The following is a 72,089-nucleotide window of genomic DNA, read 5'->3' as shown; positions in this document are numbered from 1 at the left end:
AATAAATGACTTCTATTATACTAAAAATAAAAATCCAGTAAGGCGGCAAGGTGGCACAGCAAGAAGGTCACTGGTTCGAGTCCTGGCTAGGCCAGTTGGCACTTCTGTGTGGCGTTCGCATGTTCTCCCCATGTTCGCATGGGTTTCCTCTGGGTGCTCCGGTTTCGCTGGAAGGGCATATAATGGCCACTGAGTGGTACAATACGGTACAGTATGGGTTGGTACGCGTCACCTTTTTCAGGCTTGTGCTTTCAATGCAAAAATGGTACTCTTTTGGTGGGCGTGGTGTACGATAAAAAGCTTCAGTCTACGTCATTCTTGCTCAATGAGATGTCAAAGTAAAGCTGCGGTCACATTACAGTTTGAGCTTGCGCTTGCTTGTAGTACAGCGCTGCGAAAAGGGGCGAGATCAAACAAGATGATTAGACATTTAAAAAAGCGAGCGATTGGTCCATATTTTAAATTTCTGTCCAGAGAGGTCATGTTTTGATCATTGATTGGTCTCACGCAGTGATGTGATTTTGCAGGTCAGAGTTCACCAAGCTTGAGCTTTGCCAAGCAGCAAACTGCAAAACTTGTCGCACAAGCTTGCATTTCCGGTCTAATGCATTCGCATGCGTATGAATGGAAGTCTTTGGCAAGAAAAGTGTTGTGTGACCACAGCTTAAAGCTGTAAGGGTTGTTAACATATCATATGAGAATCACTTCTCACAACACAGATGCTCTATACACCTAAATACTTGTGTATAAATGTTCATTATAACCTTTCTATGAACATAATTTGATTATAAATGCAGATCAATTAAATAGCCTACTGCAGGGGTCAACAATCTTAGTCCTGGAGGTCCGGTGCCCAGCAGGGCTTAGCTCCAACTTGCCTCAACACACCTGCCTGGGTGTTTCAAGTATACCTAGGCTGCGTCCGAAACCACCTACTACTCAGTAGGTACCGGATTTGATCTTAAACGTACTACTCAGCCATTAGAAAAAGTACGTTCTGTACAGTATGAATGTGAGCAGTATGAACGGAATTCGGACATACTACAGACACCATTTTGTCATGGTCACATGACCTACCTGCGTCAGTTGTGTCACTTCACTCCCATTCATAAACTCGCTCGTGGGGCATCATGCGATAGCGCAGCATGCAATTCTATGAATTCGGACATACTACTCAGTTCGCATACTGATTTTAGCGTACTGTAAAGTATGGAAGTTTGCGGTTTCGGACTAAACACTAGTAAGACCTTGATTAGCTTGTTCAGGTGTGTTTGATTAGGGTTGAAGCTAAAATATGCAGGACACCAGACCTCCAGGAACAAAGTTGCAGACGTTACTGCAGGCCAGTGATCACCAATTATATAAAATAAATAAAAAAATAAAATAAATAAATAAATGCCACATATATGAACACATACAGACCCTTACAGTCTCCGATTTGTTACCAATTACAGAAAAACTACACACAGCATACATTTAGTCCTTATTTGGGTTCAAAAACAACATGCAACATATAGCCCACAGTCAGTGCAAGCCTCTCATCTGTATCCTCAATCTTCACCAGCACATGTAACCTCTTGTTAGAAAGTAAATCCGTCATTCAGAGTTCATAATAGTCCAAAAGGTGATGACAATAGTTAAACAGGGCAGTTTGTTCATGTTTTAGGTTGCTGAAAGAATCATTTGCTCCTTTTTTTTTTCTCCGGCTTCACTCTCGTGCTTGTTTCTGAAAAGATCGGATATCAGAAGTGCTTCAATAATCATGCGCAGGTTATCATCATGAGCTCAAGAAGTTTGTTACTTCAAATATAGACGTGCTGCAAGCGATCACCAGCTACAAAGCACAGGTTAGATTCTGCTCCCCTTCTTGGCTTTGTGGCAAGACAACGACAAGGTTTGTTTAAGCTCGGGTCGACCATGGCTCATTGTTATATGTATATATTATTACAGTGTAATGTCTCGGCTGTGTATTTAAAAATGCCAGTTCCTTGGTTTTCATTCTCCTGGCTTGTTGCAAGAGCGAGTGACGTGTGTCACCAAACCAACAGCACGTCAACTGCACGTCTAGCTCTGCCTTTGGTACCCTTTTGTTGTGCAAGGGTCCCTTTGCAAAGGGTATCAAAACAGTGGTACGGTTCGCTTTTAGGTATACCTTTTAGGATAAAACCAAACCGTGCCACTCAGTGGAAACGGGTCATAAGGAGCTCTGAGCCTTTTCAACATTTTGCTTTGCAGTTGCTGGTTGCCAGATCTGTTATTATTTGGCCGTTATTATTTAGTTACCAGGGTGTTATAGTGGTTGCCAGATTAAGTGTTGTGTTGGTGGTATGGTGTTCCCATTATTTTTTAGCATATTGCTAGGGTGTTTATGATGGATTGCCAGGGTGTGTGTTTTGCTAACGTGTTCTTGGGGTTTTAGCATGCTGAATAATATGAGCAATCATTAAAAATAGTGTGAGATCTGAGGGTTGCTAGGGTGCATAACCCCCTAGCACCCCTCAAGTGTCATGCTCAAGTCTCTGCAGACTTATTTTTATGATTCACCAAGAAAAAATTAAAGGCTGAAGGCTCAGTTTCATAGAAAAACAAATCTCTTCTCAACTAGCCACACAATTTGTGATATCATTCATGCAGCATAATGGTCTGTGACAAACTGCACCTCAAAGTTTAAAGTCAACATAACATCAAAACTAACCCTATTTACTTTTACAATGCATGCTCTTATTGTGCATGACTCATCAGTGCACACTACTGCAAAAAAAAAATACACTGAGTTTAATGTTTGGGTGTGTTCAAATCCCAACTTGCATCAAAGAGTATCACTAATGCATTTGATGCATCTTTATTGCAGTATAATAGGCAATGTAACTCCTTTATGCAGCTTGTGATTGCACGAACTCAGATGGTCAGTGTCTCACTCTGACCGTGCTTCTGTGTGTGTGAAAAAGAGAGCAGACTGAGAGACTGAGATCTCAGCACAGGAAACAGAGGGTTCCTGTTTGTGAGCCAGGCTCTATTGTCTCCCCCCCTCTCTATAACTCTCATGCTCATAAACACACTTATCTGCGATTGTTCCCTTTAAATCATATTTTGTCTGCCCCATCTTAAAGACTCACACTGGAGCCGTGGATTCTCCACAGAGCCTTTTCCTTTTAAAAGTTCAGTGTGCTTTACTCTTTGAAACTCCAAATGAAGACCTCCTCCTACACATATTAGTTACATGCTTTACACATCAGGCCTCCAGGGAGTTTACATGGTTGATTAATTACTGTATTTGTTAAATCACATGCTTCTTTGTATATTAAAACTTTCAATACTAATGATTTTTGAGTGTAAAAAATGTTGAATGCCTACCATAAAACTATTCAACACAACATTTTTAGATTGGATAGATTTGCTTTTTTCCAAATGATGATGCCCTTGGATATCCCCGAAATGAGTCGTAGTCCAATGTAGCTCACACCTGGTGACATTTTTGGACCCAATGCTAAATAAACCTACACAGACTCACTCAGATCTCATCTCGCTGGGTGGTGGCAGGGGACCAGAGTTTAAGCATGTAAGCTATTTAAGCATCTGGATTTAATGCACCATTAAGGTCAACGGCTGACCAGTCTGCACCTGTAGCCTCTCCACTAAACCCAGCAGCCCCTCCTCTCAATCTGCTGCAAGTCTTCTCTGCTTTCTCTCAATCATTCTACAAAAAAGCTTAATGTTCTAACTACAAAAATCTAATTACTTAAAGGTGCACTTCAGACAGTTTACCTTTAACGAACACTCCACTTTAAAACACAAAACATGCTCATATTTTCTCCCCTATAGCTAAAAAGTAGATTTTTACCCTTTTTAATTCATTTACAATCGTCTGGTCTTGTGGGAACACTTTTAGCTTAGCTCAGCATAGATCATTTATTCAGATTAGACCATTAGCATCTCACTCAAAAATGACCAGAGTTTTGATAATTTTCATATTTAAAGCTTAACTATAATATCGTTTATTGACAAACAATGAAAAGTTGCTATTTTCTAGGCCGATATGTCCAGAAACAATTCTCATTCCAGCATAACAATCAAAGTGCAGCAGGTGCAATGATACTATGCAGTGCCTGAAATCAGCAACTTTCCATCAATATAACCAGTTTGATCGCCTGCTTGCACAGGGAGTGTGTCTTGCAGCCATATAGATATTTCGTCACCTTAGAATTATAAGGTTCTATCTGACATTTTTGTCAAAATAAAGTTATTGACATTTTCTTATATAAAAGACTTGTTTACATTATGGGAATTTTAAAAAAAAAGTTATCATTTTAAGACTATAAAAAAAAAAAGTTACACACATACTGTTTGCTATGAAATGCGAAAACTTTGAAGCTCAGAACAGAGTTAGAACCTTATAATTCCATGGTGACGATTTATTAAAGTAAATTCAAAACAATTTTTTATTTTGGTGCAGATCCATTTTGAGTGAGGCACTGTGTAACATCATTGTGCATTCTGCAGCCATGGTATGGCAGCAAATTCTTTGATTATTAAATCCAAATGAGAGTATAGTTCCTGGCCATGTTGGCCTAGACAGTGTTGGGAAGAGTTACTTTTGAAAGTAATGCATTACAATATTGAGTTACTTCTCAAAAAAGTAACTTAGTTATTTTCTATGGTTACTTTTTATTACTAAAAGTAATGCCTTACAATACTTTTGAGTTACTCTTGTACGTAACTTTCATTGAGTGTTACGATACTTTTGAGTTCCTTTTGCACAACTCTCATTGAGTGTTTGATACTTGAGCTACTTTTGTGTAACTCTCATTGAGCATTACGATACTTTTGAGTTATTTTGCATAACTCTCTTTGAGTGTTGCAAAACTCGAGTTCCTTTTGCTTAACGCACTGAGTGTTACGATACTTTTCAGTTACTTTTGCGTAAGTCTCTTTGAGTTTTACGATACATTTTAGTTTCTTTTGCGCAAGTCTCATTGAATGTTACGATACTTGAGTTACTTTTGCATAACTCTCACTGAGTGTTACAATACTTTTGAGCTACTTTTGTGTAACTCTTATTGAGTGTTACGATACTTTTGAGTTATTTTGCATAACTCTCATTTAGTGTTGCGATACTTTTGAGTTCCTTTTGCGTAACTAATTGTGTGTTACGATACTTTTCAGTTACTTTTTCGTAACTCTTACTGAGTGTTATTATACTTTTGCATAACTCTCACGAAGTGTTATGATACTTTTGAGTTACTTTTTTGAAACTCCCAGTGTTACGCTAATACTGAGTTACCTTTGCATAACTCATTGAGTGTGACGATACTTTCGATTTACTTTTGCGTAACTTATTCACTGAGTGCTACCATACTTTTAAGTTATTTTTGCATAATTGTGTGATTCAATGTCACTGTTAATTTCAATTCAGCAATATATGTTTTAAGGTAATTAATGAAACAAAAAAAAATCAAATATCATTACTTAATTTTTTAAAAGTAATACGCTACTTACTCGTTACTTAGAAAAGTATATTTATTACGTAACTTGTATTGTAATGTGTTACCCCCAATCACTGGGCCTACATAATAGCAACTTTTCATTTTCTGTCAATCTTAATGCATAATGTAACTAGAGAAGTGTCAAGCTTTAAATAAGAATAAGAACTCACTTGTCTTTGAACAAGATGCTAATGGTCTAATCCGACTCAATGATCGATGCTGAACTAAGATAAAGGTGCTTTTGTAAGACATGGAGATCAGCTGAATAAATGCAAAAATGGTAAAACTCAATTGTTTTAACTGTTTAGGGAAATAGTAAAATGAGCCGATTTTCAAAAAAGTCAACATGTGCCAGCTCCAAATCATTCTATTTCCCTTTTGACCTTCATGTTCTGGTCTCGTTCTTTAAGTTGTGGGTGTTGTTCTGCTCCATCACCCCCTCTATCTCAGTGCAGCCTGTTCTGTTGTGTCTGCCAACTGCTCTCTGCTGGATCACAGGTTTCCTGAGCTGGAGAGCAGGGACTGGCAGTCTCAAACACTGTGAACGGCCAACTTGCTTTTTTCCCACTGCGCTTCGTGTATGTTCTGTTCACTGAACGCACACTCCTACGCAAACACCCCGGCAGAAGAAAATCACACTGATTATGAAGAGAATTACAGCAATCACAGATAGATAGATAGATAGATAGATAGATAGATAGATAGATAGATAGATAGATAGATAGATAGATAGATAGTCCCACACACATGCCACACTTGCTACACTTCTCTTTTACAGCCGTTCTCTGTACTGAAAGAGGCAGTCGCTGACAAGTGTAAACACCACTAAGAATAACCTCACAGTGATCTCAGCGCTGTCTGAGTGATGTTTATACCCTCTCGGCGGGTGAGGAGGTGTGATGGGTCACGGACGTGCTCAATGGGCGGATGTTCGCCCGCGGCATCCAAAACACAGCACTGTCCACCACTGCCAGCAGGACAGAGACAGAGAAAACAGCTTCAGACTGATGGAGCGCGGGCGTTTCATTTCCTGCCAGCATCACAGATAAAAAAACCTAAATCTCTCAATTGAGGAAAAGGTTCAGTGGATCTTATATATTTTAACTCAATTTAAAAAGCGGAATCAGATCAATTAATTAAATGTACTGTAGGTTAATTTCAGATTCGAATATACAAAATTATTACTGCATTTGTATGTAGGCCTACATTTACAAAAAAAAATCATTGCTGTTCAATCCTACTTTATTTTTTCTCATACACTCTAAAAACGTTGAGTTATTTATTTTAACCCACTGGTCGAGTTAAACATTTATGGTTCATTGCTGGGTTACTTTTAACCTTTATTAAGTTATTTATTTAATAGCTCAACCAGTTATGTTAAATATTTGGTGCTCTGGCTTTGTTGGGTTATTGATTTAATAACTCAACAGTTGGGTGAAAAAAATTGAATTTCAACAGTCAACTGATTTAACTGACACAGTTATGCCTATGTAATGCTGTTTTTGCGCTATAAACTTAAGCTTTAACACAATAATATTGCAGATACAGTATATACTAATATTAGACTAAAGCCTACATTTAAGATAATGGAGTAAAAAGAAACGAAATGCCCATTTCCCCTTCTCTTTCAGCAGGGTTTAGGAGATCAGTATTTCATAAAGGTTTGTTTAAGTTTTAAACAAACAGACAAACTTCCAGTTATACTAAAAAAATGCTGTTTTGGTCCTTAGATATTTAATTATCTCTCGTTTCTATAAACATTTGAAAGCACAGACCGTTTTAAAAACAACCGTGAAGACGTGCACTACATTTCCCATAATACTATTCGCCATTTACGTCATCAACCTGCGTCAATAATCCGAAAACAGTGAGCTGGCATTGAATAGTAGGTAAGAGAGAGAGTTTATTAGTAACGTTACATTATAAGTCCAGTTTCATTTATTAACATAAATTTTTAGTCGCTAATTATTGACGCCAAGTTAACAGATTTCCTCCGTTTAGCGCTGACTGTCAGATTTCATTGTAACCACCTGTAATCATTAGCAATCGTGCTAGCTTTAATACGAGTGAGGATTAAAGCGAATTTAAAAGCAGTATATGCATTTATTCTAATTTTTAGTCACATATGATGTTTCTTGATCTTCTGATTTCGTCTGTATCAAACACTGGTCAAAAAAACGAAGCTTTGAGGCTTTTAATCTAATGTTCTGCATTGTTTATTAGAAATATTCTTATTTTTTAAGTGCACTATACTCATGTTTTAACTAAATATTTATATGGAACGCACAAAAGCCATACAGTGTCATTTAAATACAATTAAGTGAAATATAACAGCCTAACCTTATTGAGGTAAAGTTTTTATATATTCGCTCAATCAGACTTCATGCTTAATAATATTACTTCAAAATAGTATTCTTTGCCAATTCAAATGGTGTAATCATATTAGCAGCCAATAACCATCAAAGCAAAACAATTTTCACAGTCAATTAAATAGAGCTGATGTTGTTTTGAAGTCATACTTGCATAAGATTTCTGACCAAACAGGTTGCGAATTACATGGGGAGTTTGGGAAGTATTAACCCTCTAATTAAGGCTGGATCCCTCTTGAAGGACGTCCAAACAAGATGTATTGATGGGTCAGCGTTTTAAAACTGAAAGTTCACTCTGATCTGTATTTTAAGTAATAATGTTAATAATTAAAATAGTAGACATCCATATGACCACCCCTATAAAGGTTCATACCATTGTGAATGCATAATTGTGCCCGTCAGTCTACGCGAGAAAAAAAGTCATTCAACAGTATGAAACTGGCAGATTCAGAGCACCGATAGACACCGTAAGAATTAGCAAGGCTGTTTTCTTATAAAATAGGGGTTTGTTTCTACATGTAGCCTAAAAGCAAACTCAAATTAGATGCATAGTTTGTAAAGTTTGACCTAAGATAAGTTGAAATGGCTAGCCTGTCAGAATACACTAAACAGCCTTTCCAATAAAACACTGAAAACTGAAATACACTTATTTATAATTCAATATAATATATACATTTTTGAATAAATTAGGTGTAATTTAAATAAATACGTGAATTTGATTCACTGAAGCATGTATTACACAAACATTACTGATAAAGTCAATGTATAATTCGCACACTAAGACTAAATATTTAAAGTAGCGTGGTAAACAATATAATTACCATTTCACTGTTAAAAAAATAAATAAATAAATTAACAAGTGTGCGAATACTAAACCAACTTCACCTCATTTCTAACATTATATTCTCCTATTTATCCTCAAAGGTGGATTATCTGTGTCTTCAATCATCTCGCAATCCCCCAAACCATGACCAAGCTTCTGCAGTGGCTTCTTGCGGTGTCTCTGATTGGCATTGCATGGGGACTCGTTACCTTCGACCTCCTGGATTTGCATTTGCTGCCCCAGTATAAAGAGCTTGCATGGCCGATGCCCGTGTACCTGCTGGTGGTGTTTGGGTGTTATTCTCTGGCCACTGTCGGCTACCGTGTGGCTACATTTAATGACTGTGAGGATGCGGCCAAAGAGCTGCAAGCGCAAATAAAAGAAGCCAAAGAGGACTTGAGGAAGAAAGGACTGAAGATGTGAAACTAGTTTGTGATTATCAATATTCTTTATTTCTCTGTGCACAACATTTCCTCCACGGTGACTGCAGTCTGGTTCTATGGATGTTTGCACTGTCATATGGACTAAAATGAAAACAGGTCAGCTTAGTTCATGTTTATTTCAACATGGTGTAAACTCCTGCACACCTGTGAATCTATTTTCAGCTCCAGGACAGCTTTATTTAAAACATTACTGAAACATTGTGGACATATTGTCAGTGCAGAGAAGTGCTATTTTTGTACAGTCCCAAGTCCAGAGTGTGTGTATTTGCATTGGCCGAGGAATGAATATGGCTCTTTCTGTTTTTAGTGAAGTCAGAATTCGGTTTCAGATTTACACATGAACTGTGCTTGTGAAAGAAATGTGTCGGTCAATTAAAAAAAAAAAAAAAAAAAAAAAGATTTACAAATGTAAAACATTTGTGTTGAATTCCATTACGGTACTTATTAAATAACATTTTAAGGGTCAGAATGTTTAATTTGAACATTATGTGGTATTTGATTGCCTGAATAGATAAAAACTACTTTATAAGGTAATTTTCCATTGCGTTTTCTCCAGGACATTCCACATAATAAAACTGATGCTTGATGCAAAATGTGTAAATCACATGTCAATCAAAACACAGACCGATTCATTTTCAACTGCAATGTAAATGTAACTTTTTGAAGCTGTTAATAAAACAAAGATGTATGCTTTAAAAAAAAAAAGCTTCAGTCTTACTGGTTCAACGCTTCACACCAGGAATAACTACAAAGAGATAAAAAAAAAAAAGTATCCTCAGCTAAAATAATTGCATTATTACCAGACCCACTTTGGGAATTTTTTTTTTTTAAGTTTATGAACAAAATCACTGATAGCCAGTGGTGGATAAGAGTACAGAAAAGTCATACCTAAGTACCATTACTTGCCTAAAAATGTAGTGCAGGTAGAATAAAAGAATCTGATGTAAATATTACTCAAAGTATGAGTAAAAAGTAGAGCTTTCAAAAGTACTCAGAAGTATTACACTAAAAAGCTGATGCATTTATATGTAATTAGTGAGTGTGTGTAAACGTAACATTCTGTAGTGCATTAAGTTATAGCCAAGGCCAGACAGAAACTGCGGACATTTTTTGCTATTTCTGTGCAGAATATTGTAAAAAATCTGCGGATTTATGTGGAATGATTTTGGGTGGATCGTAACTAAAATTTAAGTAATAAAATTTAAATAAGTAAAAAAAATTAAAATAAATATATATTTTAAACTTTATTGTAAGTAATATTACTGAACTAATTTAAAAATTGAATAAATATAAATTCACACACATTTAAAAAACAATACAAATAGAATCGATGGCCTGGAAATCTGTGGATTTCTGCACGCGCAGATTCCGTGTAGGCCTAGTTATTGCCCAGCAGGTACACAACATCATAAGACGTTAATATTAGGTGTGATTTAGGTAGTGATGTCAGGTGAACAAAATTCACTGACTAGCCAGCATCTAAGGACAATGTTATTTTGATGTCCAATAACGATTTGATATTTGGTTGATTTTAGGTTGTGTTAGAAAGTGACCAAAACCCAACGTCATATTGACCTCAAATGCTGACATTTATTCGTCAGGTATGGCAACCATAATTCAACGTCTTAATAGACATCATATTTGTAACGTCCACACAACATCAAGCTGTAACATCATTAGACGTTGATTTTTGGTTGATGTTATGTTGATTTTAGGTTGGACGTTAGACACTGACGTCAGCCTGAAGTTGAGTTCTGATGTCAACCAGATTTTCATTTCAAAACAAAATGCATCTTCTCTATGACAGTATGCAACTTCAATCTGATGTCATGTTGACGTCTTGTGCCTGCTGGGTGTTTAAGACCATTTCGCTCATCATACATCATACATCAGTTGTCTTCTCATCAGTGACATGCATCTAAACCAGGGGTGCTCAATCCTGTTCCTGGAGATCTACCTTCCTGCAGATTTCAGTTGCTACCCATATCAAGGACACCTGAACCAATTAATTAGGACCTGAACACCACTTGATAATTACAGGCAGGTGTGTTTGATATGGGTAGCAAATGAAATCTGCAGGAAGGTGGCTCTCCAGGAACAGGATTGAGCACCCCTGATCTAAACAGTCTCGGGTCAATGCTTGTAAAGATTTTGGACATCATCTTGGACACTTTTAAAGCTTCCAAAGAGTTTGCTGCAATTATAAATCGCCCATGTCTTGAAGCAGTTTATTATAATGCGATTTACCCCTTTTTTTGCATATGTGTTTTAATTAGACAGGAATCACAGGACTGAAATTTACAGATACTGCACTAAAAATGTACTCAAGGGAAAGTAAAAGTATCTTTAAAACTACTCATTAAATTACAATTTCTGAGAAACGCTACTCAATTACAGTAGTTTGAGTATATATATATATATATATATATATATATATATATATATATATATATATATATATATATATATATATATATATATATATATATATTTGAACTCTCATAATGATTAAATCACACTGAAATGAACTAAACTGAACTGAACTTAAACACTAAAACCTGAACCACACTGTTCCAGTTACTATGACCATTTATGTGAAGCTGCTTTGACACAATCTACATTGTAAAAGCGCTATACAAATAAAGCTGAATTAAATTGAATATATATATATATATATATATATATATATATATATATATATATATATATATATATATATATATATATATATATATATATATATATATATATATATATATGTAAACCCTAAAAATGTATTTATTTATTTATTATAAATTTCTTTTTTACATTAGTACTTAATTCAAGCTTGTAGAAATTTTAAACTTAAACTTCTAAGTTTATTTTGCCTAGTGAGGTTTTTAATTTACAAAATTTCTTTTGGTGGAAACCAAAGAAATAAAATGAAGTAAAACCTACTGAATTTTTAAATATAGGTGTTCCCATAATATGCATTTTCTCTTTTTCCCCTCTTGTATTTACAAAATTTGAATACAGTTTTTTATTTATTTATAGGTGTGAACAAGCCTTCACTTGTCCTTTTTTGTCATTGCGTAAATTCACAAGCAATTTCTGAGTGAAAAGTTCTACTTATTTTTCTTTCCCCATCACAATTCATTAACACTCTGCTATTCTCAGGGTTGCCAAGTCCACAGTGGTCCCACAGAATTGGGTTACTTTTAACCGCAGATTGTTGTTTTTTTATTTCATGGGTTTAAGGTTTAACATATTGAATCAATTATATTTTAATGGTTTCAGTGAAATATTTCACTCTACCAAATTTATATTCTACCAATCATAAAAACCGTGCTATGACGATGAAATGGAGTAAGCACAATTTTGGAAGGTGCAGGGAGATTAATAGAGGAGAGACGTGTGTGTGTGGCTCTTTCTATGGTAACAGATTGGGAGGACTTTTGCTAAATAACAATCAAAGTATGAAAATCAACAAAGTAAAAGTCAATTGATGTACAATTGTATTAATATCTTGCATGTATAACACCATGCAAGCTGTGCTATGAATTCAAAACCAATTTAAAGCAACTTTAAGATATAATAATCTTTAATTACTAATATGCAGTAATTTCAAAGAAGAAACCATTAATAATTCATACACTGATGTGAAATATACAAACAGATTAATGTTAAACTACATATGATTTTGTTTGAAGCTGTAAATAAAGCAAAGATATAGGTTTATGTCAGCATGTTTAATTAACACCCAGAATAAAAACAATGCAAGTATCCACAATTAAAATAATTGGCAGTGATGACCTATTTTGAGAAATTACTGGGTTTCTTTAGACTAGTTTTGTTATGAAAACCTAGCAACACTTCATTTTAGTTGACCCTATAAATGAATATGAAGGTCTCTGCACATAAATTCTAAAATGTGACCCACGTTCATGTGATAACTCTTTAAACACTAATCCCAAAGCCACTAAGTGCACACAGGCGCTGTATATAGTGTTAAATTAATCTGGTGTTTTTGGCAAGCAAAAGCTCATTCGTTCTCTTCAGGCTTAAATGTAGGCTGCTTCATTTTTCAGGCCCCTTATAGACCCCGTGAACAGGCCTGTACCTGTCTGTGGAACTAGGGCTTTTGTTTTTGTTAGCAGTTTTCTCATTGGCTCCGCCTGACTGCTGATTGGCTCTTGTTCAAAGCTGTCACCCCCTGCAGACTCTTACAAGCTGTTGTTAGTTAAAGTCTGTTTTTCACAAGCCATAGTAGCATATCAGAGAACGGCATCAGCGTTTTTCTCCGCTGAAACCACAGTATGATTAACACCATGTTTATGCTTTGAGATGCAGTTTAAACAGCTGAGAAACCAAGCAAAATAAAAGTGAAAAGCAGTTTTGAAGAGGGACATAGGTTTCAAGCTCAATCCCAAATAAATTCGGTCATTACTTGCCCTCATGTCATTCCAAACCCAAATTTTTAATAAAATCTAAATGATTTCTGTTAGATTTAAAGCTTATTGACTTAAAATTGTGACTCTGCAAAACATTCGCAGACAGACCGAAATATAAATCCAGATGAATAAAGCATTTTAATTTTCTGTCTTCTGATAAAACACAGTAAATTTGAATCAGAAAAAGGTTTAATTTAACCTTTTATTCAAATCTAAAAAAAAACAAAAACCTAATCTATCAGTGTATAATGTTTTCAAGAGTACACACTTAGCTGATGATTGTTTATAAAGCTTGTTTGGCATGCTGTCCCGGGAGAGAGCCCTGAGCTCATAAGATCCTCGAGCCCGGGGCTCCCTCCCAGTTGCAAGGCGTGAGGGGAGTTTGAGCTCAGGTAGATCTTGAGAACTCCCCTGCTGCAGTAGCTAATGAACGGATAGAGATTGCTCTTAAGAGATAACTACTTTCTAGGAGCATGTCTATGGTGCCGATTTGGATGAGTCAATTACCTTAAGTTGCTTGTTTTTGGACGGTGAGAGGAAACCATGGATCTCGGGGGAAACCCACGTAAGCACGGGGAGAAGATGTAAACTCCACACAGAAATGTAAGCTGGCTTGGTAAGTACTAGAACCTGTGACGTTCTTGCTGTAATGCAGAGTTCAGACTGCATGATTTTCAAAGTCGTCGTGTCACAGATGTTTTCACACTGCATGACAATCTGGGCTAGCTGCTTTGGTTACACTGCAAGATAGATTGGCGACAGGGACTTTCACATTGCATGACTTTACAATAGGAAGAATCGCCGACAACTTCGTCAACAGCTAAAAACACGTAGTATATCTTTTGTTATTAACTACATAGCAAGAAAGAAGCCTTTAATGGGGTAGAAAATGTACATATTTGCTCTTCTGGGTTTGAAGGGAATTAGCAATTTTTCCTCAACTTTCTTTTTTAACTTTCTGTATGAAACATCAAACAGACACAAGTGCTCTGGTCAAACCTCCACTAGTTTTTCCTCCATTTCTTGGGTCCAAATAAACCTACAAAGAGTGCTTTTAACTTGCAGGTACACACACACAAGTGGATGCTGCTCTCTCATTGGCTGTAGGCGATCGCCAATGTTATATTCAGTCAAAACTCATTCCACACGGCATGATTTAAAATCGCAGACAGCTCCAGATCTTTAGCAAGCCAAATATCTTACAGGCATCTGCGACTCATCGGCGATTCTCTCAGATTGCGTCTTTGATAGTTCAACATTGTGTGATTTTTACTCGTGTGAATGAGTACCGTTTTGCCTGTGATTTCAGGCATTTGTCTGCAATTTCTCAAAACCTGTCGCCGAGTCAAAATCGAGGCTAAAACCATGCAGTCTGAACTTAGCATAAGGCAACGGTGCTAACCACTGGGCCGCCGTGCTACTCAAAGAGGAGGAGTAGGGGTGGAAGGAGGGGGATTCTTCAAAACGAAGATGGCTGTTATATGGAATTTAGGGTATTTATAGTGGCTTTGGAATCATTTGATTGGTGAATCATGAATTGAATAATGCGGGGCCAGCTGATAGCAATCATAAGCACATGATCCTCTCGAAATAAGTGTATAAATAAACTTCACTTAAACATTCACATTTGGTCATGGAAGTTCAAGCAGGCTTGATTGATCCAGAAGAACCAATTAGTGTTCTCGTGCCTCAAGCAGGCATGGTTGCGCTTCTGTTCATATTCACCAAAAAATATTATATTTTTAATATAATTTATATAATATCTGAACTAAAGATTTTTGTTGGCACATATTGCCAATGTATAATGTCTTGTGACTAAACAGAAGGTGTCAATGTGAGTGAGAGCCGTAAATAAAAGAATTTTAAAAATAAAAATGTTATCGTTTTGGTTTGATGCACCAATGAGACTGCTAAAGTTACATTCTTTCACCTTCTTTTCGCCTTAGTCCCTTATTTATCTGGGTTACCACAGCAGAATGAACCACCAACTAGTCCGGCTTATGTTTAATTTGTTGTATTTGAAAATCAGGGCTAGTTCTCCGATTTTTACCTTCGCCTTTCTGAAGTATTGTGAATGTCTACCTATACTCTAACAGCTCAATGCTATTTGAATTCACATGATGTTATAAATGCAGCTTTTAAACTTGTAAATACAAGCTTTCCAGACTTAAACTCGCCAAAGAAAAGAAAGAAAGAAAGAAAGAAAAAGAAATCAATGATCTGATTAAAACGGTCCATTACTGAGAAACAAGAAAGAAAATTGCAGGCCTCGTTTTTGACTCCATTGCAATTTTCGGGTCCTGATCAATAAATCTTTCTGAAATTCAGACATCTTCAGCCTGGGCTTGTTTAAAAGCAAACAAGAGAAAAACAAACATAACCTAAAGATCGCTTTTGTGTTTTCCAATGAACAATGAAGATGACAAAAAGGTCAATCTTCTCATTTAATTAAATAAAATGCATAAATCCAACCCCCCTTAATATTTGATATACTAGCAATCAGAAGTAGTGCTAGTTGTTTTGATTCTTGATTTTCTGAGACTGATTGAAAGCAACATTTTGTTCAACATGCCTAAAAACAAGCACATTTGTCTCAGCTGACCTGTTTCAGTTGCCTTTAGGGGTTAGAGATGCCACATTTTGTGAAACGCAAGACAGGTCAAGTTCTGTTGTACGTCAAGAGACCTTTATGCCCCATACTTCACATTTGTCTGTTATGCAACATGATACTTCTTCATCTGTTCTGTTATTGTTGGAAGAATGAACTATATGTAGTTCGTTTAGACTGAATACATGGTTACAATTCAAAGCAACAGTGACCCAGATAAGGATCTGTGCATTTAGCCGCACTGAAAAATCTGTGAATGCTATTATGTTTGATCATAAATTGGTGATAAATTTATGCAAGAATTGTAATTGAAAGGGGGTAAATTATGCTAAAACAACCTAAAGTATTATGTACTTAATAATTTATGCATATGTATTATACTAATATAATGTATTTAACAATATTATACATATTTATTCATATATATACACTCACCGACTTCACCCTTACTAGGTACAGCTGTCCAACTGCTTGTAACCACAAAATTTCTAATCAGCCAATCACATGGCAGCAACTTCATGCATTTAGGCATGTAGACATGGTCAAGACGATCTGCTGCTGTTCAAACTGAACATAAGAATGGGGAAGAAAGGTGATAAGTGACTTTGAATGTGGCATGGTTGTTGGAGCCAGACAAGCTGGTCTTAGTATTTCAGTAACTGCTGATCTATTGGGAAGACCACACCGGGTGTCACTCCTGTCAGCTAAGAACAGGAAACTTAAGCTACAATTCACCCAATGTTGTTTGGTCTGAGGATTCTTGATTTCTGCTGCGACTTTTAGGTGTTAGGGTCAGAATTTAGTGTCATCAACATAAGTATGGATGCATCCTGCCTCGTATGAACAGTTTAGGCTGGTGGTGGTGTAATAATGTGGCAGATATTTTGTTGCCACACTTTTTGGGCCTATTAACACTAATTGAGCATCAGGTCAACGCCACAGCCTACCTAAGTATTGTTGCTGACCATGTCCATCCCTTATGACCACAGTGCATCCATCCTCTGGCTACTTCCAGTAGGATAACGCACCATGTCATAAAGCGCAACTCATCTCAGACTGGTTTCTTAAACATGACAATAAGTTCACTGTACTGAAATGTCCTCCACAGTCACCAGACATCAATCCAATAGAGCACCTTTGGGATGGATCATGGATGAGGAGCCAACCAATCTGCAGCAACTTCGTGATGCTATCATATTAATATGGACCAAAATCTCTGAGGAATATGTCCAGTACCTTCTTGAATCTATGCCACGAAGGATAAAGGCAGTTCTGTAGGCAAAAGGGAGTCCAACGCAGTACTAGTACAAGTGTACCTAATAAAGTGGCCAGTAAGTGTATACTATAATATACATATTTCTCTCAGATACACTGTGCGGACATTTGCATATTTTCTGAATGGCTATCAAAAACAGATTTTTGGCAATCGGTTAACACTCTTGAGCCAAAAAGACGTTAGGCGAAAAGGAAATTTTTAAGTTATTACATTCGGATGAAAGATTACAAAGACAAACATTATTTTTCCTCAGGAATAACATGCACTGATGGATCATACACAATAAAACCAAGACTGTTTATCAATAAAGTAAATAGCGGCATTTTGATTTAGTTTCCACGTCAATTGACATTCAGTAAAGTCCACCAAATGACTGAATGGCCTAAAATGTCTAAAAATGTCTGAGGGTTGCTGCCAACATATGAACAAAGAGTAATACTATCTGGTGTGCCAGCTGCCAAACTTTCTCCGGAGCCTTGTTAAAATAAATATGAATGTAAAAAGACGGATAATTGAGTGGAAGTGTAGCGTAATGCCTGAAAAACTTACCTCCTCTGATGCCGTGCACGTCAGTGAATGTAAACCTTATTGTTTAAGCTAATTAGCTCACTGTTTTAGCAACATGTGCTAGCAAGGTGTGTTTGTCAAAGAATCCGAGAGCATGGAACGATTCCAGCTTTCTTTTTCTGTGACCCAGAAGTCACTATCCAAATATGCCTTTATTAGGACAGAAACCATCCGAGAGCATGTGGAAGATTTTGGCTACACTCAAACTGTCGGCGTTTGGGATTTACTACCTCATTTGCTTTGGTATGTGTCTTGAAATGTCCCATTCACACAACACTTACAACAGACGGTTGAATCATATGTACATAGACACCTCAGTATTAGTTATATAGGCAAACCGGTCCCCCTCTAAAACTGAATGGAGCTACACATGCTGAACTCATTTTACAATGATGAAACTTCATACCCGATTTTCAATAATTGCCCGTTTTCATTGCAAAGCTGCTATGACACATTTCATGACTATTTTCTGTTGTCTGCTATATGAAAGTCATCTCTCATATTGGATTGTTCGAAGCCATGGTCGAGGGGCGCTGTCTATATTTCTGCAAATCTGAAATATGTTACTTAGAGTAAATTTTGTTGTACATTTCATACATGTTCTTCATAAAGCCCACCTTTATACAGACCACCTAGCAAACCTCTGACCTAAACGCAACTAATAAAGTTTTCAAAAATAAACGCAAGCTTAAAGTGCAGTATAACTATGAATTCTTTTATATACATTTCACATTGGCTGCGTCCGAAATCCCAAACTATATAGTGTGTTATAAACAATAAGCTGAGTAGCTTGTTCGAATTAATAGTATTTGAGAAACAGTTTACGAGTTGCACCTGGATTACCTATACTTATGGTGATATTCTGCAGTGCGCATCAGATGGATCTTATAATGCCATGTGAAAGAATTCATGAATGGGAGTGAAGTGAAGCAAGCACTGTAGGTCATGTGATAATAACAAATGCCAGATGTAGTACTAGTTACATTCATACTACTCACAATCATACTACTGTATACAGAACATACTTTTCTAATGGTCGTGTATAAATTCAAATTCAAATGTAGTACATTTAGTAGTAGGCAATTTGGATGTCTCAACCTAGTAAGACCTTGATTAGCTGGTTCTGGTGCTTTTTGGTCAAGACCAGGCACAGCTGACATAAGGGGCTCTATTTTAATGATCTAGGCACAAAGTCTAAAGTACATGGTGCAAAAGCATTAAGGGCATCTCCGAATACACTTTTGCTTTAAGGGAGGTAAATTCGGTTTGCGCTGCGGCAACAGGGTTGTGCTTATTCTCGCAATGAGTTATGGTTGTGTTTTAAGCAATAAGTGCATTAATCCAATCAGAGTCTGAACTTACGTTCCCTTCAAGAGTCAGTTGCTTCATGCCGTGGCACATTAGCTGTTTACATGGCGGACTTTGTAAGTGGACAAACCTAATGCTTCACTAGTGATAAAAAACAGTTAAAGAGACCATCTGCAGCACAAGAATAAAGAACGAGCCTCCTACATTCAGCCTCTTTACTTTTTCTTTCACTTCACTTCTTCACTTTCGTGGATAAGGAAACAGTGTTGTACTCACCTCACTGAAGGCAGACATTAGCCTACATAATTCATGTAGTTTGTTAAATGCATAGATTTGTTTCAAAACTATTTCTAAATTCAGCTCTAATTTCCAGCAATCAAATAAATGAACAATCATAATGAAGTGGGGTCCAAAATCTGATTTATATCCAAACACACTTGTAAAGATATTTGCGTATTGCTGTACATCCTGTGTGTATAAAGCAATGTGTAAGCGTTTAAGGCGCACAACTAACACGCTTTGCACTGGACCTTATACCTGCTTTCAGCTGGTCAATTGTGAAGTCTATTTTAGTTCCTCAAAATAGCAACGCACCTTAACACACCTCTATTATAGACCAGCACCCCTATGAGTCCACAAAGTGGCACAAATGGATTTACTATTTAAACAACGTGGCACAAAACAGGAAAATTAAGGTTGCGCTGGTCTGAAATTAGCAAAACATTGCGCCACACACGTCTTGCGCCTTATTGCGCCAGGTGCATGACAGGGCCCAAGGTGACAACCCAGTCAGGTTTAACATTATGATGATGTGTCCCAGGTTTTACAAACCAGCATGTAAAACGCTTGTGATTTTCAGAGATTCTACATACCATAAGCTACACATACTTTTGAAAGCTCAGCATTCTGTTGATCAAGATAAGTTATAATTGTCACAGTTTTCACAGCTCTTCCACATGGGGGATTGGCATCATAATTACTTCTGCTGGTGGACCATTAAGAATACAGAGATTGTGAAGAATTCACTCAACCCTTTCAAATCTCCTAAAAAGTTTTCAGTTTTGTGTGCCATCAGACATTCAGCCAACAGTGCCTGAGCAGAAGTCTGAACCTGATAATATGGAATCTCTATGTACATGTCTGTCTTTAATAATGTCTGTTTGAATTAGCGCCTGATTTGTTTTTGTCATTACAAGTTGACGACCCAAAATTGAGAGTAGCAGGTTCCTGAATGATTTGAGCTTGCCCACTGTTTTACTACTTCTAGATAAAGTTGAAACACATTTGACCATATGGACACTTTTAACATTTATGGGTTTCTCAGTAGCGGAAGTCGTCAGAGTTGGGAAAACTTAGAGTACACTGAAATGGGGAGCACAACAAATAATATTTTTACATTCATATTTGCTCAAATATTAAAAGAAAAACTCAGCGATGGTCTTAGAGACTTTAAAAAAAAGAAGAAATATTGTGAGACTGATAACAGCAACAAGAAGAGAGAACAACATCAAATTTACAGTCCTGTCCGTTGATACCGCATTCGAAATGCTTCGCATAAGTGGTAATTCGTTTTTTGTAATTTGATGCAAGAATGATATAATACATACAGAAATATAGATAAATATATGTTTAAAAAAAATCGAAATACAACTTTCAAAGATTTAAGATGCTAATGACTGTTAAAAGCATTTTTACAGTCTTGTGAAAAGGGTCCATTGCTTTTGTAGTGCAAATACTAAGGCGATCAAATTGAGTTCAAAACATCAACCATCGACTCCTTGCCTATTGACCTTACACAGAATCACTATGGGACCAAAAACTTCCATCCACATTTATTTCATTCTTCTGCTTTCCCACTTGCTCATAATCCAAAAGACATGGGTTCATGTACTGTACTCATTTGTTGCTGCCCTGGGAATGTGATGTAGAGTGTGACAAATAAGAGTCTCTATAAAATACAAATGTAAGTGGTCACAAAAGACACATTTGGACACGACTGCATGGAAACAGGGCCTGTTACATCATATAGAACTGTTTCTCCAATATAGTTCGTTCACAGAGCACGTTGTGTGTTCAGAAAACGTACGAGTTCTACATTATACTACATAGATTAAAGTTATTCTTGTAAATCAATAAAATGTGTGAATGTGACTATTAATGACCCAAAACAGGACTGACGACTCATTGCTTTTTTCCATGTATAAAAATTGTTCACCACAAAGGTTTGTGTTGTATGTTTATTCCATGACTTATTACATTGTCCAATCAAACTCTTAGTGATTAGGTTTTGGCTTGAGTGAGTCTTATTTTCAGCAATTCATCAAAGCCTTTTGCTTTATTTTCTTTAGCCAGCAAAGTTGCTGATTGAACAGTTGAACAGATGTCTGAGATGTGTAAGAAAATTAACTGTATCAAACTCAGCAGTTTGGTTTGTGCTCTCAGAAGAAGTTTCTTGGTTGATTTCTTTTGAAATTTATGGCAAGCATTGCTTGAAATTCAATCACATTTTTATTGTCTGAACAAGAATTTATGCCCAATCCTTCAAGCTGTGCTAAAATCAAAATTCAACAACCCACCACCCCATTCTGAGAAGCTGCTTGACTGTCTTTGTTTTTTAAATGGTTTGATAGTAATTATGGGGTTTATGCATTCATTTTTCTGATATTGTTGGACTGGTGTAGTATTTCTCTGGGTTTGGCTCCTCTGTTTCTTTGAAATAGGATAACCCATTCAACAGTTAAAAAGAATTCATTATATCAGTATATTTGCTTACTCTCAGTCCCATGGAAATTCAAACAAAGGCTAAGAAATGTAGCTGATACTCAATGCTCACAAAGACATCATACTTTATAGAATTGTTTTTTTTTTTTTTGTTTTGTTTTGAGAAACTTATCTTGCTGGAACTGTACTATGTTCACTTGGGGTTCACTGATGTGTCTGAATTTAATGCCAGATGCAGTCAGTCATGATTTCCCAGCATCTCCAGCCATCCTAACTTCATCTAAAGATTGAACGATTGCGGTTAAATAATGTTTAGTTGTGAGCCAGTGCTTACTTTTTTGACTGACACTGAAGCTAAAATAACAGCAATCATGTTTCATGTGTTATTGATCTTGTTTTTCAGGGTAGGTAATTGTTATATATTTTCCATTGTTTGTTCATATGCAAGTAGATAACATTCAGTCAGAAATTATTGAGACAAAAAAAAGGTAATTTGATTATTATGTTGGCTTAAAGCATGCAGCATACTGAAATCCTATATATGAGAAACTAACATTTAAATTACAACCAATAAAACCAAGTCAGGTCATTAAGATGTTATGCTGCGCTACACAATGATCAGTGTTTAGGTGTTGAAAACTTTCAGGCTTTAAATTGTACAAAGAATTGATCCTATATGTAACCCTACTAATTCCAGACCTAGCTGTCTAGTAAAGCCTTGCAACTAGCCTAATTCAAGCTAGCAACATGTCAACTAATAACATCCACCTAATTAGAAACATGGTGATTCATACTAAGAGCATGCAAATTCATTCTAACAACATGGTAATCATAATAGAAACATGGTAACTCATGCTAGAAACAACCTCATATGTAACGACTTCCTAGTTCAAGCTAGCAACATACTAGAATCATACCAATTCTAACAAAATATGGGAAACAGTGATTAAAGCTAGAAACATGCTAATATATTCTAACAACATGGTAACCATGAAACATGCTAGCAACATGGTAACTTTTGCTAAAAACAACTAGACTTAAGTGAAGTTTATTCATAAACTAATTTCGAGAGGATCACGTGCTTATGATTTATCACGGCCGGTCTCACATTTGCTAATCACTATCTTCCAATCATATGAGCCCTAAGCTACTATAAATAGCCACAGTTTTCAGTTCACTTTATCTTCGTTTGGAAGAAACCCCCCTCCTCCGCTATTCTCCTCCTTTACCTCTGATTGGGCGGCACGGCGGCCCAGTGGTTAGCACTGTGAGCCCCACAGCAAGAACACTGCCGGCCCTGGTTCCACTGGACCGGTGGGTGTTTCTGTGAGGAGTTTGTATGTTCTCCCGTGTCCGCGTGGGTTTTCCCCCCAGATTCTCCCTCCATCCAAAGACATTCAACCTACATAACAATCAAGCTTTGTCTAATCCCTTGTGTTCCCTTAGCTACCGCAGCAGGGGAGTTCTGAGATCCACCGAGCTTGGGCTCCCCTCTTGCTCTGCCAACGGGGGGAAGCCCCGGGCTCGAGGAGCCCTTGAGCTCGGGGCTCTCTCCCGGGACAGCCTGCCAAACAAGCTTTTATAAATCATCAGCTAAGTGTGAACTCTTGAAATCCAGGTAACATCATGCCAAGAACGTTATGCTAGTAACTTGTCCACCTTAATAGAAACATGCTGATTCATGCTACAATCAAACTAATTAATGGCAACAATTGAGACATGCTAAAACATGGTAGGCATGTGAGAAAAATGATGGTTAATTGTGGATATTTAAGGTTAACAAAATGTTAAAGATGCTTAAAACATAAACGCAACATAAACACAGAATAACATTCTAATTCACACTGGCCACATGCTAGTGTTATAGTTATTTAACCTGTGAGAATTTTAATTGCAACTAATAAACTCAAGTCAAGTAATTAAGATGTTATGATTATGTTTTCATAACATTTTTCATTCAGGATTTTCAAACTTATATCTAACCTACCCAATTCCAGACCTAGCTGTCTAGCCATCACCGGTATAGCCCTGCAACTAGCCTAATTCAAGCCATAAACACACTAGTTTATGCTAATAACATCCACTCCAATAGAAACATGGCGATTTACAGTCAAAACATGGAAATTCATTCTAACATCATAGTAACCATAACAGAAACATGCACAGCAAAATATGGGGACCCAAAACAACTCTATGGGTGTTAATTTCAACACTTTGAAAGTGTCTCATGGGGTCCACTCAAAACAGAGTTAAATCAACACTTTCAAAAGGGTTGGCACATTGACACCGAAGTAAGGGTTAATTTTAACTCTGGGCAGAGTTAAAAATGTAACTATATTTAACACCGCCTGGTAGTAATTTTTTTACTACAATATATTGTTATTTTATTCAACTCTCTTGAGTGTAAATATGGTAAAAAGGTAAAATAGACTGTAAATTACAAAAGAAAAAACATTTTATTTGAAAACATTCACCACTTCAACAATTCATTCAGTTTTTAAAATGCAACAATGTCAAATATGCTTTAAATGTTTTATTAGTACAGACAGTTTCAACAAAATATGTATGACCAGTGCTCAAAAAGGCTGTTTCCGTCCTTTGGTCCAAACTTGATGTGTTATCAGAGCAATTTGAAAGTTCAATATAGCGTCACTCATAGTTTTCTCTGAACTCATAGTTTTCTTCTGAACTCATAGTTTTCTTGTAAAATTACATTTTAAACAACTTGGTGTGCAAATCTTTCACTTCGGGTGTTTCCTTGGTCCTCCATATCAAACACAGCAGTTTAAATGAAGGTATAAATGCTGTAAACTTGTGTGAAAACAAACTGGAGCTAGGAAATCTCATCAAGCATGTCCTGTGAATGAAGTGCTTCCCAGCCACAGGATGACCTTTTTATCCATGACGATGTAGCAGCTGCTGATCGCTCGTCTGATGCACGGTTCCTGATGCACGGATATAGGGTGATGCTTATCTAAGAACTCTTCAAGACTCCAGCATGACTAAGAAAAATGTTTGAAAAAAAATTGCAATCAAATTCTATGATATATTTAAAAGAACATTTAAAGTAAATAAAACATTCAAGAAATCTAAACTCACCTTTTGAAAATCTACATGATGATCCACAACTTGACTCTCCCAGCTGGTTGAGGTGACAGGATATGGAAAAGTAGAAAAAACACATATATCACTGTTGGATCTCCAAAAACAATTAGGTTAACCACTATGACTAGAACTGGAAAAACAGGCAGCTGTCTGTCCAGAATCCTGAATTTAACACAACACTTGGAGCAAAATTTAGAAGAGCTTAAAATCTTTTATATCATTTAGTGATGTTGACTTCCCCAAAATATTGGCCACAGTGTAAAAAATATTCATAAACTTCATAAACAACACTTTTCTGTAAGCGTGTGCGTGCGTGTGTGCGCGCGTGCATGTTTCTTTACCAGATTCAACTTGTTAGGCCCTTTCAGGTCCAGTATTGACGCCACCTTTCCTGGAGTCTAGCAGATGTTTCAGGTCCAAATATAATCTAAAATATTAGGATAAGCAGAAGAGGAAAAGTGCAAAGCAAAGAGCAAAACGTTATTTAAGTAACAGTTCACCCACAATACAAAACTTATCACCTTCATGTCATTTGTTATTCTCTAATGATCTAATACCCTCTCAGCTTATGTGAAACAAATACAGAACTTTATCAAACATACCTTAATTATTATTATTACCACATATGACCAAGAAGGTGTGCTTGGTCATTTCACCAACTCTGGAAATACACCATCCGTCTCTAATCAGCCACCGTCACAGGGTCTTGTGTTATTGTATAGAGAACTGTGGCTGTTAAAAACAACAACAAAAAATTAGTATCTAACACATATGCATAACCTTCAGATAAAAAGGAGAGATGAACATCACAAAGTATGCCTCACACTTTTTCAGATATCTTTTGATTCAGATGTTGATTATTGATAATAAATCTACAAATCAAACCTGTATCATCATTAGGCTGCTCAAATATGAATCAATTGATTAATTTTACAGACAGGTGGCTGTTTACAACGCACTAAATTGTCTTTAATAAAAAGGAAATGTTGTGTACAGTACATGCTAAGTTTAGCCTATAGTTTTAAGCACAATATCATGCGGGAGAAAAAGCTTGACTAAGATGTTCCTGACTACATAAATAGCCTAACTTACTAACGTCAGACATCCCTGAGTTGGGAAAAGTAATTTTCGGGGGATACAGAGTTGATTTGCGGGAGGTAGCGGGAGAGATGAGAACCTGAAGAGCAATTGGGATGAGTTGCGCGCGACGTACCTAAAGAGCGGTGGGGGTGACTTGCGCGCGACGTACCTGAAGAGCTGGGAGGGATGCGGGGGAGAGGGGTGTGCAAAGTGTTTAATGACCGGGCGGGAGACGCGCGATTTCCGGGAGATTATCATTCATTTGCGTGCATCTACTTGGGCATCTGGGAGTCTGTGCATTTGCGGGATAACGTTAACGTTAGTCCCGCAACTTCCGGGAGACTTCTGTAACCTTAAATGTCTGAGAAAGTGCAAACGCGGTCATTTAAAGACATCAATGTTAACATTCCGACTTTAATGGTTGTCAACACTTAATATAATTCAAGCGTAACTGTTACGTTATCACGCGAGTCTATGAACTAACGGTATATGGACGGCCACGAATGAACCAGTTTAAAAGGGCCGCGGTGTTTAAAATAACCAAATTAACATACACGAATAACAAACAATCATATGTTTTAGTCAGGAAGCCTTTTACAAGTAAGCATATGTTCATTTACTCACCAGATATGTTTTAGAAACTCTCCAGAGCTCATGGAAACCGTCCTGTGTTGCCGTTAGCATCCGGGCAGAGTAGGCTAGGCTGCTCCGGGGTTTCCCTCGCTAGTTTGCTTCGAATTAAAGGAGAAGTGTCGATTTTATTTTACAGATGGGTAACAACGCACAAAATGGCATTAAGCGTGACAGAAATGTGTTGAACATGTACATTTGATGTTTTTATGCACTATGTATGCGTGAGCATATATAAAAACATTCTTGAAAAGAAGTCAATAGTAATGCAGTTAAGCTAGATACACAAACGACCATGAATGAACCGCAGAAGATTAAAATTGTCACTCCATTCTAAAGTTATTAACTTAACAATATGTTTACAACTGTATTTCCTTAAAGAAAGTCAGTAAAATACCAACATTTAGGTAGTTTGACCAGTTGCTGTTCTAAACCTGGCGTCTAAAAATGGCGTCTGGAAAATTCTTCAGTGACTGGGGCTGCATGAATTCCCGGATGTTGGAAATAACACCACCAAGTGTAGAAAAGATAACTCCTTGATTTCGCACTGAATAAAATCAATTCTAACTCTTATTATATTCATTTATCAAAATCTAACTCTTTAACGTCAACACTTTACTCTGAAATGCTTCAACACCGAGAATTTAACTCAGATGAATTTGCTGTGTGCAGGGCCTAATTTGTGCCGGAACACACCGGATCTGGATCCGGCACCTCAATTTACCAATCCCCCTCCTCAACTGCCTTCCTCCCTCGTGCACTGTTCACTTTCATTTTCTTCCGTGACTCCCCAACCCTGTTACTTTTGTTCACCATCCAACATCCCACTATCAAACAACGATTTTTACCTGTTCTTTCATTCATTTTCTTGTCAGCTTAGTCCCTTTATTAATTCAGGGTCGCCACAGTGAAATGAACCGCCAACTTATCCAGCACATGTTTTACGCAGCGGATACCCTTCCAGCCACAACCCATCTCTGGGAAACATCCACACACACACACTCATACACTACGGACAATTTAGCCTACCCAATTCAACCTTACTCCATGTCTTTGGACGGTGGAGGAAACCGAAGCACCTGGAGGAAACCCATGCAATCACAGGGAGAACATGCAAACTCCACAAAGATACTCCAACTGACCCAGCCAAGGCTCGAACCAGCGACCTTCTTGCTGTGAGGCAGCAGCACTACTCACTGCATCACCCTATTTTTAACCACTTTTAATGTAATTTTAATGATATTCCACTAATTTTTGCCATCCTAGTGAGCAACTTTTGAAAAGCTTTGCATATCATAACTATACATATATACATCTCACATTTAACATCATCGCACACTATATATCATGCTAGAAAATGCATATGTGTTATGACAAATGCATGAGCTCATTCTATCAGCCCGTACATTTATGTCATCCCTCATGTTGGATAACATTATGAAACATATGCTGTCTGAGGAAGACTGTGTCATATTTCTCTCCCCATGATGCCATGCTGCGTCCAGACAAGAAGCCGCTGTTCTCCAACCTGCTTCTGCCATCAGTGACTGAATAGGAGCAAATGTGATATCATACATAACACCTACATGAGCGGCCTGTCTGGATTTCAACATATACTTCCTGTTACATGTTATGGCTTCAGTCCAAGCATCCTGTTGCCGTTTCATCCATTTATATACGACTAAATGAAGTGCGTTATCATCTAATATGGTCTTTGTCTTATGAGATGAATAACAGAAATGGAATAAAAGCCACAGTATTTGCTGCACCTTGCACAAGGTAAGATGAACTAATCATATTTTTTTGATCAAAGTCTGTTTGTGGGTATGTGTGTGTGTGTAGATGCTGCTCTCAAGTAGCTCAAGGACAAAAGCTTCTAATATTTATCATGAGGAAACAGAAACAGATGTGCAGGACCGACTTCATGCATCATCTTGCAAATAGAGAAATACCATAGAAGCATTCTCAATCTTCAGGAGACATTAAAAGCTGATAAGAGAGAGCCAACATTTTTCCAGATGTGAGATGAATAATATGCAGGAAGGAGGGAGAAAGAGTCACCCTAATGTTTTTTTTTTTGACTTGAGTTGATGTACACTGCATTTAAGTGCAGTTCATTTTGCAAAAATGTGTGGAATTGCACGTCTTCCATTAGCACAGAATACTATTTTGGGTCCCACTTTATATTAAGTGGCCTTAACTAATATGTACTTACTCAGGAGTTAATAGTTTGTTGCAATGTACATAGTGTAAGTACATGTATTTATTGTGTACTGCTTGATTAAATACATGTATGTAATTACATCTGTAATTAACTTTTGTAAATGCATTTGTAAATACACTGTTGACCATCTCTTACACCTTAACCCACCCTTAAACCTACCCATACCACCAAACCTGTCCATAACCAAACCTCTATCCCAACTCAAAAGCACCACAAGTGTTCTCAAATACATTATAAACACAAAGTACATTGTATTTTTGTATGCAAGTACATAGTAGTTAAGGACACTTAATGTAAAGTGGGACCCTACTTTGATTTATCTGTTGATTTAGAAGTTTGTAGAATGAAAAATGCCTTACAGTTTTAAGTCTTGAAATTCTTACAATGGGAGTGTTATTTCATTATCATTGAAACACTATTGGAATTATGCATACAGTTGTAATACATTATGTTTCTTTTTTATTCAATTTTTAGTAACTGTTAAGTGTTTTACTATTTTATTCAGCGCACTATTCATGAAAAATATATATTTAAATTGATACAAAACCTTACAGACTTTCATTCAGGGTTAAATTGTACAGAGAATCTGACCTATATCTTACCTATGATAATAAAATATTCAGCTTGACAGATGCTGATTCATGCTATAATCATGCTAATTCTTGCCAACAGTTTAGTAGCCATGCTTGAGACATGATAGGAATGTGGCAAAACATGTTAATTCTGGTTAAGAAAATGTTAAAGATGCTTGAGAACATGAACACAACATGTTTTAAATAGTTATTTTTGTGCATTGTTTATTTAACGTAAGAATGGATTTAAATTGTTTTAGTTGTACAAAAATGACATACAGTAGTGTTTTATAGCAGAACTTAAAATGAAAATTATAAATTGCTTAAATTATATTAAATGTATTAATGCATTATATTTCCCAGTACTTGGTTGCAGCTGGAGGGGCATCTGCTGCGTAAAACATAAGCTGGAATAGTTGACAGTTCATTCCGCTGTGGTGACCCCTGATAAATCAAGGACACTTGGAAACACCCATTCACCCTTGCATTTACGCACATACACTACGGCCAAATTAGCTTATTCAATTCTCCTACACTAGGGCATCACAGTGGCGCAGTGGGTAGCACAATCGCCTCACAGCAAGGAGATCGCTGGTTCGAGCCCCGGCTGGGAAAGTTGGCATTTCTGTGTGGAGTTTGCATGTTCTCCCCATGTTGGCGTGGGTTTCCTCCGGGTGTTCCGGTTTCACCCACAAGTCTAAAGACATGCGTTACAGGTGAATTGGGTAGGCTAAATTGTCTGTAGTGGTGTATTAGTGTGAATGAGTTTATATGAATGTTTCCCAGTGATGGGTTGCAGTCGGATGGGCATCCGCTGCATGAAACATATGCTGGATAAGTTGGTGGTTCATTCACTGTGGCGACCCCAACTTAAAAAAGGGACTAAGCCGAAAAAATGAATGAATTAATTCACCTAAAGCGCATGTGTTTGGACTTGTGGGGGGAGTCCGGAGCACCTGTAGGAAATCCACGCGAACACAGGGGAACATGCTCCACACAGAAATGCCAACTGACCCAGCCGAATCTTGCAGTGAGGGGATCGTGCTACCCACTGTGCCACCGTGACACCCTGATCTACACTCAGTTTTTTTTTATTTTGCTGCTTATTTAAAGTTCCTATTAAAAATAAGCTGAAGCAACACAATTCTTGAGATTTTTTTTTGGGGACAACTTAAATGTTTTATGTTCAATCCATTTATATTTGTAAAAACAATTAAGTAAACTTAATCTATTTGTGTTGGGACAGCATGAATTAATTGTGTGGAGCCCTCCATTTGTTTTTACAGTGCAGTTTTGATTAGTTATTTTTAGTAAAATAAATTAAACCTTTAATTTTGAAACCTTTACAATTTTGACTTTTTAATTTTCACGTAAATTTAATAATTACCTATTACTTTTATATTTTATTTTCTGTTTACTTATTTTATTTGTATTTTATACTGAATTAAAATGATACATTTTCCAGCTACTTTAAAAGAAGTTCAGTTGAACTATAATAACTCAGTCTCTGCCTAAACAGATGTCTCTTTTCCACATCCTACTGAGCTCTTTGTCTCCAAAGCTAATTTTTCATATGGACTCCTGTTGTTCTTTTGTCACTCTCTCGACTGCCTTGGCGGTTTCTCTTTAGCAATAATGACTATTTAAAGCAAAAAGTCCTCCAGTGAAGTGCTACTCCTTGCCTTTAAACTCCTTAAACTCTTGAGAGCGGGTCAAACGGTGAAGAGAAGGCCTGATTTACAGTCGCAGGGTCAAAGCTCTGAAAACACACGGTCAGGGTGTGAGCTGCGAAACCCGTCTGCAGTGGGACAGCTGCTTTTACGGTCACAGTCATAAAAAAAAAGGAAGAAAAAAAAAGAAAAGAAGGCCTCTGGAGATGAGCAGGAGGAAGGGAGGAACAATAGTGGAGGAGACAGAGACACAGACAGAGAGAAAAACATTGAGCTTTATAGGGAAGGTAAATGAAGACTGAGGCTGAAAGAAACTAAGATAGACACTGAGAAATATTGAGACGAAAATAATAAGTGAAAAAAAAAAAGGACAGGGTTAAGGTGAAATAAATATGTAACCAAATAAGTAAACCTGGCTAATCCTTGCAGTCTAAAAAGATAAAACTCTGGTCTGTTTTTGTGTGTGTCAATTTGCACTTTAAGCATCAAAAATGAATATTATCTTGGGAAAATAAACCATGGCTGTTTCTCAATTCCAAGAACGCAGAGAACGGACTTGTGTTCTTGTGAAGACCGGTCTTGCCAGGTGTCCTCGGAAGAACGAACTCAGGAGACCGCGAGGGCAGAGAACGCGTCCTTTGAGAATTGAGATGCTGCGTTCTTCCTGATGGTCACATGACCTTCACATGCTTTAAATGGTAAATTATTTAAACATTACAGCCTTCATACAACGATTTATTGTTTTTCCCCCTTTTCAAAATATATACTTTGCATAAAAACATTATAAATATATGTTGCACAATATAAATAAAACAGATTTTAATAAGAATTTCAGCAAACAAACCCCCTTAATGTGTTTATTCCTTTATTAAGATGTCCATGGTAATGTTTACTTTCACCGTTTCATTTAGGGAAATTCCTGAGGTAAATAATTCATATCTATGAACTTTAATAATAAATCTAGATCAAATGCAGCGCTTCCCACCTCCAGTCGCAATGACTTCTGGGACTTCCAGAGCGAGTTCGGTGCTCAAGTCTGCATCAGTGCGTCCTCGATATCAAAAACACATCCAGGAAGTTTCACGCGTCCTCCGTACTTGCGATCTTGAGTATTAGAACTGAACTTAGGCAGCTGATGATGACGTTTCACGAGAACACGAGGACGCAAGACCGCTGAACAACGCATATTGAGAAACAGCCCATGATTTCTTAAAATAAAAGTAGCCATTTTGAGTGAATAATAATAATAATAATAATAATAATAATAATAATTTTTATTTATATAGCGCCTTTCCAGAGCTCAAGGACACTTTACAAGAAATGCAACAAAAAGATAAACAAACATACATGAGGTCAAATATAACAAACTTGAATAACACAAACAAGACCTAAGAGACATATGAGCAGGATAGTGGTGGATCAGATTAAGTGGTCAGTTTGGCAGATCAGATGTGAAGCATTCAGAAAATAAGTGAGCCTTAAGTAAGGATTTGAATTCAGAGATATTATTAGCAGAGCGGAGTGAGTGTGGTAGGGAGTTCCAGAGTTTGGGTGCAATAACACTAAATGATCTGCCCCCCATTGAAGAGAGGCGATACCGAGGGACAGCAAGAAGGCCAGAGTCAGCAGACCGTAAAGAGCGAGTTGGGGTGTAGGGGACAAGCATGTTGCAGAGATAGGAGAGTGCAAGGTTATTTAAGGATCTAAATGCAAGGAGGAGAATTTTGAATTTAATCCGGTATGCAACCGGGAGCCAATGAAGATCATACAAGATTGGGGTTATGTGAGCCGAACGTTTGGTATGAGTGAGTATTCTAGCTGCAGAGTTTTGAATATACTGTAATCTAGAGATGAGGCTAGCAGGCAGGCCAATAAAAAGAGCATTACAGTAGTCGATGTGTGAGGAGACAAATGCATGGATGACAGTCTCAGCATCCTTGCTACTGATGAAGGGACGCAGTTGTGAAATGCGACGTAAGTGAAAGAATGCAGATTTAGTGACAGATTTAATGTGTGACTGAAAAGAGAGTGTGGAGTCAAAGATTACACCTAAATTTTTTACAGAAGTAGATGTTTTAATGTGCAAGCCAGCAATCTCACAGGAATAACTGGTGGGAATATTGCTGGTAAGTGCTGGGGTGCCAATAAAAATTCTCAGTTTTGTCCAAATTAAGTTTTAGTGAATTTGAGGTGAGCCAATCATTAATATCCTTCACACAAGCAGAGATGTTGTCAATTTGGGCGGATGCGGTTGGAATAAGGGAGTGAAGATCTTTGAGAGGAGCATGTCATAATTGATCGCAGCTGGTCTCTCATCTGCAATCATCGATAAACCAATCAGATTAATCCAAAGCTACAATAAATAGCCAGTTTCATCTTCCGATCTTCATTTTTAAAGAATCCCCCCATTCACCCAATCTCCCTTTTCTCCTCCTTTACCAGGGGGAGCTGTTAAAAACTACCTAATCTTGGACCCTCTAATATGCTCATTGACCAGGCGGGAGCCCTGGGCTCAGTTATCTCCAAGCTCAGGGTCAGCATGCCAAACCTGCTAATAGCATCAAGCAATATCTAAGTTTAAACTCCTATACCATTCTTTGGTCATATACACATTATACACTCCCAGAAATAAAAGGTACAAAATCTGTCACTGGGTAATACCTTTTCAAAAGGTACATTTTTGTTGGCAACAGGTCCTTTTTCCCCCTAAAAGGTACATATTAATACCTAAACAGTACAAATGTGTACCTGAAAGTAACTTACAAACGCTACAAGTCAACATTAAAAGGTACAATAGTAAACCTTAAAGGTAAAAAGTGTACCGTAAAGATATTAATGTGCACCAGTGTAATAATAATAATACTGCATTTTATTTAAAGACGCCTTTCATGACACCGTACAGGACAGCTAGAACAATAGTTCAAATAAAAACACAATAAAAGTCAATAGAATACAATGCAATCTTTAAAAATATAGTCGGGTTAAAGAGAATAAGCTGTTCTAAACAGATGTGGTTTGACTTTGGATTTAAATTGTGAAAGAGTCTAGATTACGGAGATGAGGAGGAAGTGAATTCCGAAGCTGAGGAGCAGAGTGGCTGAAGGATCTGCTTCCCATGGTGACGAGGCGGACAGAGGGAACAGTGACGTGAATGAAAGAAGCCCTGAGTGTTCAAGAATGTGTGACGATGTGAACAAGATTAGCAAGGTATGGAGGAGCAAGATTGTGGATGGCCTTAAAAGTGAGAAGAAGTATTTTTAGAATTAATTCTGAAAAAGATGGGAAGCCAGTGAAGCTGTTGTAGAATGGGTGTGATGTGACAGATAGAGGGGTTTTAGTGATAATACGGGCTGCAGTGTTTTGTACCAGTTGTAATTTATGAAGAGTTTTTTTAGGGAGGCTAAACAGAAGGGAATTACAGTAATCTAAACGGGATGTGACTAAACTATGAACAAAAATGGCAGCTGAATGAGGTGTGAGGAAAGGACGTAAACAATTTATTTTTCATAGGTGGAAATAAGCAGACTCACAGCAAGAAGATTGCGGACTCAAGTCCTGACTGGGTCATTTCTGTGTGGGGTTTGCATGTTCTCCCTGTGTTTGCGTGAGTTTCCTCCGGGTGCTCTGGTTTCCCCCACAGTCCACAGACGTGCACTATAGGTGAATTGAATAAACTTAATTGATCGTAGTGCATGTATGTGAATGTGAGAGTGTATGGGTGTTTTCCATTACTGGGTTGCAGCTGGAAGAGCATACACTGTGTAAAACATTTACTGGATAAGTTGGGCGGCTTATTCCACTGTGGCAACCCCTGATAAATAAGTGACTAAGCCGAAGGAAAATGAATGAATGAATAATTTTTTACCTTGGATGGACGCAAGCCTAGTTTGGTTGATGGTAAACCTTCAAAATAGTATGATGTGGGCACTTTAATTTATATTTTAGTTTTAAAATATATAAATACATCAAGCTTGACTCACACAGTCAACAGCATAAAATAACCCAAACAAATGAAGAGAATGAGGTGATCTAAAATGGAAAGCAGTAACAGAAGAGGTGTGTGTGTGTGTGTTTACTAGGCATCTGGCAAACTCCCAACTTCAGGCAGAATACAAAGGGAAGAGTCACACCTGTGCGTTATCCTTCTGAAACACACACACGGTCAAACTGATGCCTCTAACCTCCGACCATTGTGACTTTTTCCTGTCACCACTGAAACATAAACCCTGAGAGACAAAATACTCCATCCTATTGACACACAGAGAGGACAATATGTGATTTCGCTCGCCTTGGGAATTGTCATTGTTCTAAATGAGCTTTATAGATAAGATTGGACTTGTTGAATCAAAATACAGAGAACTGTTTACTGACACCTGATTTTCCCCAAAAATAATTTTATCATCACCATTCCAAGTTAGAAGGAATTTTAGTTGAATCAGGAGTGTCTGATAAACATTTGCATTTAGTCTGCCATGCAAAGGCCAAAGTCTGCTGAAGAAAATATCTCCAATAAAAAAAAAAGACATTTGCCTCCACCTTTATACATTTGAGGTTCAGTCTTTCTTCAATGTGATGACAAACTTAATGTTTCTAATCGAAGCCAAATACGTTAAACTGGCTTTCATCATTAACCATTTAAAAGTACAAAAGGAGATCTTAAAAAATGCTAGCGTTAGCCTGATAGCACTGAAAGCCTGCAAACTTACATGCAAAAGCACCCTAGACAACATCACTATAATACATCTTGTAACATTCACCAAAGAGAAAACTTTATAGCACTGCTAGTAATTTCAATACCAGAATTAAATAGAAGGTAGGTTGTTTGAAGGTATTGCTGCCATTCTCTGTCTAAAGCACATACAGTACATGAACACACCGATGACACAATCTTTTCTGCGCAGAGGTGTGCAATTTACTATGTTGACAGGCAGGCTGGACAGCCTATCGTAATGTTCGGACCTAACGTTTTGATTGGACAAACTTTTCTTTGTCAGACACTTTTCTGATAATAAATAAAACGCATATAAATTCATTTGAATCACATCCGGATGTGTCAAGAATTTTAACCAGCATAGCCAAAATTGTTTATGAAAACCAATGCACCTTTAACTTTAGGCCTAAATCTCTTTAAGGCAAGTCATTTCACTCGGCGGCCATCTTTGAAATGCCTCTCACTATGCTCGGGTATTTTGTCTAAATTGGGGAACATCTAATTCTCCAAACTTGCTTGCTAAGTTTACTATTAATTTTTTTTAATCAGAAATCACTAGTACAATTAAACAACAGACAAAGTCTCTTTAGTTTCATTTCTAAACTTTCTTCTGTTTATTTTTATCCCCAATTTCTGTTTAACAGAGAGACGATTTGTTCAACACATTTCTAAACATAATAGTTTTAATAACTCTAAGGTTCTAATATTTCTGACTGTATATCTCAAAATGCCTTTAAAATGCTTTTGCTGCTGTATTACTATAAATTACAAGTATTATAGTATCACCATTAATACTATATTATTATTTGTGATATTACAATAAATGATACAGGTTTAAACAAAACCTTAATTTATGTCTATTCACAACTCAAAAATAAACAAATATGAAGCATCACATGTTGAGCAAGTCCATGAATGAAGAACAATTCATAGTGTTTTTATTTTCACCATCACTACTCAATGTTGTTTGAATTTAAGTTACCATAGAAATGCATGTTATTTGCCATTTATTGGTGTTGCAATTCAAATTCATCCAAATGCACTTTGGTCAAAATGTCCTTTTAACTTTAACGTCCTTTTAGGTCTTATTCATTGTGCTATATAAAATTACTTTTTAAAATGGGATTGTAATTGTATTTTTAATAGGCAACAGATTTTTAGTGTTGTTAAAGTTTTTTTAAACAGTAAAATAATATTGAAGGAAGACAGGTGGAGATGCATATTTTTGGTCAAAGAGCAACATGTGGCTTGAGAGCCATAGGTTCCCTTCCACTGGGTTAGACTCCCCTTTTTTGTTTAATTTTTCTGCTATTTGGTCACTTCCGATTGTGTTGTCACTTCACAGTAAGCTTTCACTTCAAATTTTCTTACCGTAAAACACTGTGCCAAATCAGATCCTTAAAAGCTGCATTTTTGAACTGACTAACCTTCTCCACATTGTCCTGTCGTCTTGTGAATCTGTATTTCCTTGGTTATCAGCCTTTCTCGAGAACTTGAATGAGTTAGAATCTCAGATTTGTTACAATCAGCTTCTCTTTCATGGCTGAAAGTGTCTTGTGTTGTCATTGATTTTCAATCACTTTAGAATGGTTAACCATCTTGGAAAAAGTCAGTGAAAACATGAAAAAAGTCAGGTGGCTAGTTATATATGATTGGTCAGGTAATTAGAGAAATGACCAGCAGGTGCTAATGAACACCCAGTAATCGGGAGGATCTGAAAGTGCTGTGTCATTTTGATCTGTGCTGCTTTTCAACTATCTCATTTGCATTCTCAATATTGAGCTTATGAACATCTATTCTTTTATAAGAAGAATATGCTTAAAACTGCTCTTTTTTCTCTTGTAGGATTACTCCAAATAGGAAAAAACCCAAGTAAAATCACACTAGCTGTGTTTCCACGCACATAAAAACACCATAGTAATTTATTGTAAATACTGGATTTTTTTACACCATAATACAGTAAAGTGTATTATACTTTATGTATTATAGTGTTTACAAATCCTTGTCAATGAATTCTACAGCCTACTGTAGTATTAACTATGATAAACTGTGGTGTATTGTAATATAATATACTCTATTGACCTTATTCTCCGCAGACGAGCGGGCGCTGCCATTTGAATCTTTTTGGCACGAGACTTCCGGTCTCATTCACTTCCATTCATTTTTAGACATTAAAAACTGCTCGTTTCGCTGTTTGATGTTGCAAACTGATATTTCCTTGTTGTATTATTCTACTTGGTCTGTATAGTCATGCAAACATTTGTTTGTAGAGCAAGTAGTTTGAACGTTTTTTTGCCGTTTTTCCTTGTCATTTCTCCCATAGGCGACTGAAACGGAAGTTCTAAGACAATCGCGAAAACAGACGCACTTCCGCATTTTAGAATAAGGTCAATAGTTTTTCTGTTTGATGTTTATATTAGCCTACACTCTCAGAAATATAGGCACGCGAGCTGTCACTGGGGTGGTACCTTTTCAAAAGGTACACATTTGTGCTTACAGGATCCATATTGGTGACTCAAAAGTATAAATTAATACCTAAAAATTTAAGAGGAACACTTTTGTACTTTTTAAGTACTAATATGTACCCTTTGAGGTATTGATATGGACCTTTTTGGTACAAATTTGTACCTTTTAAAAAAGGTACTACCCCAGTAACAGCTCACTTTATTTCTGAGTGTACTATAGTTGTTGTGTTTCGATAGTTACCATAGACTTTCTACAATAGATTAATTCAAGTACTTTGACACTAGTTTAAACTCACTACAGACTATAGTATTTACCATAAATTAATATAGTAATATAGTATTTTTTAATGTGTGCATCACCCTGCATTAATGCACATTTTGAAGTATTGCATGACGAATTAACAATGAAAATGCCAAAATTCGAAAAAATAAAAGAAAATTATCCTTAATTTGCAAGCTTTTTCTTAAGGTGACAAACACTCTCTTAAAATAGTTTTAAACTTTCAAAAGGATGATGTGAACAGTGGGATAAGGAAATGAATGTCTTATTTACTGTTGGTTGCTAAGTTACCAATACAACAGTTAGCCACTTCAACAACTTGATCAAAACATATAAATGACTACAGACTACACAAGACATGTCACTCGTATAGTTTTGAATGGAGAAAAGTGTGACGGTCAATATGGCGAATAAAGCCCCGCCTTCCAGTACAGGAGCCAATCATTGATCGCAACAGACTGACGATTCTCCGGGGAGTTTCTGCAGATTTTGTGTAATTCTAAAGTTAAGAAATGAAACTAAAGAGAGTTATTGTTTAACATTATTGGTGAGTCCTAATATTCGTAAGCTTGGCAAGCAGTTTTAGAGAATTTGATGTTTCCTTTTTCAAACAGAACGCCTGAGCATACTGCCAAAGAGCTCAGATTGACCAAGAGGCGACACTCAATAGAACGTTCCATTGCAACAGCAGTGCCCAGCAACAGCCCCGCCATTCCCCCATTTTGGACTGAAAGCATTCCGTCAATTGGATCTTTTTGCTCTTGCGATTGCAAGCAGCTGCTTTGTTTTTTATTTATTTATTTAAAAAGCTCATTAAAGCTGAGATACAACCTAAAAGACGACAATACAACACACTATTTCAATCATCTGCACTTTTAATAGTTTATTTTGAAGACTTATAATATGCTGTTGCTCTATTAGAATATTCATTCCAAAATGGCCGCCGCTCCATCTAGTGGCTGTTTCCCAAATCACACTGGAGTGTTGCCTCTTGGTGATTCTGTGCTCTTTGATACTGCCCAAGAGGCATTTAAAAGATGGCTGCCGAGTGAAATGACTTGCCTTAAAGAGACTTTAAATATGACTCACGTTTTGGAATTTTTCTTTTTTTGTAAAATGTTGAAAATATTTGCTTTATATAAAGATGTAAACCATACAGTTTAAAGTAAAAAACATTGTTAGTAGTAGTCCAAATGATTAAGAAATATAAATATAATTTTACAAGTGCATGTTCTAAAATTATGAGGAAAGGAAATGGCTTCACACATATTTTCAAAACACAAAAACAAAACACAATGTAGGCAACAATAGCATTTCCAAAAATATTTTTTATTTTCACATAAGAATCTTCACATTAACTGTTTGTTTTTTTTATTTACTTTTTATTATCAAAGGTCTCTTTTTATATAATACTCTTTATATACATAATATACAATTTACACAATACATGTACAAAATAAGAATATAAGAACAAAAAAGAAAAACAAAATGGAAAAAAAATCTGAGTCGGAGTGAACTAACGTTAGTCGTAAAGAGCTGCGTCAGTCATGCAAACACGCCAACCTGATTTCACCAAGTAGACATGTTCCTGGATTAACATCTATATCGGTCCTGGAACAACCTCCAATCAGCCAATCAGAATTAAGGGATACTTATACAGTTAATGTTAAGTTTAGACTTACGGTTAGAGTTATGCACTTCTACATATTTGTTATCTAACTATTATTCCCCTCTGATTTTGGGAATAATGTATGGTTAGAGTTGGGTTCAGCGCTAGGGAAAAGTTATGGGTTACATTTTCAAACAAAAATGATGTTCTATGATCAATATAGATATTAATCCAGGATCGCATCCAACTTGGCAAAATCTAGACGTGCATACGAACAACTGTCCGGAGTTGAGCTTAAACAGCTACATCATGTCAGAATCAGTGTTTGTGGAGTTTTGTTCATAGTGCTTTAGCTGATTAGCGTTATAAATATGTGTGTCTTTCTCAAAGTGTAAACCTAATCCAGTTTCCCTATAAAAGCCGATACTGGTAATATATAGTATTTGTAGATTAACAACAAAATAGCTACTTATATTGTAGTGACAAACTGAAACAATCAGCATTTAGGGCTTTTGAGAATATATATTGTATATCCAACGCTATCTCATGGCAATTCGTAACTCTTTGATTTAGCGGTTAATTTGGATGAATTTTTTATGATCTCATTCATACAATTTAATAAAAACTACTCATCACCCAATGATGACTGGGTTTAAGGGCAGGCCACGCCTCCTTTTTTAAATCGTACATCTTTCTACGATTTAAAAACATAAAATATGTAAATTACAAAACGTAAAATACTTACATTTTCTTGTAAGAGTAGTCTGGTATACTATATTGAGATTCTGCTAATGACTGGATTTTGTAATTTCCATTAAATTTTTGGTCAAATAAAAATGTTAACTCGGTCTCAAATATTTCAGTTGCTTGTTTTATGTGGTCTGCTTTTAAAATGCAACTAACGCAAAAGGCAGTTAAGATACTTGAGATTAAATCTATATTCATTTTAGAAATATATTCCAGTCATAATTAATAACAAAAACTCAAATAATTTCCTCAGTTACCAATACAAATAAGCAGATTTTTTTCTTGATTTACCTTATAGAAGTTTTCTCTGCTCTAAGAGAATAAAGTAAATAGTCAAACGTGTTCAATTGACTTTTTCCTTCTGCCCGGAGAACATATTAGGTAAATGGAAACATATATATAAATCCAACCCAGGCTCATTATTGATACGTACCCCTATATACATTTCTGGAGATTGCGAAATACGTTCTACGAGGTACTTTTTTTTTAGCAGTTTTTGTTTTTGCGAATCCACTAGAGGCCACTGTGTATGCTTTTAAGATCTCAAATTTCTCTTGCGAGTTCCATTCAAGCCTGCTGTTCTCATGTAAATCTACCAGAGGCCGCTGTCTACTGACTGACTGACCAACCGACCGATTACCCCATCCAACCGCTTTCCCTAAGCCCAACCGATAGCATTTTCAAAAGCACCGATTGACCCAATCACCCCCTTTCCTAAACCCAACCGATAGTGTTTTCAAAAGCAACCCAGAAAAAGAAAAGCCTGACTTTTATGATGTTTTCATATCTTTCCACATTCTCACTCCATTTTTTTTATTTGTTTATTTTATTTTCCGCCTTTTGTTCTAGTTTTATCTGCTGTCTGGAATTGTTCTTCATCGGACTCAAACCCTGTCATTACAGTCAACTCTTCTCTGCATCTCAAGTCTGCCGACGTACACGGCAAGCCACCAGATAAACTGGTAACAGTGGTAAAGTTGTTCACAAGGAGGTAAGTGGTAAGCTGGCAGTGCGGAAAGAAACAGAAGCCATCAGCGGCATCATACCACCCTGTAGCGTTCGTTTTAAAGACGAAATGCAGCCATACGTAGCTCTGGCTACATAATTCACGCTCTCCAGAAATGTATACGGGGTACGTTTTCACAATGAGCCTGTTTTGCAAAAAATCCCTCATGTTGGCTTCCAGTTGTCCTGTTTTGTATTGTGATTGTGTGCTTCTCAATGATTGTGCTTGGCAGTTTAAATGCTGATCCCAGGTCAGACCATGACAGATCCTCTGCTAACACACACACTCTTAAGCTTTTCCTCTTATCTTTCATCTACAGACTCTCTCTCTCTCTCTCTCTCTCACATGCACACACACGGTAAACATTGTTGCTCACTATATACAGTATTTTGTTCTGCAGCAATTCTAATAACTTACTAACTCTTTAAACAACGAATGTACAAAAACAACACAGCATTTCTGAAAGGAAGTGTGTCAGTGGGTTTGGTAAACAGTATTGGATGACCCTTGTTTTCCTCCAACATGATGCCAAATCAGCACCATTTCAGTGGAAATTGGGTTGGTGTGTGTTCTGTGCTGTATTTCCAGGGTAAATCGAGGTACAGCACACAGTCGTGTAAAACCAGGAGAAAGTGAGAATAAGATCCATTGATTGGATGCTACATAAATTAATACGAAACTCAGTTATTTCGAGGAAACATGAGAAAAAAATTTTTAAATTGGATTGTTGGACTCCTCTGTGAGAAGCTCTTTGGCTCATTCTTGGCTCGCGTCCCTTCATTTTGAGGGGTCGTCCAAATTTGATGTACATGCTAACCTAAATTCCCCATTACTGCTAGTTTGAGTTCTTTCTTATCCAGGTTTTGAGTAGTCGGATGCTTATATATAAAAAAACATGTAAAAGGGAGAAAAAAACTCCCTTTTACGTGGACAAAATTTCCAGAAAAATACTGACGTCTCGTTTTTGTTTCATTAGAAGTGTCCGAAAGTTCAAAGCTTTCTTCATTCCAGTTTTTCGATTCAGCACCGTTGCCGGCGGTGTGAGATTCAACTTCTTGTTCGCTTCTCCCGATGACCAGCACTGGGAGGTAAAGAGCTACCACTGTGCGCTTCGACACAGGCCAATGTCATTACAGTCTTATAAGTCCAACGTTCCAATCCTACTGTAAGAGCAGCAATAATAAAAGAGGGAGTAATGTTGTAAGAACAGTCCAGGATGCTAATGAAATGGCAGAGTTCGTCCGCGTGCTTTTCTGCACTTCGGGAAGAGCCACAACAGGATCATCTGTAGCGGAGAAATAACAGATATGAAAGATTTAGATGTTGCAGATGCACGAAGATAATTCCAGAAATGCAGGTGCTTATGTCTAAGTGCTTGGCCTGCAAGTAATCCCATTGTCTGTACTTAAAGGGAAAATTAACCCAAAAATGAACATTTAATCACCGTTTACTCAACCTCAAGTGGTTCCAAGCCTTATGCATTTCTTTATTTCGTTAAACACTGCAAAAGAAATTTTGAAGAAAGCTGAAAACCTAAGACCATTAGCTATCCCTGCTGAAAAATCCAGCTTAAACCAGCCTAGGCTTGTTGGCTGGTTTTATCTGGTCGACCAGCCTGGTTTTAGAGGGGTTTTGGCCATTTCCAGGCTGGTTTCCAGCCATTTCCAGCCTGGTTTTAGCTGGTCAGGCTGGAAAATGACCAGCCAAATCCAGCAAATACCAGCTTGACCAGCCTGGTTTAAGCTGGATATAGCTGGTTTTGGTTGGACTCCCAGCTTGGCTAGGCTGGTCAAGCTGGTTATCTCCCAACCTGACCAGCTAAGACCAGGCTGGAAATGGCTGTAAACCAGCCTGCAAGTGGCCAAAACCCCTCTAAAACCAGGCTGGTTGACCAGCTAAAACCAGCCAACCAGTCTAGACTGGTTTAAGCTGGATTTTTCAGCAGGGATGTATAGCAGAGGCCAGCTAGTGAAGTGCTGTGCAGGTAAACCTCACTCCTCTGACCTCTAAAAGGTGCTCTAGTGACAGGCACTAGATGCCATGGTCTCTTTGGCCTCCTTGTTGGAGCAACCAACTTCCATGAGGAAAGTTGTTGGTTTAATCCCAGCTCGGAAAGGGTTGGGTGGTGTAGGACTAATGGGGCTACATTGGTGCTGTGACCTAGATGGGAGTGAGATTTGGAGGGTTGAGTGTAGCGGAGGCCAGCTAGTGAAGAGCTGTGTGGGTAAACCTTACTCCTCTGACCTCTGAAAGGTACTCTAGCGACTGACGCTAGAGGCCATGGACTTTAGCCTGCTTGTTAGAGCAACTGACTTCTATGCGGACAGTCGCTAGTTCAATCCAAGCTCGAAGCGGGTTGGGTGGGGTAGGACTGGTGGGGTTACGTTGGTGCCGTGACCCAGATGGGAGTAAGGTTTAGGGGGTTGAGTGTAGCGGAGGCCAGCTAGTGAAGTGCTGTGCAGGTAAACACACTTCTCTTAACTCTAAAAGGTGCTCTAGCGACTGACGCTAGAGGCCATGGACTTTAGCCTGCTTGTAGAGCAACCGACTTCTATGCGGACAGTTGCCAGTTCAATCCAAGCTCGAAGCGGGTTGGGTGGGGTAGGACTGGTGGGGTTACGTTGGTGGCGTGATCCAGATGGGAGTAAGGTTGAGGGGGTTGAGTGTAGCGGAGGCCAGCTAGTGAAGTGCTGTGCAGGTAAACCTCACTTCTCTGAACTCTAAAAGGTGCTCTAGCGTCTGACGCTAGAGGCAATGGTCTTTAGCCTCCTTGTTAGAGCAACTGACTCTCATGCCCACAGTCACTGGTTCGATCCCAGCTTGGAACAGGTTGGGTGGTGTAGGACTGGTAGGGTTACATATGCTTCCATCCAAAGAGGCAAATTAAATTTATTTGCAAAACTGGACTATCGCATAAAACATTTGTGGATGGAAACATAGCGATTGACTTCCATGCTAGAAAAACTAATTTGATGGCAGTTAATGGTTCCAGGCTACCAGCTTTCTTGAAAATATTTTATTTTGTGTCAAACAGTCAAAGCCAAACAGGGGTCCGTTCTTCATACCTCGCTTAAATATCTATATGAAAGATGATTTGGCAGATCCTTGATCGTTTAATCTTGATAATTGATCTCTGGCTAATTTGGTTCTTTAAACAAGCTCAAACAATCAGCAATACTACGATTGTCTGATAGCACAGAAGCGTTATGACATTCAGAAATGTATTAAGTTTTACTTTTAGAGTGGATTTTCCATATTATGTTAGGCCTATTTAAGTTTCTTTATCGTGTGGCATGAGGCAAAACTGGCTGTTTAGGTTAATTCTGCATCAAAAAAAATATAGTAAAGGTGTCTGTAACTTATGCGAAGCATCATATCACTGGCATATTAGCTGTCAAATGTGCGCACAACTCACATAAATTATTATTCCTTTAAAAACATTAGAGTATTGGCCATGTCTATTAACACTCAGAAATTGTACTGAAGCTGGGTCAGTACCTTAAACGTTTGTATCTAAAAAAGAAGTCCATAAATGTTCTCTTTAAACCCCTTGGGAAGGACCACCCTCAACTTTTATTTCGAGGAGAAGAATAAATAAGTTTTATTTGTATATATATATATATATTTTATTTTAACTCTAAGAGAATATCAACATTTAGTTGATACTTTCAGTAATACTTTTGCTTGAAATGTCCAAATCTAATCCTGTTTAAATGAAATAAGCCTGCTCCCAAACAGATGTGAGCTACCAGACCTATTGCTAGAACAGATGAGTTTTGAAAAACGGACCCATCCTGAATCATCACGCAGTAACATAATCCTGCTAAATGACTAATCCACGTACAAAAAGCAGACCCCTGCTTTGAAACAAGTAAATGGTGAGTAAATAGAAACAGTATTTTCAGATTTTTCCCTCAGAATTATCCCATTTAATAAGGGGATAATTGGCTAGGTTATTTAATGGAATGAACTTAGTGTAACCGTACCTGCTGGTAACCGATTAGACGGTGTGTGAGCTCCTCCCCCAGTTCCCACTTTAGTTCCTTGCCCAACCCTTGCTTCTTGAGAACCTGAAAGTCATAAAAATAGCAGTGAGTTAACTTGAAATGCAAAGTATGTGCATTTTTAAGATCTGTCAGGTCATCTACTCACCGTCATTGGCAATGACGTCCACTCTGAGTCTCAGGCATTCCTGTCCGTGGTGGTGCAGTGGTTTGGCTGTAGGGCAAAAAAAGAAGGCCCGTCAGGACAGAGGAACATAAAAGGATAATGTAGGAAGGTAAATAAGTTAATGGGTAGCAGACAGGTTAATTACAAAGGAGGCTAATAGTGTTAGACGTGTAGTGGCTAAGCCAATTCTCCTTAGCGGCCATCTGGACCTGTGACCCGTGTCTGATCTCTTTTATTACAGTGGCGGAATTATACTCTGATTCTTCCTATGTGCAAGAGCTTACACTGTGTCAGAAATACAAATCCATTGAGAAAACTGTCTGTATTTCTCTCAACATGAATCATCTGCATTTTTATCAATGGAAAAAAATCCTCATTTAACTCCACAATATTTTAACAATGCACATGCTTTATGGGAACGGTCTAAATTGGGTCTTCGCATTTCACCATTGTTAAATCTAGACCTTCATATTCCAGTCCGCATGCTCGCTGAATTGGACTTCTTGTGTTTCCTACTGCCCAAACTCCCCAAGGATAACCTGCGGGGTTGCCAAAAAGACACGTAGCGGTTTTGCTGCCAGTTTAGCAGCGCATAGCAGGAATTGAAATGTATTCATTACTGTGGTGCGAAAGGAGGGCTCAGATATGACTCACAGACTTAGCATTCAGCATATGGTTTGTGGGACAATAAATCTATAACTGGTTTTCTGAAAGTTCAAAAGCATCTCTACCCCTACAAAACGATCCGCCATAAATGTTGCATTCAAAGCTTAAGTGCAACTCACAGATGTAGTAGTAGCTCTCGCCCTGTCGAAACTCCTTTCCCAGGGTGAATGGTGTGAAGCGCTGGAACTTCTCGGAAAACTTTTCGGGAGCATGAGGAGCGAAAGGGTGGCCACATTCCCAACGCATTTGGTCGTAGGATTGCGGACGACAGGTGTCGTAGTCTTCACGTTCCACCATGTAGAGCACATATCGCTCTGCGTCCTGGGATGGCACTTCGCCCAGTGGATAGTGAGGGCAGACGATGTCCAGGTAGTCATTCAGGCGTACCTCAACCGCATAGTCATCCCATCGGAACCTGAAAAAATGTAAACAACACACGTTAGCCGAGCTCATCTAACATTGGAGATCAACAAAACAAACCAGAAAGCAAAGAAACGAGAATAACTCCAGCAATGTCACTCGCAGAGGTGAGAAGAATTCTTCCTTTAGAGAACTTTCACGGAGCGACTGACTTGAATGCCAAACCTGATGCAATCACATTTTCAATTGCCCTCGCATTGATCTACAATAGCATCTCGAAGACGACCAGACGGCAAATCACAAAGGGATGGCGGCAAGGAAGACAAGACAAAAAAATGTGAACAATGGAAAGACAAATGAGTATGTTGATTTCTTCGCAGACAGATGCATGAATATAGATTATTCTAAACATCAGTCCATTGATTGTACCGCATGCTGTCCATTCTCAGAGAATAGGTCAGAGCTGGCGGAAATGGCAGGAACATGTTCGTCTTGGCGTAAATGTGCGCGCCATATTGATCTTCCTCGTCTCATGAGGACAGTCTTATTTGTGCAAAGGCATTAGTAATCTGTCAAGTTGCATCAGCAAGCGATGACTATTGACTATCTGCTGAAACACACACAAACGCAAATAGAGAAATAAATCTGCATTTCGTCAACACTCCCTTTACTCATTCATTACAGATAAACACACGCACTCGGGTTGACGAAGTCCTACACACCCTGTCTACGCCACACTTCTCCCTTTCATTTGACACATGGAGGGAGGCGACGGAGACAGTCTGCCTGTCTGCTCCTCTCCGCTTTCTGCATTTGCTTCATTCTTGGTTCTGCTCCTCTAGCTCCTCTGGCAGTTTGCTATCTCTGTTTATGTGCAGCCCACTGATAGAAGAACGCCAGAGGTAGAAAGAATGCCCTGGTTTATTTATTCATCCATCCATCATCGGATGCCACTTTAACTTCCATATGCTTGCTTCTGAGCTCAGGTTCACACATTCGCATTATGAGTTCGATATCAGCCAAATCTGGAAATCTGATGTAGGCTCCCAAGGTACGAATTTTTGAATGGTAATTAGGTTGACTTCTAGCACTTTCAAAAGTGTAGTCTAAATTTTTTGCAGTCTATTAAAAGTGTAATATTATCTGTGATGCTTGAACATGCTTGGTAGGCCTTAGAATTTGAATGAAACGAAAGTTGTGAGAGGAATTGTTATTGTTTTATGCTGTGATAGACTACTTAACAAGATTGATTAATCATTAGACTAGATGGCATCGTTGGATGTATCCAACCTAGGCTCATTCTGAAAACGTACCTCTATATACATTTCTGGAGACCGCCAAATACCTCTCAGGATGTACGTTTTTTTGCAGTTTTTGTTTTTGCGAATCCGCCAGAGGCGAATGACTGACTGACTGACCGATCAACTGACCCACCTCTTTCCCTAAACACAAACCAATAGTATTTTCAAAAGCGCAGATTGAGTCGCTCACCCACTTTCCTAAACCCAACCAACAGTTTTAAAAAACTGAAAAAAGAAAAGCCCTTGAATGATTTTTACCACGTTTGCAAATTTTACCACACTTTCACCCTGTTATTTACTCATTTTATTTTTTGGATTGCGTTTTTGTCCCCACTTACTGGAACCGTTCCTCACAAGACTCCAACCCTGTCATCATGGTCAACTCCTTTCTGTGTCTCAAGTTCGACGTACATGGCGAGCTACTGGAAAATCTGGTATAAGCGGGAAAGCCGTCCACACGAATGTAAGCGATCGACTAGTAAGCGCGAAAAGGAATGGCATCATACCGCCCTGTAACCTTCGTTTTAAAGACAAAATGCAGCCATATGTACTTTTGGCTACATAATTTGCGATCTCCAGAAATGTATACAGCGGTACGTTTTTAGAATGCAGCCATACTTAATCTATGAGCTAAAATGTCAAAGACTGGTGGACTTTTTAGTTGAGCTACTAAGTAAAAAACCATTAGAGCCCCTATTGCAACCACATAGAAACACCCTGATCTTGCATAGCCAATCACTGCTTACATACTCTTTACAAGAATTACAGATTTTGCTATCATAATAATAAATATTCGGTTGATGCTGAAATCCTGGATCGTAAACCTCCTGAGGGTTCAAGCAGACACTAACTGGGATCCTCCTAATTTCTGGAGAGTTTCAGAAATCCTCCCTGTCTGGCGGAAATAGCAGTAGCATTATTTTATACTCAGGAGTGGGTGTTTCTGTCGGCGTGTGACAACATCCACACGTCTGCGCTATGATCAAAGTCTGCAGAGTCTCTCCTGCTCTCTCTTTTTTTTGTTTGTTGATGGGGGGGGGGACCCTGGGTCTTAGGACAGACGATCTGGCTCCAGACCTCTTCTAGTCTTACACACACAAACCTTTTAATTGGCCTGCTGCTTTCACTCACGGCGGACCCAAACACACACAGCTCCGCAAAGCCAAACTTAGCACTCCTAGTCACACACTTCAATTCTCTGGTGGCCGGGTACGGCAGTCACACACTGATGCATCTTTGTTTGATGAATGAAGCAGATTTACCTCCCCACCAATAATAATTTACATGTCTCACATTCTTGAACTGCTGTCACCAGATGCTCGTGAGCAGTCATCTGGCACACCAGCACACACACACACCCCGTTAAAACCCTGATTAAAATCTGTTTGTGGTATGGCCCCAATGTGTTCATCAAAAGGGGGTCGGGAGGGGGGGCAATTAAAACACAAAGACTGGAATTAAAGTGGTCCCAGAGGGGGGCAATTATGCTACTCCCCCCCTCAGCCCCTGGGGGCTGGGAGTCAGTGGGATGGATGGGAGAAAGCAGTGGGGGATGGACTCCGTCTCAATGCAGGGGTCAGCGGGTACTCCTCATGCCAGTGTCCTTTCAAGCGCTACAGTTACTTTATCAATGCCTTTATTCATACAGTAATGCTATTCGCTTATTAAGCGCCATTCATTTCACATACTAAGCTAAACTTCATCTTGAGTATCTGTATCTTAACCAATATTCTACGTGCCTTGGGTTCTGTTTTATGGTTTTGTTTCTGGGGTTTAAAAAGACAAAACATTGAGACATCTGCAATATTAAATGTTTTTTTAATGTTTTTTTTTTGTCCAAGTTTTAATATTGTAAATAATAATGTTGCCAAATCTATGCACAATAATTCCCTTAGCATTAGTTTACATTAAGTATTAACAATACAAATTATATACATACATCCATACAAGGAACAAACACTTAAAATCCAAACAACTACTAGTAAATCGATCTACGCTCACCCTCATCTACTTCTTCAGACCGAAAAACAGAATGAATGTGCTTGATTAATGAACGCTGAGACCTGGCAGACGAATGCGGGTACTTGTGAGTCACGTCCACACTTACCGTCAAACCTGAATAGCTGAAGTTTTCTATCCTAGACTCACTTTCCGGTAAATATCAGTGAAATGTGCACAGTTGATAGACCCGCATCAGTGCCAAATGGGCAACTGTAGGGTTAATCTCAGATCTTTTAATCTTTAGTTCAAAGTTTAGTCGTTGTTATTCTTTTTAACCCCCTCTAAGTCTGTCTATCAGTCGGTCTCTCCTCCCTCTCGCTCTCTCATTTCAACACTCTATCACTCACTGGAATGCTGGAGCTCAGGGAAAGGGGGGATGATCAGTAGGGGGGCGAGAGGTTGAGGAAATACTCGGAGTCAGCAGTGCAGACTCACACACACACACAGAGATTGAGGGAAGTTGGGTAATAGTCTAGAAAATGCACAAGTTAACATTCTTTCCACATTCACCTGTTTAAAAGAGAAGGGTATTTAAACACCCACCCACACACACACACTCTGACAATGGGCCCGCCGACAACCCTGTCATTCGATCTGTGATCTTTTGTAGCTTTCACCACCTGATACTACAGTCTAAACAGTAATTAATGAAATTCTGACCCGGGATCTGTTCAAATATCCATCCATCACTTTTTGCCCACACACCTCCATTCGCTGACTATCATTAGCCTCTAAAACCTCTGTCGTTTTAATTCAGTGCTAATGCAAGCGCTGTTGTTCCGGGTGACTGGTTCGGAATGCGGTGTGGCAGGATCATCGGGTGCTCTGTGCTCCGGGATTACCCGGACTAGGTTGCTGAGGGGCCAGGGGCCTCATTCAGTTTAATGCAAGCAGAAAGAGAGAGTAAGATGAGGGGCCCATGGCGAGCTCTTTTATTGTTCAGAAACACAGTTGGAGCGTTACAGTGGAGTGGTTCGGGTGGAAATGCAACAAAGGCTGGCAGGAGATAGAAACAGGGCGATGGATGAACAAAAAAAAGAAACTAGTTTGGAAAGATTTCGTCTATATTTTAGCAAAAAACACCCTGCTTTGTACTGTGCAGGTGTAAGAGAGATTAAGAATGTGAAGAAAGACTCCTTTGATACACTTCATTGGGCAGCTCTTGTGCTTGTCCTCGCCCCGACTCGGACCAGTCCTGCTCTTTCATGTTTTCTTCCATCCATCCATCTCTGTCCACTCTCTCGGTTCATCTCTCAGCACTCAATAAGCCTGTTTGATCCCCCATTCATTCTCACTCTGACCCCGCCCCCAGGCAAACTCAACCTATCAGAGACCAGTTTGCTGGAATTTGAGGTATTTTGGTTAGTGACCTATGTCTGTGGACACTAACTCTGACCCCTTTGGCATTGCCATGGAAACCAAATCTGACCAGTTCCTCCATTCGAGACAATATTCCACACCAGGGCTTTTTCAATCCATCATGTTTACATACATCTTATCCTCATCAATCTTTTTTCGTTCCCTTTAAATCGCTCAAACTTTTGTCTCTCGGCATCATTGATCAAGTTGTCAGATTGGCTTTCTCATATGATTGAACTTTTCCGTCTTTTGTGAAGAAATGGCTCAGTGGGGTGTGATACAGATCTATTAAAAATGTTTTGTTTGCCTTTGAACTCACAGACAAAAATGTTACACTATCTTTTAAACTAATCATAACTCTAGTTGCATTTCCAAACGTATAATTGAAACGGTGTCTTTAAAGGTTCGATCAAATTTTCAAAAAGTAGTAGGTTAGTTTCCTCCAAAACAATAACAAATTCACATGTTGAAGATACTAACATCCAAAGAGTGCAGTTTTTCACTTCCACCTTGGATCAACAAACTGTTTGACTTCACCTCACAGTTTCTTATTAAATCTTCTGACCAACCAAATACCGTCTAGTATGTGACATGGGGAACACTTTATTTTGATGGTCCGTTTGAGTATTAGTAGACTGTCTGCTTAATATCTGTTGATACTGCTCCTTCAACAGACATTTACCTGACTATAAGAAACTTTGCAAGTACATGTCAACTTACACTAACCCTAACCTAACAGTCTACCTATAATCTAATGAGAATTAGTTGGCATGTAGATGCAATGTAACTTAAATTCAATAAACGGACCATCAAAATAAAGTGTGACCCTGACATGTTTGCCCCCTTCAAGACACTTCAGTAATTCTGTACTGGTCAACCATACTAATAGGCACTGATGTCCTCTCATAGATCATTAAATGGCACAACTAAACACAAACATTGTAGTACTCAGTGGAACGGGATTGAGTAGTGCTCAAATTGCAGAGACAATGGAGTTCCTATCATTGTTCAGGCATTAGCTATCCTGCAGGGGGCGTGGCCTCTCACACCATGCCATAAAATACGTGCAATGTGTCGTGAGAATGGACCTTCATCTCAAAAACCAGTCCATTCAAGAACAGTACAAACACCAAGAGTGTGGAGACAAAAACCGCATGGGGTTTGAGATTGTAACAAGATCCTAAGACAACAAACATTCAAATACCCTCATATTACCTTAACAGCATGTTCCTGTCAAATACTTAGCGCACTACTGTGAAATGCTGTCAAATACACCGTAAAAAAGACATTCGGCTGGATATGTGTTCTTAAACAGGAAGAATGAATCAAAGACGTATAGGAATAAGGTGAAAGGGAGGAATGACCAAGAGAAGGAAGAACAATTCTGAGAATTCTGTGGGAGTTAAAAGAGTTTGATGGCAGCTCTATGATCAAACATAAAGATAACAGCATTTATTACAGGTGAAACAAACGACTCTTCTTCACAGTAAAGCCTGCCAGATTGTAATAAGAGCGAAACAAACATGTAGTCATGTGCTTTCTTGATTTTGAGCCGATCACTTTCTCAAGCCCTCTAACTTGCATGAATAGTAAATCACAAGAGTATGCGTGCGTACAAGGAAGTTTGTATCTGAGACTTGTGTAAGAATCGGGTCGCTTGCGTGCGCGAGTGTGTGAGAAAGGTATTGTTTATTGTACGCGCAGGATGTGCCATTTTCCCGGGAAAACACTTGGCCAGGAAACTCATGCTTAACGAGGGAAAAGGCCGTCTCTTCAACCTTTGAGCACTCGCTGCACCCGTCTCAGGATTTGACAAATATCACATCATTTGCATGTATAACAAGTATTTACATCAACAAAACACTTCTGGCCAATGAGGACTTGTACAGTATGTAGGAGTTAATTAGAGAAGACTTTCATTGGTCAATAATCAATAGTATGAAGGAAGATTGAATTTATAAGATGACAGATTAAGAGTATTATGGAGAAGGAATGGAGGGAAGGAAGGGTTATACAAGATTTAAAGTGATAGATCTCACAAAACGTAACGTATGTTCTTTATGAGATGAGAATGAAGTCCAATCCATGAATGTGATATGTTTTTTCTTCTTCCAAACACCAACTTTCAATGAAATACAAGAGATTTCTGTCATTCCATTAAAAGTCCAAAACCGTGCCCATCCAAACGTCCAAACAATGTATGCAAATGATGACTGTTATAGATTTTAACTCATACTTAATGAGGGAAAAGGCTGTCTCCTCAACTTTTGAGCACTCGTCTCAATATTTGACAAATATCACATCATTTGCATGTTATGCAAGTAATTCATGGGGTAGTAATCAATGATAAGAATAAGATGAATAATTACAACATGGAGAAGGAATGGAGGGAAGGAAGGGTTTTACACGTTTTCAAGTGATTTCCAATATGTAATTCAGGTTCTTTCAAATCTAGAATACATTTTTATGAGATGAGAATGAAATCCAATCCATATATGTGATAAATTTTTTCTTCTTCCAATGAAATACAAGAGGCTTCAATGGAATGACAGAAATATCCTGTTTTTCATTGAAAGTCCAAAACCGGGCCCATCCCAAACATCCATAAAATGTATGCAAATGCTGAATGTTATGGATTTAACCCCTAAAAAGTAGTAATCAGTAATCAATGATATGAAGGCAGATACAATTTATAAGATGATGGATTAAGAGCACTATGGAAAGGGAATAGAGGAAGTTACTTACATGGAATGCTTTTACAAGTTTTAAAGTGATAGTCCTCACAAAATGTCATTCTTGTTCTTGCAAATAAATGAGATTTTTGTGTGATTGAAGCCCAATCTATAAATGTGATATGTTCTTTGTTCTTTTAAAGAAATACAAGAGACTTAAATGAAATACAGTAGATTTTTGTCGTTCCATTGAAAGCTCAAAACTGTGCCCATCCAAAAAATCCACAAAATGTATGCAAATGCTGAATGTTATTCATTTTATCCCTAAAAAGTAGCCAAATGACATCTGATTTTATTTTAACACAAACAAAATAACATACTGACGTACATATATACACTACCTGACAAGTCTTGTCACCTATCCAAGTTTTAGGAACAACAAATAAAAACGTAATTCATCTTCGATGCCTCTTCTTTCATCTTACACCAGACATTGCTCAATAATGTTCATGTCTGGTGACTGGGCTGGCCAATCCTGGAGCACCTTGGCCTTCTTCACTTTCAGGAAATATGATGTGGAGGCTGAAGTATGAGAAGAAGTGCAAGGATTTGCCCTCTCTTGTGGTTTGTAATGTAATGGGCAGCAGTAATGTCTTGATACCTCAGACTGTTGATTTTGGCATTAACTCTGAAGATCTCTCGCACGCCCCCATACTAAATGTAACCCCAAACCATGATTTTCCTTAACCAAACTTAACTGATTTCTATGAGAATCTTGGGTCCATGTTGGTTCCAATAGGTCTTCTGCAGTATTTGTGACGATTGGGATACAGTCTTACAGATTATATATACAAGTTATTATTTGTTGCTCTTACAACTGGGGTCAATGACAGGACTTTTGTCAGATAGTGTACAGGATAGCATGTCAAAAATATTAAACAGAAACTCAAATATGCTATTCATTTGTGCTTTTGGAGAGGAATAAACACATAGTAGTTTAGAATGACATAAGTGTGACTAAATAATACTATTTTTAGGGTGAATTAACCCTTTAAACTAGCTTGGAAAACAAATACAATATGGGCAGGAATCTGTAGAGGTTTGTGAATGACGTCCATCTGAATTCTGTGCATACAGCCAGTATTCAGAGACAGGGAATGGACAGAATAGGCATGAAGAAGGTGAAAGGGAGGAGAAAAGCGAAGCGAGACAGGCTCTGGTGGTTATGGCTGCCAAAACCGATAAAGAAAAGCAAAGGGAGGAAAAAAAATCAACACCTCCTTTTTCTTCCTTCTTTCACACAGGGAAAGGAAATAAGGACAGGAACTGAATGAAAAGATGAAAAGCGCTGGCGTGTATGGCTGAGATAAAAGGTAGAGGGAACGAGGGAGAAGCCAGACTGGAGATCAGGAGAGAGGTGGGCTCGAGTGCCGGCCTCCCTATTTGAAGACCACCATAGAGAGTGACAGGCTACAACGAATGAATGGCACTTCATCACTCACTCTCTCACTGTCAATCTAACACGCACACACACGGATCTGATGAGTTTAATGCTAAGTGACGTGGAGACAAAAGCGAAATGACACTTTATCACCGGTTTCTATCTCCACTTCTCGTCTCCGCACATTTACAGAGACGCACTGTGACAGACACCCCGGCATGAATGCCACTTCATTTCGGCGGCGAACTCTGCCCCACAATTGGTCACACTAGCCCCTGGTTTTGTTCCGCTGCAGATCTGCGGTGAGAGCGCGCTAATTTGGCTGGAACGTATAACAAAAAAGCACTTAGCTGGCAAAACCCCACAAGCAAAAAAAAAAGAGCTCCGTTCGATGGAAAAAAACCACCAGTGAATGGGGCATTTTGGGTAGAAAACCCAAGAAAGCCCCCATTTCTGGCTGAGTTAAACCATGTAAAAGGCCTTTATACAGGGTGAAACAGTAACACAATGGGGTGATGGTGGACAAGCGGAAGATAAAAAAAATGTGAGGAGGTCAGAGAGTTTTTTTTGGGGGGTACTGATGGTATTTGGATTCAGTGGACTGATTGAGGGAAAGAGTTAAAGAAAATGGGAGCAGAGGAGAGGTTGAACTTTGTGCCAGTTAACCATGCGGTACGGGGCACGCAGCCAGGGGAAAGGGAGGGAGGTTTGGGAAGGACAGGTAGGAGAGAGAGGATAAGGAAAGAGAAAAATAAAAGACAGAAGAAAGAGAAGGAATCTCTATAAGCCTCTGAGTGCTCATTAAACAACAAAAAGCTATTACTGAAAAAGGTTTAGGATCTATAAGCGAGATTAAAAGATTAGTTCAGCAAACTAAATTATTAGTTACTCTTATTCTGAAAACAAAAACTGTATTTTCTTTTTACATGGACATATGAGACATTGTGAATGGTGTATAGACATGGGACGATAACTGCTTTCAAGGTTTACCGTGGTTTTAAAACCGCCAACATTTTCTGTAAAACCGTTCCTATGGTATTTACGATTTATGTAAAATTAACATTACGGAAATTAAAAAAAAAAAATTTAGTCAAATGTTTCTTACTGTCATTATGGCAAAGATTAAATAAATCAGTGATTAGAAATGAGTTATTAAAACTATTATGCTTAGAAATATGTTGAAAAAATCTTCTCTCCGTTAAACGGAGATTGGGAAAAAATAAACAGGGGGCTAATAATTCAGGGGGGCTACTAATTCTGACTTTAACTGTATGTTTCCATCCAAAAATGATAATTAACTTTATGCGCAAAACTGGAATATGGCATAAAAGATATGCGAATAAAGCGGCGTTTCCATCCAACGAGTCAAAGAGAACAAAATTGCCACTTCCTGATTAATTGACGCCAAATATCAACAGTAAAAACGGAATTTGCTGCGGTAAGAAAATCTGCGTGAATCTTTTCGTTATTTAATAAATTACTTGTGCCTCAGAGGACAATGGAGCGGAGCACAGATGCTCTTGATAGTTCTGGAGGTAATTAATAATGTAATAACACTAATACTAAAACGGTTAAGGCGTTTTAGAATGACCAAAACAACATTTCAGATGTTTTTCAATGTGCTCAGGCGGCTGGTTTATCCATTTACACACATTTTTATCGTCACATGATCTCTTATAACAAAATCACATGACCATTTTAATGCGCATACTGGAATTTGTTCACTAAATGTGTTTTCATCATGGTTTTTCGCATCTTTTCTTTTCGAATAAAAAGTTTATCCTACTCAGTTATGTGCATATGTTTTTATGTGCATTTTAAAAATGTATGCGCATCTTGGCGATTTTTTTATGCGCATATCCAAACTGGGCATAAAAATAGGTGGATGGAAATGTAGCTAATGATTTAAATTTGAATTATTTAGCCTGTCATGTTAACTGTTGCAAAATATTTTGAATGTTTCCCCAAATTAAAATATATTGTGTTTAAAGGGGAAGTTTTAGTTTTTTACCCGCACATTTAAAAAGAACCGGCTTTAGAGCAATTTATCCCACGTCTAATGGTGTAGTAGTTGCTAAAATAGTCCAAATACAAAAAAATAGTGCTGAGATTTTGAGAAAACTTATTAGAGATTTTCCAATATTCCAACTTCATGCAGTAGCTTTAGTGACAAACAGCAATTTTTAAAGCGTTGATAGCTAAATAAATGACATTCACTCAAAAATGAAGTTTGTGTTTGTTCAAAACAGCTTAAAATGATGAAACGGGATACAGCTTAATTGTTTTAATATTCAATTCACTTATATTTTTCAAAACTAATAAGTTAACTTAATTTCAAATGGATTGTGTGGAACCCAGAATCGTTCACACTCACAGTGTTGGGATCAGACCAGCTCTATACAAAAATCCACAAAATTCAGTTTTCAGCATCAAATCAACTGATTTTTGTAAACGAATTGGCTTCAAAACAATTATTCAATCATGAATTGAGCTTCAACTACATCTCATAAACTTTTATGAACATGTCAGAGAAAGGTAGATATTCAGTGATTAATGACTCGGTCATGTGACTTCTTGAAATTTTGGAATATAGTCATCTGGAGCTCTTTTATGACGCTTACTAATATGATAATAGTGTACTGCCTTCTGTTGCTTTCAGCAACGTAAGGGGGAATAAACACATTTTTAATGCTGGGTGTACTATTCGTTAGATTAATTATAATTAATCATGGTAAATGATTTTTGAAAAGGTTAAACAGAGAAAAACACCCTACAGGAGTGCACAGAGAATTTAAAAGAGGACGTTTGGTTAATAAATATACGAGTGAGTCAGTCAAGTGCTGAATTATTGCTCACCAAGACACTCCTTAATCAGCTCAGAAACACAGAAAAACACACACCTTCCACTTGATCAACTATTGACTGCGAGCAACACTACAACACGTGTGTTTCAGCAAGCAGCTGCAAGCACAACAAGAACACGCACCAACAAATTCAATCATGCACTCTACTCGAGCTGACTCAAAATCACCTCTCAAGCTGAAAAAAACAAAAAACAAGTTCAGCTGCAATGGTCTGTCGACTCTAGAGTCAACCTTCCCCTAAGACATATACACACTTCTGCACACACTGTTGACCATGTGCATCAGACACATGAATGCATAGAAAAGCAATCGCGATAGTATTTTTCTTGGATAGTTTTTCATTTATTGAATTCAATGAAAATAAAATATTCAGAAAGAAATTAAGAAAGAGCTGCAGAAAAAAGCAGAATGAAAATGAAGCATCTCATCTAGCCCAGCCTCACTAGAATTTCTATGAAAACAGGATTAAATCACATAGAAAGAGGGCAAGATTAAGACGGGGAATAAAAATAGTACGTATGTGGATTACGCAGGCGATAAAATGATCACAGTTGTTTGGACTTTGACGTAATCATCACATCTGCTGAAGCAAACGCTTTTTGTTCTAAGAAGAGTGGATGGCTTAAATATGTCTGCACGAAGGGGCAGATGTCCTATTTTTTCAGCTTTCTGTCTGTTATCAGTGTTTCTCTGTATGACTAATTCAATCTCACTCCCTTTGGGCTATTGGAATATTAACACCAACTGTTTAAAGATGATAAAATCATTACGGTAATTCAGCATGACCCTGCAATTTATTTGCCAGCCTTTAGCTTTAGGAAACTTGATTCATCTGAACGAATCGGTTCATTTCAGTGAATCAGTTCATAAAACGTAATGGAGTCACCAGTAAAACTAAAGAAGAAATTCATGAGATAAAATTAATATATTGTTTCTGGTTTAACATGTGGATAAATACTGCCATATCAACATCAAATTGATAACTTTTTTTACATGTATGGCTTTGGCTTATTTTGCAGGTTTAGAGTAAAACATATTTTGGAAACTCTTTCATTTCAGTGTTAAAAAATTGTTTTTCAGTGCAATTTTAACATCAGGAAAGAAACTTTAATAACTCTATTTACATCTTCTTGGTAAAGAGTCTTCTTTACCAAAATCATTCAATATTTAACACATTTTTGGAGGGACAATTCATTTACTGATACAGATAAAGTCAGAATTAATGGATTTTTTTCTTTTTAAAAATATTTTCCAAATTATGTTTAACAGAGCAAGGGACTTTTCACAGTATGTCTGATAATGTTTTTTCTTCTGCAGCAAGTCTCATTTGTTTTATCTTGGCAAGAATAAAATGAGCTTTTAATAATAATAATAATAATAATAATAATAATAATAATAATAATAATAATAATAATAATAATAATAAAACATTTTAAGGTCAAAATTATTAGCCCCTTTAAGCTTTATTTTTTCCGATTGTCTACAAAACAAGCCATCGATACACAATAACTTGTCTAATTACCCTAACCTGGCTAGTTAACCTAATTAACCTAGTTAAGCCTTTAAATGTCACTTTAAGCTGTAAAGAAGTGTCTTAAAAACTAGTAAAATATTAATTACAGTCATCATGGCAAAGATAAAATAAACCAGTTATAAAGAATGAGTTATAAAAACTATAATGTTTAGAAAAGTGTTGAAAAAAATCTTCTCTCCGTTAAACAGAAATAAACCGGGGGGCTACTAGTCCAGAGGGGCTAATAATTCTGACTTCAACTGTATATGGATAAATTACTATTGAGAAAATTCAGTCATTTTCTTTTCGGCTTATCTATATATTTTAAACATAAATGCATGTAATTTGCCTACTAAAACTTAATTACATGTTAATTAAATGCTAAATAGGCATAACGTAATTAGATAGTGTTTTGACAGACTACGTGTCATACATTATTACGCTGAAACAACGTTCTCATCGCAAAACACTCGCTGAGTCGGTTCAACCGAATCACTATAAAAATTCTAAATTGATTCACTCGCGTCTGACTTGTATAGGCAATTTGAGTTTAGCAGTGATTTAGTCATCTGCTTTGCGTTTATCAGTCATCGGAAAAGTCACTCAGCACCTATTTCAACACCTCACTGACTTGTGCGTCAAAAAGCAAAACATTCCTGTGAGTTTCCTCTTCATTTCCAATTCAGTCGGGTATAATCAAACAAATAATTGACCACATGCATAACCTATACTGTATACTGTGAATGTTAACTAGTTATTTACATTAAATGTATTCACGTCCATACGTCAGTTTGTTGGTCTACTTATTCCTGTTAAGGTGTGTACAAGAACGTAGCACACACCCAGTAAAGCATCTTCAAAGAAAGAAGCTTATTTTTGGATCACATGCACAAATGTAAAAAAAAACACACACAAACACACACACACACACACGACATATTCAGGTGATTGGTAGTAGACAGATTATGACGCGAATAAGTGTGCGTGGATTATGTAATCTGTTACAGGTAAAGATGTAACGCTGCAACGTCAAAATGCGTCTGCAGTGTAAACAAACACGAGACTCCAACTCTAGTGGAGCTATCAAATCCACTGACCATTAAAACAATATTACGATACAAATTAATACTCACACACATAGATTAGATAGGATATGTTACCAAATAACATTGTAATTTGCAATATATATATATATATATATATATATATATATATATATATATATATATATATATACATATAAATAGAAGTAAAAAATAAAATGATTAGCCGTCCTATCAGAGTAATTATAACATTGCAAGCAAAATTACAATATGAAATGCACTGCAAAAGGAACATGTGGTACAAATGAGTACTTACTTAGAGTTGGTACTATTCCAGAAAACAGTGAGTCTCTCAGCTGAGGCGAACACAGCGCAGATACTCGCTGCAATGTATAAAAGCCACACCAGATCCATTATAGACCTTCTGTGAATCAATCCAAAATGAAGAAAATAACCAGCAACTGGTAAAGTTTCCTCTAAATCTCTGTGCAGTGGATGCAAACTGCTTTCAAGTTAGTTAATATGCAGGTTGTAGCTGTAATGCAAATACTGAATCAAGAGATCCGCGTCTATTATCTATCTAGTCAGTACTGAATGAAACTTTCTACACGTCGCAGTTTGGTTTTGTGGAAACGCCTCCACGCAAGCCACGCCCTGCAGCCAATCAGAACCCAGGCTTCCTTCTTTATGAAGGAGAGGCAGTCGATCGCCCTCTACAGATACTGTAGCTCAGTCTGAGGTTGGGGAATCGATTGTAAACATGTTTTCCGATTAGACTGTGACAAAGTGTTCTTAGAAATTCGACAGAGTTATGGAACATAATATGATATGGAAAAAAAAATAAACATTTGTATCGATTCACTCCCAGACATTCAGTCTGACTGGATAGGTGTTGATAGTCCGTAAGGGCTTTTTAACACATAGGGCATAAATGCTTTCATCTTCCCAATCAACAAAGTTCGGATAAAAACAAGCCATTAACACTTTCACACATACTCGAAATGCAAGTTAGACTAGTCTTTGGTCAATCCAATTTGGTCTGATTTTATTTGATGTCCTATTCAACTGATATTTAATCCACTGAATAGGCTACAAGTGATTAACCTCCCACATGAAACCAAACCATTGCATTACATATCAATAAAGGGGTCATGTTTTATGGTGTTCTATCCTCCTCATTTAGGTAAATATGAATATTTAGACAGTTTTAAATATTATTATTAATAATAATAATAATAATAATAATAATAATAATAATAATAATAATAATAATAATAATAATAATAATAATAAATAATTTTAAAAATCTAAACTGAACATGTTTTTGGGGTCGTTCATACTTTTAGCCTATACCTAAAACTTGGGTTAAAACAACCTAGCACTTTTAGTGTATAGTTTGCTGTCCACACATTTGGTATCCACATATATTTAAGACATTTTGATTTAGTAAAATGTCCAGTGTGCACCTTACATTTTTAGTCTAGTTTCACTATCACACACAAACAGTTGTGTTTGTGTATTGCACAATACACACTGACTGTTGACAGATTCAAGAAGAGCCAGCAGGCGTTTTAGCACTCTTGTCAAAACAGCATTACTTCTGCTGAATGCTAATGCAAAATTCAAGCCCCACTCACGGAGCAAATCATGGGGCTCAAATCTCCTTTATCTCCCCTTTTAATAGTGAGCCTGATATGCGCAGTGTTGGCTTTAAGTATTAACTACTGTAATTAGATTACTTTTTATCAAAAAAAGATATCACTTATTTATTTTTTTGCAAGTTAATTACAGTTACTTATAATTTACTTGCCTCAAATACTGTAAATAAATTCAACAGGTCTGGATTAATCAATCCAAAGAAGCAGAGTAAATATATTTTGCAGAATAATTATATTTTCCACCTAAAAAGGTTACATTTTTAAAGATGATTGAACATGCTTAAGCATGTGAAAAACAATAGATTGAGTAAGAAATATGATGTCATTACTCAAAAAAATATTCATATACATATGCTATAATGTCTTATTTGGATCAAATTTAAAGAATGAAAAGAATTGAATTTATTTTTTCTATGCATTTAGATTCACACGAATTTTAAATAGTATTGAGTGAAATATTTAAATTACTTAATAAGCAATTTAGATGGATATACTCAACCCACACACACTCACCGGCCACTTTAACAGGTACAACTGCTCGTTAGTGCAAATATATAATCACCCAATCACATGGCAGCAACTCAATGCATTTGTTTATGTAGACATGGTCAAGACGATCTGCTGCAGTTCAAACTGAGCATCCGAATGGGAAAGAAAGGTGAATTAAGTGACTTTGAATGTGGCATGGTTAATAGACGGGCTGGTCTGAGTATTTCAGAAACTGCTGATCTACTGAGATTTTCAAGCACAACCATCTCTAGGGTTTACAGAGAATGGTCTAAAAAAGAGAAAATATCCAGTGAGCGGCAGTTCTGTGGGAGCAAATGCCTTGTAGATGGCGGAGGTCAGAGGAGAATGGCCAGACTGGTTCCAGCTGATAGTAAGGCAACATTAACTCCAATTTGTATCATTGATTGCAGCCGCCAAACCTGCAGCAACAACGTGATGCTATCATGTCAATATGGACCAAAATTTCTGAGGTACCTTGTTGAATCTATGCTACAAAAGATTAAGGCAGTTCTGAAGGCAAAAACGAGCCCAACCAGGTACTAGTAAGGTGTACCTAATAAAGTGGCCAGTGAGTGTATATACATACAGAAGTATTTCAGGAAACACACCATCGTTTTTAACTCTGTTCGAACTAATGAAAGATCTTTTATTTAAGACTAAATAATCTCTTCATTTTGATATTAAGACGTTTTATTGCTTTTATTTCAGGCTCTGGATATTGTGTGTCAGTATGGCAATAGTAAAAAGCGTATAGGGTTTACATTGCTCTTATAACCTTATAAATCCATGGTAACACTTTACAATAAGGTTCATTAGTTAATGCATTTACTAACATGAACTAATCATGAACAACACATGTACAGGATTTATTTATCATAATTGAACATTTACTAATGCATTATTACCATCCAAGTCCATGCTTGTTAACATTAGTTAATGCACCATGAGTTAACATGAACTAACAATGAACTACTGTATTTTCATTAACTAACGTTAACTAACATGAACAAATACAGTAGTAAATGTATTGTTCTTTGTTTGTTCATGTTAGTAAATGCATTAATTAACATTAACTAATGAACCTTATTGTAAAGTGTGACCAAATCCATTAAGTTGTCTCTTTTTGACGTTTACTGCTAAGTCCTGTTTTATAACATACTTTATAAAACATTTGAACTAATTTGGATTGATATGACACCGTTGTAGATGAGTCTTATTTATTCATTCATTCATTTTCTTTTCAGATTAGTTCCTTTATTAATCTGGGGTTGCCACAGCGGAATGAACCACCAACTTATCCAGCATATGTTTTACGCAGCGGAAGCCCTTCCAGCTGCAACCCATCACTGGGAAAAAAGAATCTTATTTATGTGAAAACACACAATCAAACCATTTGTTTTTCCCCAATACATTTTTGCAATATCTGACAGAAGGTTCCTTTTTTGGGGTAAAATAACCCTTTAAATAGATAGTTCACCCAAATATGCCAAACATACCCAAACATAGTCACTATTTACTCACCCTCAAATGGTTTATGTGTTTATTTATTCTGCTGAACACTAAATAAGTTATTTTGAAGAAAGCTGAAAACCTGTAACCATTGACTCTCATAGTAAAAAAAAAAAACGAATGCTATGTTAGTTAATGATTAGAGGTTTTCAGCATTCTTCAAAATATCTTCTTTTGTGCTCAAAAGAAAAAAGAAAGTCAAACAGGTTTGGAACAAGAGCATAAAAAAATAATTGTGAGTTTTGGGTAAAGTATCTTAACTTTTTATTCTTGGTTTCTGAGTTCAGGACACAATGAAAGATATTCCCACTTCCGTAGACTCCAATTTGTGTATTACACAAACACTCGAAACATTTTCAAACATTTTGAAACAGCTGTATGAGACATATCCTTCACTGGAAGTTGTTGACCTTTTTTCTTCTGGCTCAATCCTGTTCGCTCCTGAAAGTGAGGCACGTGATGTCTGCAACAGCTGTGTGTCTTAACAGGTAAACCAGACGGGACAGGTATACGGTAACAACTACAATATATCTTCATCAAAACCGACCACTTCCTTATGACTATTTGACATTACGCAACATCAAGCTAATGAATCAGGCTCCTGATGTCAACCTCATAATTAGTTAGTGTTGTTCTTGGAAAATGAACAAGCTCTGAGACTTTCTGTATGGTTATTATCTCTTAATATTTGAGTTTATGCAACATATTTTCCCAAATATTTGTAGTCCTAAATGCACTTTTTCAGAGGAACACTCGTTTGTGAGAGGTTTGTTCTGCTCTTTGTCTCGTAAAGCGTTCCAGATCTGTCATTTGTGAGGTTAGAATGCTGGCTATATAGGAAGTTCACTAGGTTTTGGGACGGAGCCACTGTAAGCTTGCTGTAACGTGTTTATTTCTTGGGTCTTGTCCTGGTCTTGGCATCATAAAGTTGAACATGGCTGAAAATGTTATGAGGAACTGATCTGCCTTTCCTCTTGTTCTCTCTTCAGACAGATATGGGGACAGAGGACTGAAACAATACCATGGCAGGCGTACACAAAGTGACATTGGAAACTAATGCAAGTGGACAAATGTTTTAATATGGATCACATCGCAGTGTAAATTGCGTATTTATGTTGTTACATAATACGAAAGTAAATAGAGAACACTTTACATACACTGTGTGTGCATGTAGGAGCAATTAAAGGCAAAACTTGTGATAGTTCACCAAAAATGTGTCCTAAAATAAAACCTCCCAGCAGGTACACAACGTCAGAAGTAGGGCCAGACAGAATCTGCTAATTTATCTGGAATTATATTGGGAGTATCATATCTTTCTATCAAACCTCTTCAGCTGCTTCAGAATGCAGCAGCACACGTGGTCTTTAATGAACCTAAATGAGCAGATGTCACTCCGCTACTCATCCGTTTGCACTGGCTGCAAGTTGCTTCTCGCATCAAATTCAAAGCTCTGATGTTTGCTTACCAAGCAACTTCTGGCTTTGCTCCTTCTTATCTGCTCTCACTTCTGCAGATCTATGTGCCCTCCAGAAACTTGCGTTCTGTGAATGAACGTCGCCTCGTGGTTCCATCCCAAAGAGGGAAGAAATCACTTTCCCGAACTCTCGCATTCAATCTGTCCAGTTGGTGGAATGAACTCCCTAACTGCATCAGAACGGCAGAGTCACTCGCTGTCTTCAAAAAACGACTAAAAACTCAACTATTTAGTCTCCACTTTCCTTCCTAATCTGCAATTGCCTCTCTGGCTCCACCGCTAACTTTACTACAAAAAAAAAAAAAGTTACTAATGTTTAGCTTTATACACTTTACATACCTGAGACTTGCCTACAGCACTTATTCATTGTTGCTCTTGTTGTTGCGTAAATTGCTTCCTTGTCCTCATTTGTAAGTCGCTTTGGATAAAAGCGTCTGTTAAATGACTAAAAGTAAATGTAAAAACTTAATATATGAAATAAAAAATAATAGCTTTTTAACTATTATTTAATGTTTACAATGCAAATCTATCTAGCTTCACTTATTTGGTAAACAAAGCAAGTCTCATATACTATACATCTACTAAAAGACAGAAAATATTACCTTAAAACTGTATTGTAAATAAATCAAAACAATTTCATATTATTCGATATTATTACTGAAATATTTAAAAACTGAATAAATATTAATTCGCACACATTTACACAAGTGAATAAATAAAATAAAAACCTGGGCATTTCTGCCTGCTTAGACTCCATGTGGACCGAGTCATTAGATGTTAATATTAGGTAACTAAAATTCAATGTCTAACCAGCATCTGAGGACAATGTTATTTGACATCCAATAACGATGTCAACAACGTTAATATTTGGTTGATTTTAGGTTGTGTTGGAAAATGACCAAAATCGAGCCAACATCCTAAACCAACATCACATTGACATACTGACATTTATTCGTCAGGTATGGCTACCAACATTCAACATCTAATAGACGTCAGAGTGGTAACGTCCACACAACTTCAAGCTGCAACACCATTGGGTGATATTTAGTTGATTTTAGGATGGATGGTGGACATTGATGTCAGATGATGTCGTTCTGACGTTAACCTGAATTTCATTACCAAACAAAATGCAACGTCCCCATGATGCAATCTGATGTCATGCTGATATCCTGTGTCTGCTGGGTTTGATCGTGATGTGTTTCTTGTATGCACAGGCTTGATGTTACAGTTGAAGTCCAAATTATTAGCCCCCTTCAAACTTATTTCTTCTTTTTTAAATATTTCCCAAATGATGTTTAACAGAGCAAGAAAATTTTCACTGTAGGTCTGATAATATTTTTTCTTCTGGAAAAAAGTCTTATTTGTTTTATTTTAATCAGAATAAAAGCAGTTTTTAATTTTTTAAACACCATTTTAGGGACAAAATTATTAGCCCCTTTAAACTGTATTTTTTCTCGATAATCTACAGAACAAATCAGTGTTATACAATAACTTGCCTAATTACCCTAACCTGCCTAGTAAACCTAATTAACCTAGTTAAGCCTGTAAATGTCACTTTAAGTTGTATGGAAGTGCCTTGAAAAATATCTAGTCAGATATTATTTACTGTCATCATGGCAAAGATAAAATAAATCAGTCATTAGAAATGAGTTATTAAAACTATTATGTTTAGAAATGTGTTGAAAACACAGATAAACAGAAATTGGGGAGAAAAAAAAAAACAAGCGGCCTAATAATTCAGGAGGGCTTATAACTCTGACTTCAACTGTATATACTAACAAAAAGCATGACGAAATACTTGACTAAATACATGACTGAATGCTAAAAACTTTTTCCTTCCAATTTTTCTAAAGCAGATCCTCAGTGGTTGTGTGGATTACAATTAAGATGATTAAATTTAGCTTTTTATATCAAAGTCTGTTGGTTTATGGTAAGTCTTGCAGTAGATGAAAAAGAAATCCATGGAATGTTTTCCTTCTCTTCCCCTGAAGAAGTAACGTCACATACAGTATAGATCAAAATCAGAAAGCAACTTAACGTTCAAGTTCCCACATTTTTGCTTATTTTTAAGTAATCCAAACAAGAGAATAAAAGAATTCAATAACCTAAATGAGATATATGAAAAAGAGCACTGATCAAAACTAGAGATCACTTTCAGAAGATACTGGTGTTCATCTCACAGGGTATCTCCTTCCTTTCTTTAATTATCCTTATTGTATTAGCCTTTAGTTTTCACTCACTTTGCAAGAGGTGAGCCGTTTTAACAAAGCCCTTTCAGGGCAAGTCATTTCACATTTGATGGCTATCTTTGAAAAGGCTCTTGGGCATGGAAGTTCATGTCTTTGAATGGGGAACATCAAATTCTCCAAAGTGTTTGCCAAGCTTACGATTAAATTGCATTGGGGATTCCAATATCTTTGTTTATAAACAATAATTGTTACAAAAAATAAATTGCTTTTAGGGTGCCCAGATATTTTATTGACCTTGTTAAAATAGGTGGACGTCAGTGCCTACTTTTAAACTAAGTGTATAATAACTAGTTTCTTTTATTTATGATCTCTGATGATATAGTAATTGATTTAACAAGATTTGAGCTAACATTTTGAAATATCCAATACTCATTCTCCAGCACTCGTTTTGCAAAAAGTCCTAAATCATTCACTTAGTCACGAGGCCTATAGAAAACAGACCTTTTAATTCAGTAATAAAAATATAAATATAAGCATTTTTTTACTTATTCTGAATTTATTTATCATTTAATAAGTTTTGCAGCCTCATTCAAATCGAGTCAAAAACGAAAGCGCTCATCAGCGCAAAGTGCGGAGCAATGATTGGACATTTACATTTTGGCCCAACAGAGGGGGACTTTTAATTTGATTGATAAACTTACAATGTATAAATCAAATTAAATTTGTATTCTAAAAAAATACAAAACATATTTTTTGTCTTGGTGGACCAGCCTTAAATCCAAGTGTGCCAGTACCACCCTGGCATCCTCGCCACTGCACATGCACACTCGAATGGATCAAATCACAAAACCAACCTTCTTTATGGATTTTCAGGACACGATCAGACATCATCCTGTTAATCAAACTATGTAACTACCACAAGAATCAATAAATGATATGTTACTCAATATCATCCTCTGAATAATGGCACGTTCATTTGCACTGGTGTAATTTCCAACTTATTTTTAACTGCAAGTCTTTTCTCAAAATGAGGGCAACCTCTTTGTTTTCAAGTTTGTGGGCATTCGAATGGTTGCTGTTGTGCATTTTGCATTTTGAATGAGGTGGAAATTCATTGAAAATAATGAGGTCAGATGATAAAGATTGTATCTCACGTTCATTTCATACAGATTATAAAACCAGAGAACATTTGTTTACAAATGTAGGTGGTTATTTTAAAAGTAGAATAAAGCTTTCAAGCTTTATGTAGAGATATTTCTCGCATGTGAAGCAAGTCGTAAGACTTTTTATAAAAAAAAAAAATAATAATAAAAAAAAACTATACCCACATACTGTTTGCTATGGAATGCAAAAACTTTGAAGCTCAATATCTCAAAATCATTAAGAACACAGATTGAACCTTATAATTCTAAGGTGACGAAGTGTGTTTGTCGACCACAAAGTGTTCATAATGATTAAGCTGCAGAAATGCGTAAAGAACATGTGTCTGGACTGAGCCTCTCTTGAGAATCACCCATCTATATAGTGATCAATGATTGGCTCCTTTGTTAGAAAGCTGGGCTTTCTTCCCTATACTCAATAAAAAAATAAAAAATAAATAAAAAAACAATTGCTGTTTGTTCAAACTACTCATTTAAATTGACCTGTAACGACACAATTCTTAATTTTTTTTGGGGGGAAGGGGGGGGGGGTGGCCGCTGGGGACAACTTATTTGTTTTATGTTCAAACAACTAAAATTTGTAAAAACTATTAAGGTAACTCAATTCCTTTACAAATCAGTTGTGTGGAACCCAACATTCTTTTACCGTGTAGAGCACAGGTGTCAAACTCAGTTCCAAAAGGGCCGCAGCTCTGCACAGTTTAGTTCCAACCCTAATTAAACACACCTGATCGCAATAATTGAGTCCTTCAGGCTTGTTTGAAACCTACAGGTAAGTGTGTTGGAGCAGGGTTGGAACTAAACTGTGCAGGGCTTCGGCCCTCCAGGAATTGAGTTTGACACCCCTGGTGTAGAGCATCCATATTGACTATTGCATTTCCCCTCATTCAAAACTACAAGTGACATGTTTTCTATATTCTAAAATCTTTGATTCCAAAAAGACTGAAACCCTCCATCCAGGTGTTGGCCAAAAGGATGGAGACCTTTTCAACCATAACATGAGAAGCTGGTCACCCCAAATCGGAGATTTCTAGAATATTTTAAGTAAGTTACAAAGTCAAACTCATTCAACTACCCCTAAAAGACTGATCATCCCTGAAAGACAAATGCAAAGGAGGACAGGATAATGTTCAGAATCTCAATAGACAATCAGTTCAACACAATTGGAATAGTTCAGCAGTGGTCTCTAGGCATGCAGTGCCTTTTTGGACAATTAAGTTACACTACTATTCTGAAAAACTCAACTTTACATCTTGAGTGGCCTGTGGGTAAGTAAATAACCAGGATGTTTTCCTTTTTTTTTGGGGGGGGGGGGGGGGGGGGGTAAACTGTTCCTTTAATATTCTGACATATATAAAGGTAATACACACTAGGGCAAAAAAACCCAACTTTCTTTTTATTCCAAGGTCTTGTTTCCTAGTAACCGATTTCTGGACTATAAAAGGTATTCAGAGGAGAGGAGAATCAGTGTCAACAGTGACCTTTAGCCCTGGGCAAAGTTTAATATATGAATGGAAAACTTTTATAAGTTGCCACAATGTGCTGTATCTTTTCCCAAGCTGACAAAGTTACGTGTGTAGAAACACTTGTATAAAAGTTTCTTGGTCCAAATCTGAAACAAAATCTACATTTCCCTCTTTATGAATAAGGTAGCTCCTTTTCTTTCCTTCAGAAAAAAAGTGTAAGAGCTCACTGCAGCTTGATCTTGTTGCAGAGAAAATAAAAGCACAAATAGACAAGCTTTGCCCACATTAAACTGACCACCGATGAGCTTCTAAACAGCTTCTCCTGGTATAGTGTCTTTTATGGTTTATGCATAAGAGTATTAGTTTAGATGGCCAGCTGTAAACCGCAAATATCCAGAGTCAGGAGCATTGGTTGGACAGTGTAGAATTAAATCCAGGAATGGACCCTAATGAGGCTTATTTAAACCTTGCCCACAGGTGAACTTCTTTGGAATGATCTTTGACTTTAATCCTTTACAAAACAAACACTGCATGCTTAAAGAGTCAGTTCTTTTTTTCCTTCCTTTTCACAGAGCAGATTTTTTGAAGAATGCTATTGCCCAATGC

At 37.3% G+C, this 72,089-nt stretch overlaps 2 protein-coding genes and 1 long non-coding RNA gene across 4 annotated transcripts; 1 reads left to right on the top strand and 2 right to left on the bottom strand.

Annotated features, from left to right (window-relative positions):
• Positions 1-7,314: 7,314 nt before the first annotated feature.
• dpm3 (dolichyl-phosphate mannosyltransferase subunit 3, regulatory) lies at positions 7,315-9,823 on the top strand. Of its 2 annotated transcripts, none has more exons than NM_200809.2 (2): positions 7,315-7,372; positions 8,777-9,823. In NM_200809.2, the coding sequence occupies exon 2, from the start codon at positions 8,820-8,822 to the stop codon at positions 9,096-9,098; it is 279 nt and encodes a 92-aa protein (NP_957103.2). In that variant the 5' UTR covers positions 7,315-7,372; positions 8,777-8,819; the 3' UTR covers positions 9,099-9,823. The 2 variants fall into 2 exon arrangements, with proteins under 2 accessions (NP_957103.2, XP_005159479.1); XM_005159422.5 differs by having other exon boundaries at positions 7,329-7,368.
• A 14,643-nt stretch (positions 9,824-24,466) lies between these two features.
• Positions 24,467-26,910, bottom strand: LOC137488473 (uncharacterized). Its single transcript, XR_011007513.2, has 5 exons — positions 26,838-26,910; positions 25,736-25,865; positions 25,475-25,560; positions 25,128-25,170; positions 24,467-25,030 (listed from the first exon to the last, which is right to left on the bottom strand). It is a non-coding gene; the product is annotated as an uncharacterized lncRNA (long non-coding RNA).
• Positions 26,911-40,075: 13,165 nt separating this feature from the next.
• On the bottom strand, positions 40,076-62,115 carry efna1a (ephrin-A1a). The gene is made up of 5 exons (NM_200597.2): positions 61,834-62,115; positions 47,083-47,378; positions 46,280-46,345; positions 46,114-46,197; positions 40,076-43,412 (listed from the first exon to the last, which is right to left on the bottom strand). The coding sequence occupies exons 1-5, from the start codon at positions 61,929-61,931 to the stop codon at positions 43,288-43,290; spliced, it is 669 nt and encodes a 222-aa protein (NP_956891.1). The 5' UTR covers positions 61,932-62,115; the 3' UTR covers positions 40,076-43,287.
• Between the last annotated feature and the right edge of the window lie 9,974 nt (positions 62,116-72,089).

Source organism: Danio rerio, chromosome 19, assembly GCF_049306965.1.
Source record: "Danio rerio strain Tuebingen ecotype United States chromosome 19, GRCz12tu, whole genome shotgun sequence".
In the NCBI taxonomy this organism is placed as follows: domain Eukaryota; kingdom Metazoa; phylum Chordata; class Actinopteri; order Cypriniformes; family Danionidae; genus Danio; species Danio rerio.
Note: the sequence above shows the minus strand (reverse complement) of the source record. Positions and strands in the feature narration are given on the sequence as shown.

Coding starts and splice junctions, on each gene's coding strand:
- dpm3 (NM_200809.2), top strand. CDS start 8,820: ATGACCAAGCTTCTGCAGTGGCTTCTTGCGGTGTCTCTGATTGGCATT.
- efna1a (NM_200597.2), bottom strand. CDS start 61,931: ATGGATCTGGTGTGGCTTTTATACATTGCAGCGAGTATCTGCGCTGTG. Junction 47,379..61,833: donor TGGAATAGTACCAACTCTAA/GTAAGTACTCAT, acceptor ACATTTTTTCAG/GTTCCGATGGGATGACTATG. Junction 46,346..47,082: donor CGAGAGCTACTACTACATCT/GTGAGTTGCACT, acceptor TTTGCCCTACAG/CCAAACCACTGCACCACCAC.